This window comes from Taudactylus pleione, unplaced genomic scaffold (genome assembly GCF_031769625.1).
Source record: "Taudactylus pleione unplaced genomic scaffold, aTauple2 ptg000061l, whole genome shotgun sequence".
NCBI classification, from domain to species: Eukaryota; Metazoa; Chordata; class Amphibia; order Anura; family Myobatrachidae; genus Taudactylus; species Taudactylus pleione.
Window position 1 is genome coordinate 18,520,063 of NW_028284463.1, and position 72,089 is coordinate 18,592,151.

The 72,089-nt window shown below is 45.0% G+C and overlaps 1 protein-coding gene across 1 annotated transcript; it reads left to right on the forward strand.

The window, feature by feature from the left end:
• The first annotated feature begins 18,565 nt into the window (after positions 1-18,565).
• Positions 18,566-45,858, forward strand: LOC148535127 (uncharacterized). Its single transcript, XM_088464506.1, has 5 exons — positions 18,566-18,668; positions 42,631-42,690; positions 43,195-43,294; positions 44,145-44,314; positions 45,530-45,858. Exons 1-5 carry the CDS (start codon positions 18,566-18,568, stop codon positions 45,733-45,735), a joined length of 639 nt encoding a protein of 212 aa, XP_088320632.1. The 3' UTR covers positions 45,736-45,858.
• The last annotated feature ends 26,231 nt before the right edge of the window (positions 45,859-72,089 follow it).

Genomic DNA, 72,089 nt, shown 5'->3' on the forward strand with positions numbered 1-72,089 from the left:
CGGCAAAACCTCTGATGGCGGTGAAAAGTCCGGCAACGGACTTTTCGCATCTAATTGAATACGGGCCTAAGTATTAAAGCGTTGGGTCATTGCCACCCAAATAGAGATAATAGGAATAGAGAAATGATTACGTTTTCCTAATACTGTGTAGAGAGCAGAATTATACCCCTTTTCCACCAAAATTCCGGGTCTGACCCGGAGTTGGAACAGGGTTCCTATCCGGATCAGACCCGGAATTTAGCCAGCACCGACTCGGGATATTCCCGAGTTTGCGCCGCTCACACCACAGTCGGGTCTGCATAGACCCAACTTTTCCGGCGTGAAAGTGGACGCTTGGAGATGACATCATCTCCAAGCGCCACTGAAGCCGGACCAATCGGCTGGCTTGCCGTGCACTGCAGGTCATCAAGACCCGGAGTGCGCCGTACACACAGCAGGATTTCACGGGCTACACCCGTGTTAGACCCTGCTATTTACCTGGGTTGGATTGCCGGGTCAATCGACCCGGCGATCCAACCCTCACCCCTTTCACACCAAGGAGCTGCCCGGGTTAACCCTGCAATAACCCAGTGTAAAAGGGGTATTACTGTGAGTAGTGACCTCGCCATCTCCATTCCTATAAACAATATGGTGGAACCTTCTAAAGAGTGAAAACGTGGCGAAGTTGCCCATAGCAACCAATCAACTTCGAGGTAACAAGTTATTTTCTGTAAAATGATAGGTAGAACATTTTGAATAGGTAGGTGTACAGTACAATCATTTGTATATATAGGTAGGTATACAGTACAATCATTTGTGTATATATATATATATATATATATATATATATAGGTAGCTGTATAGTACAATCATTTGTATATATAGGTAGGTATACAGTACAATCATTTGTATATATGGGTAAGTGTACAGTACAATCATTTGTATATATAGGTAGCTGTACAGTACAATCATTTGTATATATATATAGGTTGCTGTACAGTACAATCATTTGTATATATGGGTAGGTGTACAGTACAGTACAATCATTTGTACATATATAGGTAGTTGTACAGTACAATCATTTGTATAAATAGGTAGGTGTACAGTACAATCATTTGTATATATAGGTAGGTATACAGTACAATCATTTGTATATTTAGTAGGGGTGTGCACCGGCCACTTTTCGTGTTTTGTGTTTTGGTTTTGGATCTGGATCTTTCTTCGTGTTTTGGATCTGGATTGGTTTTGCCAAAACCACCCTTCCGTGTTTTGGGTTCTGGGTTTTGTGTTTTGGATCTGTATTTTTTTGAAAAAAAGCATAAAAACAGCTAAAATCACAGAATTTGTAGGTTTTTCTGCTCCTATGCTATTATTAACCTCAATAACCTTAATTTCCACTCATTTCCAGTCTATTCTGAATACCTCACACCTCACAATAGTGTTTTTATGTCCAAAAGGTTGCACCGAGGTAGCTGGATGACTATGCTAAGCGACACGAGTGGGCGGCACAAACACGTGACCCATCTAGGCGTGAAACTGCAGTGGCAGACAGGATGGCATTGAAAAACTAGGCCCCAAACTGTACATAATGCAAAGAAAAAAAAGAGGTGCAAGATGGAATTGTCCTTGGGCCCTCCCACCCACCCTTATGTTGTATAAACAGGACATGCACACTTTAACAAACCAATCATTTCAGCGCCAGGGTCTGCCACACAACTGTGGCTGAAATGATTGGTTCGTTTGGGCCCCCACAAAACAAGCTGGCAATTAATCTGTCCCTGCACAAACTGGCTCTACGGAGGCAAGAAGTCGTCCTCATCCTCCTCATCCACAGATTCCTCACCCTCTTCAGTGTTATGTACATCCTCATCCTCACAGAGTATTAATTCGTCCCTGCTGGAACCACAGGTCCCTCTGTACGTTCTGGAGGCTGGTCTCCCTGGAAGAGTTGATCATTCATTTTATGAACATCATCTTCTCCACATTTTGTGGAAGCAACCTCCTACGCCTTTCGCTAACAAGGTTGCACTAAACACTCTTTCGGAGTACACACTGGAGGGGGGGCAACTCAGGTAAAATAGAGCCAGTTTGTACTGGGACCTCCAAATTGCTTCTTTTTCCTGCCAGTACAGGTACGGACTGTCTGACATGCCTACTTGGATGCTGTCACCGATGTAATCCTTTAACAGACAGACGCACGCTTGTCGCTGCTGCTTTGAGGATTCAAGTGCGGCTACAGCCCACACAATTCACAAAGACAGAAAAAAAAAAAGAATATTTTTATTGTTTGTGGAGCACACTTTGAGGGTTACACCACCCTCTAACAGACAGACGCACGCTTGTCGCTGCTGCTTTGAGGATGCAAGTGCGGCTACAGCCCACACAATTCACAAAGACAGAAAAAAGAAGAAGAATATTTTTATTCTTTGTGTAGCACACTTTGAGGGTGTCACCACCCTTTAACAGACAGACGCACGCTTGTCGCTGCTGCTTTAAGGATGCAGGTGCGGCTACAGCCCACACATTTCACAAAGACCGAAAAAAAAAGAACAATATTTTAATTGTTTGTGTAGCACACTTTGAGGGTGTCACCACCCTTTAACAGACAGACGCACGCTTGTCGCTGCTGCTTTAAGGATGCAGGTGCGGCTACAGCCCACACAATTCACAAAGACAGAAAAAAGAAGAATATTTTTATTGTTTGTGTAGCACACTTTGAGGGTGTCACCACCCTTTAACAGACAGACGCACGCTTGTCGCTGCTGCTTTGAGGATGCAAGTGCGGCTACATCGCACACAAGTCACAAACACATAAAAAAAATAGTTTTTTATTTTTTGGAGCACTTTGAGAGTTACACCACCCTTTAACAGACAGACGCACGCTTGTCGCTGCTGCTTTAAGGATGCAGGTGCGGCTACAGCCCACACATTTCACAAAGACCGAAAAAAAAGAACAATATTTTAATTGTTTGTGTATAACACTTTGAGGGTGTCACCACCCTTTAACAGACAGACGCACGCTTGTCGCTGCTGCTTTAAGGATGCAGGTGCGGCTACAGCCCACACATTTCACAAAGACCGAAAAAAAAAGAACAATATTTTAATTGTTTGTGTAGCACACTTTGAGGGTGTCACCACCCTTTAACAGACAGACGCACGCTTGTCGCAGCTGCTTTAAGGATGCAGGTGCGGCTACAGCCCACACAATTCACAAAGACAGAAAAAAGAAGAATATTTTTATTGTTTGTGTAGCACACTTTGAGGGTGTCACCACCCTTTAACAGACAGACGCACGCTTGTCGCTGCTGCTTTGAGGATGCAAGTGCGGCTACATCGCACACAAGTCACAAACACATAAAAAAATAGTTTTTTATTTTTTGGAGCACTTTGAGAGTTACACCACCCTTTAACAGACAGACGCACGCTTGTCGCTGCTGCTTTAAGGATGCAGGTGCGGCTACAGCCCACACAATTCACAAAGACAGAAAAAAGAAGAATATTTTTATTGTTTGTGTAGCACACTTTGAGGGTGTCACCACCCTTTAACAGACAGACGCACGCTTGTCGCTGCTGCTTTGAGGATGCAAGTGCGGCTACATCGCACACAAGTCACAAACACATTAAAAAAATAGTTTTTTATTTTTTGGAGCACTTCGTGAGTTACACCACCCTTTAACAGACAGACGCACGCTTGTCGCTGCTGCTTTAAGGATGCAGGTGCGGCTACAGCCCACACAATTCACAAAGACAGAAAAAAGAAGAAGAATATTTTTATTGTTTGTGTAGCACACTTTGAGGGTGTCACCACCCTTTAACAGACAGACGCACGCTTGTCGCTGCTGCTTTGAGGATGCAAGTGTGGCTACATCGCACACAAGTCACAAACACATTAAAAAAAATTTTTTGATTTTTTGGAGCACTTTGAGAGTTACAACACCCTTTAACAGACAGACGCACGCTTGTCGCTGCTGCTTTGAGGATGCAAGTGCGGCTACAGCCCACACAATTCACAAAGACAGAAAAAAAAAGAACAATATTTTAATTGTTTGTGTAGCACACTTTGAGGGTGTCACCACCCTTTAACAGACAGACGCACGCTTGTCGCTGCTGCTTTAAGGATGCAGGTGCGGCTACAGCCCACACATTTCACAAAGACAGAAAAAAAAAGAACAATATTTTAATTGTTTGTGTAGCACACTTTGAGGGTGTCACCACCCTTTAACAGACAGACGCACGCTTGTCGCTGCTGCTTTGAGGATGCAGGTGGAATCTAGACGGGATTTGGAACCGAGGACACACTACCTCCATCAATTGTCTAAATCCCACTGCACTAATGTCGGATACCGGACGCACGTCTAACACCAACATAGCAGTCAAGGCCTCAGTTATACGTTTTGCTTCAGGATGACTGCTGTCGTACTTCATCCTCATCGCTAGGGACTGTTGGAGGGTCAATTGTTTAGTAAAAGTAGTGATGTTCCTACTTCCTCTCTGGGATGATGAACAACTCCCAGCAGCAGCAACAGCACTAGTAGGAAGTGGTTCTTGATCTTTCCCTATTTTATTTTTATCAGAGAAAGTTTGGTCCTCCATTTATGTTATATTGATATATATACGTGCGGCTAAAGCGCACACAAACACAGAAAATATTTTTTTATTTTTGCTGGAGAGTAGTGCACTTTGTGGGTTACACCACCCTTTAAGAAATGAGCCAGCCGGCTCTTTACTTATGGGACACAGGCGCACGCTTGGCGCTGCTCCTTTGTTGATGCACGTGCAGCCACAGTGCACACAAGTCACAAACACAGAAAATATATATTTTTTTGGTATGGAGTGTACTTTGGGGGTTACAGAACCCTTTAACGGTCAAGCCAGCCGGCCCTTTACTTATGACACAGGCGCACGCTTGGCACTACTTTGTTGATGCACGTGTGGCTACTGCGCACACAATTCACAAACACAGAAAATAATTTTTTTTTTGGTTTGGACTGGAGTGTACTTTCGGGGGTTACAGCACCCTTTAACGATCAAGCCAGCCGGCCCTTTACTTATGACACAGGCGCACACTTGGCACTACTTTGTTGATGCACGTGCGGCTACTGCGCACACAATTCACAAACACAGAAAATAAATTTTTTTCGGTTTGGACTGGAGTGTACTTTGGGGGTTACAGCACCCTTTAACGGTCAAGCCAGCCGGCCCTTTACTTATGACACAGGCGCACGCTTGGCACTACTTTGTTGATGCACGTGCGGCTACTGCGCACACAATTCACAAACACAGAAAATAATTTTTTTTGGGGTTTGGACTGGAGTGTACTTTCGGGGGTTACAGCACCCTTTAACGGTCAAGCCAGCCGGCCCTTTACTTATGACACAGGCGCACGCTTGGCACTACTTTGTTGATGCACGTGCAGCTACTGCGCACACAATTCACAAACACAGAAAATAAATTTTTTTTTGGTTTGGACTGGAGTGTACTTTGGGGGTTACAGCACCCTTTAACGATCAAGCCAGCTGGCCCTTTACTTATGACACAGGCGCACGCTTGGCACTACTTTGTTGATGCACATGCGGCTACTGCGCACACAATTCACAAACACAGAAAATAATTTTTTTTTTGGTTTGGACTGGAGTGTACTTTGGGGGTTACAGCACCCTTTAACGGTCAAGCCAGCCGGCCCTTTACTTATGACACAGGCGCACGCTTGGCACTACTTTGTTGATGCACGTGCGGCTACTGCGCACACAATTCACAAACACAGAAAATATATATTTTTTTGGTTTGGACTGGAGTGTACTTTCGGGGGTTACAGCACCCTTAACGGTCAAGCCAGCCGGCCCTTTACTTATGACACAGGCGCACGCTTGGCACTACTTTGTTGATGCACGTGCGGCTACTGCGCACACAATTCACAAACACAGAAAATAATTTTTTTTTTGGTTAGGACTGGAGTGTACTTTCGGGGGTTACAGCACCCTTAACGGTCAAGCCAGCCGGCCCTTTACTTATGACACAGGTGCACGCTTGGCACTACTTTGTTGATGCACGTGCGGCTACTGCGCACACAATTCACAAACACAGAAAATAATTTTTTTTTGGTTTGGACTGGAGTGTACTTTCGGGGGTTACAGCACCCTTTAACGGTCAAGCCAGCCGGCCCTTTACTTATGACACAGGCGCACGCTTGGCACTACTTTGTTGATGCACGTGCGGCTACTGCGCACACAATTCACAAACACAGAAAATATATTATTTTTTTAGCACTTGGGGGGAGCACCCCTGATGGACAGAGCACCCCCTGGACAACACTACAGCACCTCTTTAGGACTGGGACACTGCACAGGACTTTGGAGTGGACACAGCCCCTATGGAGAACTGACTGCACAACACAGTCCAGCCAGCCCCTATGGACTTTGAAGTAGTGGACACAGCCCCTATTAACAACAGCAGCACAGCACAACACAGCCAGCCCCTATGGACTTTGAAGTAGTGGACAACAGCAGCACTACACTACACTACACTACACAGCCCTAACTCCCACCCTCCCTCTTCACTGTCCACAGCCGAGTGAGAAAATGGCGCCGACGTGGGTACCTTATATAGGATCCAAAACCCGCGAGACTCGGAAGGCGGGATGATGACGTTTTGCCTCGATTTCAGATCCGAGTCAGGCGGGAAAAGTCGAGCCTGATTCGGATCGGACTCGGATCGGGGGGGCTCGGGGGGGTTCGGATTTCAGAAATCCGAACCCGCTCACCCCTAATATTTAGGTAAGTGTACAGTACAATCATTTGTATATATGGGTAAGTGTAGAGTACAATCATTTGTATATATAGGTAGGTGTACAGTACAATCATTTGTATATATAGGTAGGTGTACAGTACAATCATTTGTATATATAGGTAGGTGTACAGTACAATCATTTGTATTTAACTTAAACTATTAGCTTTGCAGAACTATACCAGATTTCTCACTATAGTATGTCACTATTAAAGGCTTTTATAAACAGTCCTGTCAGAGTGAATTATATACAGGTTCTCAATTATAAAGAAACATACAGCGAGCTGGCTCTACATCTCAGGTGTATAGAGAGTGTATGTACTAAATCAATCCAGCTGAATATTGTGCATCATATAACACATTGTGATCCGTGATTCCCAGGAGTGGTCATTTCTTCTTACACACACAGAGGAATGTGCTTTGAACCTTTAATCAATCTTATATTGTAGTCTGTTTTTGTTTTTTTAAGTGGATATAATGTTCTACATTGTTCGCTGCTATTCTAATGTATGCAAATTACCTCATTAAGGTTAGAGAGGAATATTGCCATCAATTACATCTTTTCTACAATAAGAAAAACATTTTTTTTTTAAATTATGTAAAAAAAGGTTATTGTTTAGAAGAATGGGCTGCACCGTCCTCAGCAGTCTCTGGTTTCTGCGAACCTCTATGTCGTTACGCAGTGATGTGGACAGAATGTCCCGAGACTAATACAGCTTTGCATGGAACATTGATGCCTGAGACACAGAACTGGTGACTTGTCCAAGCTGACAGGAGTCTGCCACCGAGGATCAAGTTCAGCAATTCTCTGTTGTCATTTTCTCTGCAATGCAAGTTACCGCTGAGCTACTCTCACATTCCAGCCTAGGGACATAGAAGCAATTCTGAGACCTGAGATAATCATCACTAATGGGCAGACATATGCTGTACAATATTTTTCTGTAGTATGCTCAGTAATGCAAGTTACTGTATAAAGCCTTCAGAGTTTACACTGTAGAAAAAAAATTTAAACAGAATGTAAATGTTCTCAACAGTAAAATCAGTGCAGTGTGCATGGTCACAGCAAGGGGGCAGCGCAGAGCCTGTTCAGGACCCGGCTGTACTATGATAAATGATTGCTACATTCTGCAGATAAAGGTGTAATCTTTTCCACTACTGGAATCTGGCTTAAGCAGCCGCACTTTAATGTACAGTATGTATCGTTACTGTGATTAGTAGTAGTACATGATGAAGTGGATGATTACGGGTTAAGAAAAGAGTGGAATTATAATAGATGGTTATTATGTGTACTTGAGATAACATAATACAGGATCTAAAGGAAACCCAGAGCGGATCATCTGGAGGTTTGTAAGCTTGGATTGGGATAAAATGGACCAGGCGTTCCTGCTTCCTCTCTGTAATCCAGTGATTCTCAACCTCGGTCCTCAAGGCACACTAACGGTCCTGGTTTTAGTGATTTCCATGAATGTGCACAGGTGGTTTAATCAAAATAACTGAGGTACTAATTAAGTCACTTGTGCTCAAGTATGGCTATCCCTAAAACCTGGACTGTTAGTGTGCCTTGAGGACCGTGGTTGGGAACCCCTGCTGTAATCTGTCAGAAGGATTTATCTTCAGGTGTCAGGTGCAGGAATTAGGAACTAATAAACAGCACTGTCCCCTGATATGTACAATCAGGGGCACATCTATAATGGGTGCAGGGTGTGCGGGAACATGGGCCCCTGGGTCCAGGGGGCCCCGCACACCCTGCACCCATAATATTACTTACCTCTCCGGAGTCCCACGTCGGCACGGGCGTCCGGCGCTGTAAAACGACTGGAAAATGGCCACGGCTGCCATTTTCCCATAGTTTGCGCATGCACAGTACAGGGAAAATGGCTGCCGTGGCCATTTTACTGGTGATCTGTGCATACACTATAGACTCCGGGCACACCCTAGTGCCCAGAGTCTGTAACTCCAGCGCTGGCCACGCACAGCTCAGTGCGCTGCCGGCCGCCGGGCGGAGAGGAGGGGGCCCGTGTTGGAGACTGCACACGGGCCCTCTTCTCTCTAGAAACGCCCCTGCTTACAATACGCTATATGCCTGTATATATATATATATATATATATATATCCCTATTTCTATGTTTCATGGTCTCATATTATTTACAAAAAAAACAAAAGAAAGAAAAACATACAGTAAGGGGCTAGATGTAATAGGGTCCTAGTGTTCTGTGCGAGACAAGCTCGGACCATCTGGCACATTTAAATGTCCGAGTGTGTACCACAACTCGCAAAATGTAATAGATTTCAAATCTGTGAGTTTGAGGCTATTACATTGTGCGAGAGTGTTGAGTTTACTCGTCTGAAAACTCAGACCTTGTAATGCAACTAGCATTACAAGGTCCGAGTTATTCCGAAGCCATCACAGATCAGTGAGATCTGTGAAGGCTTGTGCGTGTAAATGAAATAGTAAAATGTAAAAAAAAAAATTATGTGGGGTTCTCCCTAAAAGTATATTCAGCCCCGGGATTTGTTGAGCCTGTCCTGGTTCTTAAAATACAGGAGTAAAAATGCATAGGGTTCCCTTGTATGTTAAGAACCAGCACCAGGCTCTGTTGAGACGGTCCTGGTTGAGAAAATAAGGGGGGGAAATGATGTAGGAGTCCCCCGTATTTTCAACAACCAGCACCAGGCTCAGTGAGCCAATCTAGGTTGTGGAAATACGGAGGACAAAATGAGTAGGGGTCCCCTATATTCTTCGCAACCAGCACTGTACTCTTTCTAGTGGGGGTGTAATGCCACAGCCAGGTTACCCTTTCACCAGGACCTCCAGACAAATCATTGACACCTGACCGCTGGTCAGCCCAGGCCGTTTGTGGAACCCCTTTATGCCACCCATAAAGGGGTTCCACCTCTCCATGGCAGCCCAGGACTGGGCTGATAGCCCGGGGCTATCCCTGGAACCCCTTTTCGGTGGGTGCCAGGTTGATTGTGTAAATGTGTGTGTAGAATAAAAAAAGGAATTAATAATATTGTCTTTTGCTGGAGAACTAAAGGTCCCAGCAACCTGCACCGCATGGTGGAACGTGGAGAACTACAAGTACCAGCATGCGGGGCATTAATGGCCCGCTGATACCTTTATTTCACCTGCAAAATATTAAAATAACCACAAGACACACACCATGAAAGTATAATTTTATTAAAACATACATGCACACTCACATTCAAACTCACACCCACATACAGTATACTCACCTATAAACCATTCATGTCCACTTATCAGTAGCATCCACGGCACCTGTAAAAAACATCCATACTTACCTATTCCTAGTGTAGCTCACGTCCACTTCATTCCAAGTAGGCATCCAATGTGCTGAATACGAAAAATCATGTATCCGATCCATGCAAACAGGAGAAAGGACAGGAGGAAGGGTATGTGTTAACTCCACTCGAATGAGTGGGACCCGCGTGACTCCTGTCATTACAGGAGTCGTAAGCCAGTCAGTGGGCGCCTCCATAGGAGCTGCCCGCTGATTGGATCTGAGTGTTAAGCATGTCTGTCAAACTTTTCCCCAAAGACATCAACAGTGGAAAGCGCCATTGTAGTCTATGATGTAAACCACTGCATTGTATCCTATGATTGGAACAACAAGGTGCACCTCTATTAACCTTGTGGTTCCCATCATAGGCATGGGGCTCCCTCCCAAAAAAAGCGTAACCAGCCCCGGTCCCAGTGAGCCGTCCTGGTTTTAAAAATACAGGTAAAAAATGGTGTGGGATTCCCCGTATTTTTAAAACCAGCCCCGGGCTCAAACTAGTCAGAGTTTAATGCCACAGCCAGGGGACCCTTTCACCGGGTCACTCCGACCAAAGCATTAACACCCCAAACTCATCAGACCAGGCCAGAGATCCCAGGGGGGAGGTGGGGACCCCCCAATAAAGGGGTCCCCATCTCCTGAGCACCCCAGGCCTGAGCTGAGGCCCAGGGCTCTTCCCTACACCCCTGGCTGGTGGATGCAGGGGTGATAGTCATAATAATAAATGTTTACTAGTTTTTTACAGAGGGACTACAGGTCCCAGCTTGCCTGCCCTTTGGCACTTGTAGAACTACAGTGCCATATTTAGATGTCGTTGTAACCTACAGGCCACAGCGGCTGATTCAGCATTTGTTCAATGCTGAACGCAGATTCCCGTGCGCAGGACCCATTCTGTGAGTGCAGGGTTGGATTAAGGCTTGTGGGGGCCCCAGAGCAAGTAAGTTGTGGGGGCCCCATGAATAAAATTGCTACAGCCCCACACAACAACTACTATGCCTTCTACCTTGTCTCCGGACTCTCCACTGACTGACAAGGTGGCAGTATACAACTTCATGTCCGCAACGCTGCTGGGAACCGTCTCCCGGCAGCATAGCGGACATGATCTAGTGCACTGCTAGGGGTAAACGCAGGATTTTGAGTGAGGGGGTTAGAGAGAGAAAGAGAGGGGGGGAGAAGGAGGGAGGAAGGGAGAAGGAGAGAGGGAGGGAGACATAGGGCGGCATGTACTAAGCATTGTATCCCACCTGTCTTCGGGTACATACCGCGGTTCATTAGAGCTGTCCTTTGCGATGGCTCCAGACTCCGATAAGAGCTGTGCTTGGCAATGGCTCCGGACAAAGGGACTTCCGGATTTAACACCCAGAGGTCCCTCTGACGCCCTTCTGCGCATGCATAGATGGTCGTGGGCAGCGGGGGGTGATGGTAGGGAACCAATTGGATTCCTTCCAAGGGGGAGCATCCTGATAAGAAGCCCATAGGCTTCTATGGGGTAACCCATCTGGACAAAGCACCAGAATGCATAGCATTCCCTTTAGTACATGCCGCTCATAGAGGGGGAGAGGGGAGAGAGAGTGAAATAAAGGAAGAGAGAGGCGGAAGGAGAGATTGAACGAGATAGATAGATATGGAGGGAAAGAGAGAGAGGGAGGGACAGGGAGGAAGATAGAGAAGTCATGAAAGAGAGAGAGGGAGGTCGGAGAGAAAGGGAGGGAGAAAGAGAGAAATGGAGAGAGAGAGAGGAATGCTCTGACCAGAGCGCTCGCTCTGAATCAGGGCCCTCCTCCATGAAAATGGAGCAGCCTCCTGGCCGCTCGTATAGCTGTGGGTGACCACCCACAGCTATAGCGAGTGGCCAAAATGATGGTCGCGATGGTCAAGACCATCGCGACCAACGGGCTTGAGACGAGACCCTACCTTCTTTAAGAGCCAAAAGCACTCCCACTGACATCACTTGTGTTGTCAGTGGGGCCGGCCCCAGACGGTAGGCGTTCCCATGGGAACGCCTCCGTCTGGGCAGTCACGCTCCCGGCTCGCCCACCGAAGGGGGCGTGCTGTCAATCACCATCGACAGCACGCACCCTTTGGTGCGAGACCCATAACGACGGGTTGGCCGTCGTTATTCGGGTCTCGCGCATGCACACGATGGAGCCGCCTCTGTCGTGCGCATGCGCATTTGGGCAACATCGACCCGCTTGCGAGCGCTCGTGAGTGGGTCTGAATCAGGCCCAGAGAACGCGCACACATTTCCCTACCTCTGTGTACAGCATCAGACAGCAGGGTAAGCTTCTAATGGGGGCAGTCACTTCGCAGCATAAGGCCCCGCCCCCTGCCAATACAACCGCAAATCACGGCATTATGTCAGCGAGGGGGGCTTCCACCATCAGCTGCTATCTATGGAGTGTGCTGTCACTGATGTGCTGTCTGCTGCCGGCCGGGAGTCAGCCAGAGAGGGTCCAGAGTGACCCTGAATGTCTGCAGCATTGCGGGGACCCTGGTTGACCACTCCTTCCTATAATCTGGCCCTGTGCGATTGTGCAGAATGGGTCCTTCGCAGCCTCTTTGATGCCTCTGACTGATTTTCTAGGAGTGGCAAGGCCAGGGACTGCGTCGACGGATGCAGTGTCCTGGCCTCGCAAATCGGCCTGTCTGTGTAAGCTGAGGCCCGGCGCCTTCCACCAATGTGACCATCGTCCACCAATGGTCGCGATGGTGATCCCAGCCTCGGTCGCAGTGCTGGGATCCCAATGCAGCAGGGGGTGTCATACATCTACTGCAATTGCATATTTGCAGAACTTAAGGTGATTGCGTGGGAGCCCCTGTCCCTGGATGTGCTTCTTCATGCCTCTGGGCGGTACATCATTTCTTATTGCTACAAATAATGGCAATAAGAAATTATCATTATTAGGTCTAAAACTCGTTTGTTATCAAACTGCGTGCACAGGATTTATGTGTATATTCACCAATGTATATGATAAGGAAAAAAGAAGCGCTCTAAGCCGTATTGGGTGATGGTTTATGAGGATAGAGGGGCAGCCTGATGACTTGAGTGGTCCTAAGATCACGTGGTAATAGGTCAAATAGTATAGTTGCCTACATATACAGACCCCCAAAAAAGAAGGGATATATATGTATGCAGGTTCCGCCGGCGCGCCCACCCTCATGTGTGTGATAATAATTATTATACCAAGTATTGGTCTGTCGGTAATAATAGCTGGAGATGATTGTTTTGTAAAACAATATATTTATTGTAATATTAATAATGGAGTCACAGTGCTCCACTAGTATAAGCACAATGTTAACCCTGATGTTCTGGGTTGTTTGTGCTGCAACTGCAATGGTTGGTGGGCGTTTGTAATGAAAAAAAGTGGAGGAGGTGGGGGGGAAAGGTGGTGAGAGGAAGTCTGAATGCACTCAGTAGGAACAATTGATTGACAGAACTGTGGCCCTGATTCAGAGCCGGATGCTCTGACAGAGCGCTCGCTCTGAATCAGGGCCATCCCTCTGTTTTTTTTGAGCTGCCTCCTGGCCGCTCGCATAGCTGTGGGTGACCACCCACAGCTATAGCGAGCAGCCAAAAAGATGGTCGCGATGGTCAAGACCATCGCGACCATCAGGCTTGCGACGAGACCCTTGTGGTAGGGACTCGTCTGCCGCAAGCCCTGGAGTGCTTTTGGCTCTATCAGAACCGAGAGCACTCCCACTGACATCACTTGTGATGTCAGTGGGGCCGGCCCCAGACGGTAGGCGTTCCCATGGGAACGCCTCTGTCTGGCCAGCCACGCCCCCGGCACGCCCACCAAAGGGGGCGTGCTGTCACTTGCCATCGACAGCACGCCCCCTTTGTAGCGAGAGCCAGATCGACGGCTTGGCCGTCGCTATCCGGGTCTCGCATATGCGCACGACAGAGCCGGCTCCCTCGTGCGTATGCACACTGGGCCAACATCAACCCGCTTGCGAGTGCTCAGCGCTCGCGAGTGGGTCTGAATCAGGCCGTGTGTGTGTTCAAAGTCTCGGTCTGAGTCTGTGGATGATGATACGTGAGGTATGTGGGTTGTGTCGGGTGGGGCGACGTCCCGACTCCCCCAGGTGCACTATAACTCACCCTCAAGCGTCCTTTCGTAGATGAATGGATGGCCATCTTCTTGAAGTCCTGTGCGTCTCTGCGGTGCAGCGCCGCCCGTGCGCTGTTGGGAAGGGAGCTCCACACTGCCTTGATGCAAGACTTCCGAGTCCCGCGATCTCGCAAGATCTCACGGACTTCGGGCTGCATGCTCGGTGCAGTGGCTCAACTCAGGGGGGGAAAGAAGCTGAGGAGACGTATGGATGTAAAGTGAGAAGTGTGGTGGTCCAACGCGTTTCAGCCTAGTAAGAGGCCTTTATCAGGGATTATATGGTGTTTATGGTACTGATGCTTTATCTGCAAAGGGAGCCAATCACACAGAATAGATTAGATAAAAATGAACAAAAGGGAGGGTGTGTATCGTACGGGCATCATGATTGGCCTCATACAGTCAGGTGCATAAATATTGGGACATTGACAGAATTTTCATATTTTGGCCTCTGTTCACCACCACAATGGCTTTGAAATGAAACAAACAAGATGTGCTTTAACTGCAGACTTTCAGATTTAATTTGAGGGTAATTACATCCAAATCAGGTGAACGGTGTAGGAATTAAAATGGTTTCTATATGTGCCTCCCACTTTTTAAGGGGCCAAAAGTAATTGGACTATCAACTCAAAAGCTATTTCATGGAAGGTGTGGGCTATTCCCTCGTTATTTCATTATCAATTGAGCAGGTAAAAGGTCTGGAGTTGATTCTAGGTGTGACATTTGCATTTGGAATCAGTTGCTGTCGACTCTCAATATGAGATCCAAAGAGCTGTCACTATCAGTGAAGCAAGCCATCATTAGGCTGAAAAATCAAAACAAACCCATCAGAGAGATAGCAAAAACATTAGGTGTGGCCAAATCAACTGTTTGGAACATTCTTAAAAAGAAAGAACGCATCGGAGAGCTCAGCAACACCAAAAGACCTGGAAGACCACGGAAAACAACTGTGGTGGATGACAGAACAGTTGGCCAAATCAAGAACACTCTCCAGGAGGTAGGTGTATATGTGTCAAAGTCAACAATCAAGAGAAGACTTCACAAGAGTGAATATAGAGGGTTCACCACAAGATGTAAACCATTGGTGAGCCACAAAAACAGGAAGACCAGATTAGAGTTTGCCAAACAACATCTAAAAAAGCCATTACAGTTCTGGAACAACATCCTATGGACAGATGAGACAAAGATCAACTTGTACCAGAGTGATGGGAAGAGAAGAGTATGGAGAAGGAAAGGAACTGCTCATGATCCAAAACATACCACCTCATCAGTAAAGCATGGTGGTGGTACTGTCATGGCGTGGACATGTATGGCTGCCAATGGAACTGGTTCCCTTGTATTTATTGATGATGTGACTGCTGACAAAAGCAGCAGAATGAATTCTGAAGTGTTTTGGGCAATATTATATGTTCATATTCAGTCAAATGCTTCAGAACTCATTGGACGGCGCTTCACAGTGCAGATGGACAATGACCCGAAGCATACTGCAAAAGCAACCAAAGAGTTTTTTAAGGCTAAAAAGTGGAATGTTATGCAATGGCCGAGTCAATCCCCTGAGCTGAATCCGATTTGAGCATGCATTTCACTTGATGAAGACAAAACTGAAGGGAAAATGCCCCAAGAACAAGCAGGAACTGAAGACATTTGCAGTAGAGGCCTGGCAGAGCATCACCAGGGATGAAAGCCAGCGTCAGGTGATGTCTATGCGTTCCAGACTTCAGGCTGTAATTGCCTGCAAAGGATTTGAAACAAAGTATTAAAAAGTGAAAGTTAGATTTATGATTGTTTAGTTGGTCCCATTACTTTTGGCCCCTTAGAAAGTGGGAGGCACATATAGAAACCGTTGTAATTCCTACACCGTTCACCTGATTTGGATGTAATTACCCTCAAATGAAATCTGAAAGTCTGCAGGTAAAGCACACCTTGTTTGTTTCATTTCAAAGCCATTGTGGTAGTGAATAGAGGCCAAAATATGAAAATTCTGTCAATGTCCCAATATTTATGCACCTGACTGTATACTGAGGTCTTAGGGCCTGATTCAGACCCACTCGCAAGTGGCTGTCCGCTCGCAAATGGGTCGATGTTGTGCACTGCGCGTGCGCACGACGGCGGGAGCTCCGTCGTGCGCATGCGCCAGACGCGACGAGCGAAGGACTTTCCTTTGCTCGTTGTGTCTGATCAAAGGGGGCGTGCTGTCGATGTTGATTGACAGCACGCCCCCTTTGGTGGGCGTGCCGGGGGCGTGCCTCCCTGACGGGGGCGTTCCCAAGGCAACGCCTACCGTCAGAAACCGGCCCACTGACATCACTAGTGATATCAGTGGGAGTGATTTTGGCTCTGATAGAGCCAAAATCACTCCGGGCCTTGCGGTTGAAAAACTCAACCGCAGGCTCCGGCTCGCAATGGCGATGGTCGCGATGGTCAAGACCATCGCGGCCATCAACCTGCACGCTCGTACAGGCTGTGGGTGGTGACCCACAGCTATACGAGCGTCCAGGAGGACGCTCCATAATTATGGAGGACGGCCCCCATTCAGAGCGTGCGCTCTGCTCAGAGCGTACGGCTCTGAATGAGGGCCTTAATCTCCTAAGCAGTATTCAAAAATAGTGTTCACATTTCAGATACTGGAAATAATGAATATATAATTGCGATACTTTATAACTGTGCAAGAGGTAATGACATAGTAGGATCAATGTTTAGGAATTATGAAAAATAGATTTATGTCAAGAGGCCTAGATTAAAATCTATATTTAGACCTGACGGAGTCATGATTTTAAGCATAATGATCCATTTCATTTCTGTTCTGTTAATTATGTCAATATGGTTACCACCTCTCCAGTTGAGTTTTGGTTGTTCAAGTGCCATAACTAGAGTGGTGGGGTCGGATTCGTGACACTCCTTGAAATGGTTAGAGACACTGTGGTTTGTGTATCCTTTTTTTGGGGGTCTGTATATGTAGGCAACTATATTCACCAGTGTGAATTGTAAACATCTTGCGCTTCATCCTCCCCCCCTAGTTTTACCACCCATCATCAGGGTGTACGTGCACCTGCCCTATACCCTGTGTAAAAGATATGCCTGGAAACTGGCGTATTTCTGCTTACGTCCAGCTCTTTCATATATGTTACTGATTAATAAATATTTGTTTGTGTAGATAAGCGTCCTCCAGGATCCGCAGGCAATGCTGCGATACTGCGCGTGATCTGGACCAGATGGTACAATATAACATGTGACCCTGAAATAACCGCAGTGCCTTATAATGATGATCCGAGCTGGCTTTATAGGATTGTTATCAGGTTGGTGGGTTATACCCCTTTCAGACATACGACCCGGGAAATTTCATGCTCAGACCCAGGAATTTCTCCTGTGCAAATTCCCGGGTATTTGGTAGAGACCCCCCTTTCACACTACAACGTCTACCCGGGAAATTCCCAGGTAGACCCCTTTCAGACAAGAGCAGGATTTTTAGATTACATGGCAACTGCTGGACACAAAGATGAGGTGGAGCTGATGTGAGTGGTGCCAAGCCCTGATCACACACAACAATGTGCCCCCTGTGACTGGCATGCTGTGTATGTGGGGGTGCACATAATTTGAATCACTGCCCAACATGTCCCCAAACTACCTGCCCTGGCAGCTCGCCCCCATCCCCAGGCCTCTGGCTGGGCTGCCCCTGGACACAAGTCTCCTGCCTGGCACTGATCACGGGCACAGAGAAGAGCAGAGCAGCGGCCAAGGTGCCAGGGCCGGACAGGCCGGGTACAGGTGCACGAAGAGCAGTCGCCCACCCATATTTGCGGCAGCAGCAACGTCCCACCCAGCCCTCCCCGCCTCTCACCTCTACAGTGGCCGGGGCAGGCAGAACCCCCAGCGAGCCAGCATCTCACCCCGTCACCCGATGCTATGCCCGGGAAATAGGGGCAGTAGTGGTGGTCCAGCGGGAGTGTGGACGGGTGGTGAGCGGCAGCGCTGAGCGTCCTATAGGACGCTCTGCACTGCCAACTCAGAGCAGCAGCGCTGAGCGTCCTATAGGACGCTCTGCGCTGTCAGCTCAAAGCAGCAGCGCTGAGCGTCCTATAGGATGCTCTGCGCTGCCAACTCCATGTAAAAGCTGCTTGGTGCTGCCCGGGAGTAGTAAATTCCTGGGTAGCACCATTCAGACAGAGGCAGGGTAATTTCCCGGGACTTAAGTCCCAGGAAAAACCCTGGTCGATTGCAGGGGCGGCTACCCGGGAACGTGTTCCCGGGTAGGTACCTTTCAGACAGACTTGGCTTCCCGGGAATTTGGCTGAGGCAGACCAAATTCCCGGGAATCTCGAGATGTCTGAAAGGGGTATAAGTGTGTTTGGGAGATGATCACTGTTGGGCTGAGTTTGTGATAATCTGAGTGCACTCATGGCTACAAGTGAAGCTGGACGTTGCTCTGACAATGGGCTAAACCGATGGATCTCACCCCATTTGGCCATATCGAGCAGTGACTGTGATGAGCAGCTCTCTGGTGAGGGGAAAGATTGCAGCCTGTGTGGACAACATAACACGGTCACTCCCAGGTGTGGTCCAGGCCGGAGTACTCTCTCATTTTCCCATACTCAATATCCAGAACTGATCACCACGATCTCTGCTGGTGACCTCTGGGCACCTGCCACTGTGGACGTCAAATCGCACAAACACTGATGATCACATTCAGCCCCCTATAAATGGGATTTACAGCAAACATAAAAAGATTTATAACGATGTAGAAATTTACAGTCATACCAATATTGGTGTACTCAGACAATCGACCTCGATGCCATGGTCACATGGACTCCACAATTAACTCGCATTTGATGACTATGTATACAGACCAGCGGTAGACCTCAGAGCGGGAAGTGCAGTGGACGTGGCACAGATAAACATGTTATCACAGCAAATAGCGTAGTTGAGGGCCTCTTTTCTGGGGGAGCGGGTGGATGTTGGTTACACACTTGGGAGTCTGGGAGAGCTTACTGAAATTTGAGAGTTTCCCAGACATTCCGGAAGATTTGGCAAGTATGGAATATTAGGAGCAATAGACGGGAACTTTGAACATTTGTTAGGATCTGCATTAAGCAAGCATTGTCTGTGTGCTAATCTCATGTGTTCAGTAATTGCTCTCTGTCTCTGTATTATATCAGCTGCACACTAATTGATTATCTTGTCTGTGTGCACAGGCCAGGTGCTGGAGTCTATCATTAGGGAGGCTTACAGGGCATGCTCGGATTGGGCCCTGTATCTGTTAAATTGCAGCCAGTCCTTCACTCCATGCCGGTGATAGAGTTTCTCGTACTTCTGGTTGTTCCAGTCTCCAGATTTCAGTCGAGTTCCTGAGCTAGATTACTGTGTTTCTCTCCTGCTGTTTATACCATCCAGGCGGCACACCCTGCATTCCACCCAGAGGCGTCACTTACCTCTGTGACACCCGATGCGGCAGGATGGAAATGCTTTGCGCGCCGTAAGTGTGTGCGCTCAAAAGGGGGTGTGGTTTAGCAAAAGGGGGTGTGGCTTTACCTACAAAGCCATGCCCCCTATGTGTGCCGATCCGGGAGGCATTAATGCAGCGCTCCTGCAGCTACTGCGGCAGCCCACAATCTCTCCCTTTCCTCTCTCCATGTCATGGTGATACTATCCGATGGGGTGATACCTAAACAGCAGAGCAGCTCTGCTATTTTGGTATCACCCCCTTGGATGGTGTTACCCACTGCGGCCCGCACCCCCTGCACCCCCCTAGTGATGCCAGTGATTCCACCTGCTCGTGTTGCTAGTGTCATCTTGGTAGCACGGTGTGCTTCTACCTCCTGAAGCACCAGTCAAGCCCGGCAGCTTGTGTCAACCCGGCGACATCGGCCGCAATCCAGCGTTCCCTGTGCGCAAGCCAGTGCACCCTCGCCAGTGTCATCCCGGCGGCATTGGTAGCAACTTAGCATCCCCAGTGCGCAAACCAGTGCACCATCGCCAGTGTCAGCCCAGCGGCACTGGTAGCTACTCGGCGTCCTCTGGGCGCAAACTAGCGCACCGTCGCCAGTGTCATTCCGGCGGCACTGGTAGCTACTCAGCGTCTCCAGTGCGCATTCCGGCAGTGTCAACTCGGCGACATTGGTAGCAGCGCTATGTCTTTAAGCTACCACCATCTAAGATTCATCAGCCCAAAGGCTGCATCCAACTCTAGGGCCCCAGGTCACAACTTGCCAAAGCAAATCAGCCCTCAAGGCTGCTTCATCAGCCCAAAGCCTAAGTCTTGCTCCAGGCCCTCAGGCCACTATCAGCCCTCAAGGCTGCTTCAACAGCCCAAAAGCAGTTCCTCACCTTTAGCCTCTAGGCTATAAGTATTTCATGCCTATTGGCCCTCAAGGCTGTCCTCAAATTAGGTCAAATCAAAACAGACCCTCTGACCATAACAACATCTCAGTGTTTACAATTAATAATAATCTGAAACATTGGAGCAGATTATATATATATTATATATTATATAATTATATCCAAATCGGGTGAACGGTGTAGGAATTACAACAGTTTCAATATGTGCCTCCCACTTTTAAAGGGGCCAAAATTAATGGGACTATCAACTCAAAAGCTATTTCATGGACAGGTGTGGGCTATTCCCTCGTTATTTCATTATCAATTAAGCAGGTAAAAGGTCTGGAGTTGATTCTAGGTGTGACATTTGCATTTGGAATCAGTTGCTGTCAACTCTCAATATGAGATCCAAAGAGCTGTCACTATCAGTGAAGCAAGCCATCATTAGGCTGAAAAATCAAAACAAACCCATCAGAGAGATAGCAAAAACATTAGGTGTGGCCAAATCAACTGTTTGGAACATTCTTAAAAAGAAAGAATGCACCAGAGAGCTCAGCAACACCAAAAGACCCGGAAGACCACGGAATACAACTGTGGTGGATGACAAAAGAATTATTTCCCTGATGAAGAAAAACCCCTTCACAACAGTTGGCCAAATCAAGAACACTCTCCAGGAGGTAGATGTATATGTGTCAAAGACAACAATCAAGAGAAGACTTCACAAGAGTGAATATAGAGGGTTCACCACAAGATGCAAACCATTGGTGAGCCACAAAAACAGGAAGACCAGATTAGAGTTTGCCAAACAACATCTAAAAAAGCCATTACAGTTCTGGAACAACATCCTATGGACAGATGAGACAAAGATCAACTTAAACCAGAGTGATGGGAAGAGAAGAGAAGGAAAGGAACTGCTCATGATCCAAAACATACCACCTCATCAGTGAAGCATGGTGGTGGTAGTGTCATGGTGTGGGCATGTATGGCTGCCAATGGAACTGGTTCCCTTGTATTTATTGATGATGTGACTGCTGACAAAAGCAGCAGAATGAATTCTGAAGTGTTTCGGGCAATATTATATGCTCATATTCAGTCAAATGCTTCAGAACTCCATGGATGGCGCTTCACAGTGAAGATGGACAATGACCCGAAGCATACTGCAAAAGCAACCAAAGAGTTTTTTAAGGCTAAAAAGTGGAATGTTATGCAATAGCCAAGTCAATCCCCTGACCTGAATCCGATTGAGCATGCATTTCACTTGATAAAGACAAAACTGAAGGGAAAATGCCCCAAGAACAAGCAGGAACTGAAAACATTTGCAGTAGAGGCCTAGCAGAGCATCACCAGGCATGAAACCCAGCGTCTGGTGATGTCTATGCGTTCCAGACTTCAGGCTGTAATTGCCTGCAAAGGATTTGCAACAAAGTATTAAAAAGTGAAAGTTAGATTTAGGATTGTTTAGTTTGTCCCATTATTTTTGGCCCCTTAAAAAGTGGGAGGCACATATAGAAACCGTTGTAATTCCTACACCGTTCACCTGATTTGGATGTAATTATCCTCAAATTAAATCTGAAAGTCTGCAGTTAAAGCACATCTTGTTTGTTTCATTTCAAAGCCATTGTGGTGGTGAATAGAGGCCAAAATATGAAAATTCTGTCAATGTCCCAATATTTATGGACCTGACTGTATATGCAGAAACTGGAGTTTCTGCATAATTTTATGTGAACAATGGCTTGCTACTGTACATAGGCCCCACCATCTTAAATTGGTGGGGGGAAATCTTAGGACTAATAGCAGAAACTGTCCATTTACTGAAAGAGCAGCAGATGCTTATACAAGAACCTTTAATTGCGTATCCTGGGGGAAAAAAAGAGAAAAGAAATATAAACAAGTTTGTGATAAAAACGAGTCATCTGCAAACTGGATCACAGTATGGGCCGTATTCAATTAGAAGTGAAAAGTCCATTTCTGCGATACTTTTTCGCCGATGACGTAATTTTCACCGGTTTCAACTTATCCCCGTATTCAATTCCAAATACTTTTCGCCTAGGCGGAAAGTTAATGCTATGGACCCGGCGGAAAAAGTTTCGCCTATGAATAGCAGGCGGAAAAATGTGCAGAATTGGGATTTTGGGGTGCAAACGTCAGAAAACCACCCAGCACTCTTAGGACAGGCCCCCTAAGGCAAACTGTCAATTAAAAAAAAAAAAAAAAAAAAGACTTAAGAACATCCCAAATAAGTACTTTCATTTTGGGTGCGAAAAATAACAAAGTTGGGGGAAAAACGTAAAAACTAGTGAAATAGACTCCAGGGGGGTCCCCAAGTATGCGCCAGGTGTTTTCCAGATTGCAGGTGCTTGCGTCAGGTAGTTTTTTCATGATTTTTAAAACTTCACTTTAGCAACTTTTAAATATGCTACCCCCCCATTTTCAGGTACCCCAAATTTGCTGGGACTAGTTAATTTCACCCAAAAAACCTTAAAAATGCTATTCTTCACCACTTCTGCAAAACCGCTAAATAGCACCTATTGAGACCATTTAAAAACACCAAACACCTTCAGCAGGGCTATTCGGGGGTACCCATAGTGATCCCCCATGTCAGTGCATCTTTTGGGGGGTGTCACGCTGATTTCCCCGTTTTTGACAGGACTTTTTGCCTGTTCAAGTATCGCCGGGATAACTTTCTGCCTCCTTTCTAATGGAATACGGTGAAAAGCGGGGGGCGCCCGATACTTTTTCACGCAAAACACCCAATGTAGGCGAAAAGTCCAGCAGGCGAAAAAGTATCGTGGGTGCGAAAAGAGTTGAATATGGCCCTAAATCTCCAGTCTTTAATATCTATATGGACCTTTTCCAATCACCGCTACAGACAGTTTCCAATCACCGCTACTGGCCAGCGGGTGGTAGAGAGGCGATGAATAACTAACATACAGTGTATAGTAAATAGCCTCTTGAGTACAGAAGAAAGTGGAAATAATGACCTGACAAAGTAATCCCATTCTGTGTACTGGTGGCCACCCATACGGCGGTCTGTATCTCTTATTCCAATCTATAACACATCCGTCTAGCTGGGAGCTAAGCCGTAGACACAGCCTGGGAGCAAAGCATCCAATTTGTTTTACAAGTGAATGGATTGATTGCAATGACAAGAACACCCAGGCTAGAGATCCTGCACTAGGCGATGGTATCACATGAAGGATTGCATTGCCCTGTCCAGCTTTCCTCATTACAGATACATTCTGCTGCAAAGCTCCGGGTGCCAGCTAGTGTTTATTAACAGCGCCATAGACTGATTCCTGAATGATTGTCCCAATCATGTTTGGGCACAGAAGGTGCCAAGTGACGGCCCTGTGCTTGGAGATGCCATGCAGATGAATGCTTTCACCGATGTGCCTGATTGCTGTTTACATCTCCAGCACAACACAGGTGTGGATACTAATTATGATGAACCACACGATCAAAGCTTTTGGCAATATTTATCAATAAACCGCTCGTGCGTAACACTTTGTCTGCATCAGGTGACTGATTGTTGTGTAACAGGATCTAGCCCATAGTCTGCTGATGGCAGATGTGTCGCCAATTTAGATTAAAGTAACCAATCAGATTCTAGCTATTATGTTCTAGAAGGTATAAGTTAAATGTTATCAGCCAATTGCTAACAACATACCTGTGGTATTCTTATCAGCTTCTTCCTGGCCACCAGGGGATCATTATTTAATGTTCACAACCCTCCTAACCCCTCAGGTCTTTATTTATATGACACTGTGGGGCCTATTCATCATAACAAAAAAAAATCGATGGAGGTAGTTAGGTTTAGAACTCGCATGGAGTTCTACATAATTACCGGAGGATTCATCATTCCTCCTCTCCGTAACTATCTATTCTGAAAAGCTGTCATTTTTGCGATGACGGCTTTTCAGGAAATAGATACTTTTCCCTCTCCACACTAACTTACCGCAGCTGTACTCAGTGCTGCGCTTGCGGCATTACGTTCACAAAATCGGTGCATGCGCGGCACTGCCTACAGCTGTGTTAATTCTGTCTCACCCCAACCCCCCTCCTCTCACCTCCCTGTCCCCCACCTACTTGGCCGCTGCAGTCGCAGACACTGACCTCCCGTCTGAAGAGGAGAAATCAGTAAAGTTACAAAATAAAAATATTATTATATATATATTTTTTAAACTTCTGCTGGGAGAGCAGTCTGAGCATCAGCTGGAGCGAGCCGGAGAAGGACCTGCCCAGCTGAAAGCAGCTAAATGTAACCCACTGTATGCCACCTGAGAGTGGCATATAGTAATACCATCAAATTCCAAAAATACATAATTTTCGGAATTTGATGAATAGCCTATTTTCTACATCCTCATATTAATGTATGCGGAGTGTGGAAATGAACACAGGCGGACTTAACCAGGAGATATCAGTGATATCTCCTGTGTTAAGTGTGTTAATGAATACTAAAATAATGATAATTAAGGAAATTCAGACCCGGTCGCAAGTGCTGAGCGCTCGCAACCGGGTCGATGGTGGCCCAGAGTGCATGCGCACGACGGAGCCTCCATTTGGGGGCGGCCCCACTGACATCACGAGTGATGTCAGTGGGAGAGATTTCGGCTCTGTTAGAGCTGAAATCTCTCTGGGGCTCGCGGCAACGAGACCCTACCAGAAGGGTTTCGTCGCAAGCCCGATGGTCGCGATGGTCTTGACCATCGCGACCATCTTCCTGGCCGCTCACTATAGGTGTGGGTGGTCACCCACAACTATGCGAGCGGCCAGGAGGCCGTTCTAAAAAAAAAAAGACTGGTCCTGATTCAGAGCGAGCGCACTGTCAGAGCGTCCGGCTCTGAATCAGGGCCTGATCCCTTATCACACTGAACTTCTCGTATTTTTTTGCTTACTTCTGCTTTAGAATTTATATGTCTGTACCTAATATTTATCATCATATGCATTTATATGTAATACATAGGTTGTTTTAATTTTATTTTTATATTTCCATTTTTAATTTTTATTTTCTCACCTAAATAAAATGCAATTGTCTCATGATAACAATTACAGCTTTTTTTTAACACTTTAATAAACAATTAAGGGCCTGATTCAGACCCACTCGCGAGCGGCTGTCCGCTCGCAAGTGGGTCGATTGTGTGCACTGAGCATGCGCACGACGGAGGGAGCTCCGTTGTGCGCATGCGCGAGACGTGACGAGCGAAGGACTTTCCTTCGCTCGTTGTGTCTGATCAAAGGGGGCGTGCTGTCGATGTTGATTGACAGCACGCCCCCTTTGGTGGGCGTGCCGGGGCGTGCCTCCCGGACGGGGGCGTTCCCAAGGGAACACCTACCGTCAGAAGCCGGCCCACTGACATCACTACTGAGCATGCGCACGACGGAGGGAGCTCCGTCGTGCGCATGCGCGAGACGCGACGAGCGAAGGACTTTCCTTCGCTCGTTGTGTCTGATCAAAGGGGGCGTGCTGTCGATGTTGACAGCACGCCCCCTTTGGTGGGCATGCCGGGGGCGTGCCTCCCGGACGGGGGCGTTCCCAAGGGAACACCTACCGTCAGAAGCCGGCCCACTGACATCACTAGTGATGTCAGTGGGAGTGATTTTGGCTCTGATAGAGCCAAAATCACTCCGGGCCTTGCGGTTGAGAAACTCAACCGCAGGCTTCTGCTCGCACTGGCGATGGTCGTGATGGTCAAGACCATCGCGACCATCAACTGCACGCTCGTATAGGCTGTGGGTGGTGACCCACAGCTATACGAGCGTCCAGGAGGACGCTCCATTTTTATGGAGGACGGCCCTCATTCAGAGCGAGCGCTCTGCTCAGAGCGTCCGGCTCTGAATGAGGGCCTATGTTATAATCCTACTCAATCATCGGTGTTGATGAGTAGCGAAGCCTTTATTTTTATTCTCACTAATAGTTAACAGCTATATATGAAAGTTAGATATAAGATGTTGGGAGGAACAGTAGGGTGTATTTACTGATTCAAGCTGTATACGCCATTTTTTCCACCAGTGCTAGGGCTTCTGCCTAGTAACTATAGGGTTACTAATAGACCCCACTGGAGGGATGATGGTTGGGCAGGCCTATTTGAGAAGGATTGCAATCTAAAGATGGCTCTAGGTGGGGCAGGCCAGAGAAAAAAATGCTTTTTTAAAATTTAAATAAGGTTTGTTTTTTTTTCAGAGAAAATTGCAGTTTGCTTGATCATTTTTTATTCCAATTTTTTTTTAGACCTTCGTGTGCATATTTTTTATTCCATGAGTGCAGAACTGGGTGCCCAAGTTTGCACCTATATGGACAGGTGAATCTGCACATTCAATATGAAGAGAAGAAAGATATATCGTTAAATGATGCACTAGAATTAAAACATAACCTTTATTATATGCATGTAAAATACATCAGTATTAAATGTTAAAACAGTGAATAGAAAAGATAGAATTGTGTACATGAGAAAGAAAATAATGTGAATTAAAAAGTCCGACCGCTGGAAGCTCTCCCGGTGACCTGATTTGTTATATTTGGATAATTAATACAGATCCATATTGTAACATAGAAACAAAAAATAAACACAAATCCTTTTGTCACGTACATATGTTTCTATTTTCAAAGATCCTAGTTATTACTGTGGATACTGTTTGTATTTGTTTAAAGAATGAATGCTCTTATTGAATAAATATTCCTCTCTCCATAATATTCATATGTATCTAACAACAATTTATCCAAACTAGAAAAAGAATGTACTTTGGGCCTGATTCAGAGCCGCTCGCTATTTGCGGCCGTTCATTCTAAAACAAGGGGTGGCTATTGAAATGAACCGTTCGCTAATTGCGGTCTGTTCACGCCTCTTAGTCTGAACGAGCGAGCAAAACTTGCGGTTGTAATTTTGAAAAATACGCCCCCTGGCCGCTCGCATCCTACGTCATGTCCGCTATTTATTAGATTAATCGAGCACATCGAACAGCGTATGAACTGCTCGCTATTCTTGTGGCTGGTTTTTTCAACAGCTATTTTGCGAGCAGTTCGGGGTTAAAAAAAAAACAAGTGACGTGGTCAATGACGCTGCTGTATTAATTATGCACTCCCTTAAAACGCCCGTTTTGACCTTTAAGCACGCCTGCGATTTAATTCCACACCCCCGTTTTCAAGCACCTTCCCCTGTTACCACCCACATACACTTCCTTCTGTCACTCAAAATAGCAGGCATTCGCTATATAGCGAACAAACGATTTTCGGCCGCACTGACTGGTTCGCGCATGCGTATTACAATCCGTACGCATGCGCAGATGTGCGAACATCGGTCAGAACGAACGAGCGGCCGCTTACGAGCGGCTCTGAATCAGGCCCTTTGTGTCTTTTACAAGGAAACCTCAGGAAGATCAATGTCTGGTCTATTCGTACCTAAATTAACCCAATGAATAATTATCTTGTGTTCGACACACTAATAAATATATCTAAGATATTGTGCCCCTTATATCGTCGCTGTGATCCTATATATTCAGCAATATTTTAGTGGATTTGATTAAATCCCTCTTGACTGCATTTTGTTACATGTACAAGGAAACTGCAAATTACCTTAATACAGATACTGCATATTCTAATAGTAAATTGTAGATAAGAAAGATATTCCTATCACCACTTCTTAAATTTAAAGGCGGGTATCCACTACCTGACAGGGAAAAGACTGAACGATAACGATATCGCTATCGTTCAGTCATTCACTACACTGCATGGTGCCCAACTGAACGATATGTCATTCAGTGCAGGCACAATCAATCATCTGCAAACATGCTGAACCTGATATCCTCAGGTTGACCAGCATGTTTGCACGATGATAGATGTCTAAAAGATGTCTAAAAGACCAAATTTTCAATCGAAGCTCAAACTATTATCAGACGATTTTATCGTTATCGTTCAACTTAATCGTCTAGTGGATACCCCCCTTAAGACGAAGTGCATTTCATATGAAAGGAGTTAAATTAAACGCCCGAGCCAGTATGTGTGACTACGGGCTATAGAGGGTTAAGGTTTTGTTACTAGGCAGTTATAGGGGATGAAGTGAGTTGGGTCAGTCTATAGGAAGGATGCTGAGGGGTGGGGTTTCAGGGACATTTCAGGGAGATTGCTCTAGCAGCCATTTTAGGTCATCTTCCTTTGGTTTGTTCCCCACCCACCATCCCTGTTTTGTCGATTTCTTAGTGGTGTCAGCTTTGGCGTTTGGTGGGAAAGAACGGTTGCAGTCGCCAACTGTCTATGGAGCTTCAAGTGCTCTCCCTCCCCAATACATGGCTTAGGCTCATTCTTCCCTACTGGGGTCAGCGGTACCATCACTCCAGGTGAGCTCATGTTGTGTCATTGGGGCGGGAGGTGGATACCTTGGGCGCGGTAATGGGCTGGCTGGCCACCTCCCATTTTGGTAGGGGTGGAGTATGGAGTGACAGTTGGTGGATCTTGCATTGTGGGGCCGTTCTTTCGGTGCCACCATTCTTTATCTGTCCTTTCCTCTTCTTAGTCGTTTAGCATTGTTTAGTATTTTTAGTATCTGCTAGTCTAAATAGTCATTTATAGTTTTAAATAGGAAAATAAATGAATAAAGCTGACCTTCCTTTCACCTTAAGCAAGTCTCAGCGTCATTATTTCAATATTGTTATGGTTACTGGTTTGCACTACACTGGGAGTGGGAAGACATACATCTGGTGATGGGGAGTTTAAGATATGTAGTTTAGTGTAGGGTAGGAAAGGAAAAAAGACTAAGGGGTCTATGCACTAAGCAGTGTTAGGAGACAGAGTGAAAAGTGATAAGAAAGTGATAAGGTGCCAGCCATTCAGCTCCCAACTGTCATTTTTCAAACACAGCCTGTGAGATGACAGTTGGGAGCTGATTGGCTGGCACCTTATCACTTTCTTATCACTTTTCGCTCTGTCTCCTAACACTGCTTAGTAAATAGACCCCTAATAGTGTTTCCACCTAGTCATTGTAGTACTTTGTGGTGAAAATGGAGTGCGCTTCTGGGCAGACTCCATGTTAGTTGCTATTGGGAGGCTTCATTCCCTAGCCAAGATGGCGACCGAACCTAGTGCTGCACATGCACGGCGCCATCTTGTCATTGTGTAAGAGCGATGCAGTGGTACATGGCTGTGTACCACTTAGCTTCAGCGAGACCTAAGATTTACCTGCTCCAAATGTGTTTCCAGAGTAATGCTTCACTGCTACCCGCATTGTGTACAGTCGCCGGCTGGTGAGCTGTGTGACACTGTGCTCCATCCTACAAGTGTGTATCTGATTGAGTACCCATTACTTCTTCAATAAACCGCTCCACTGGTTAAGTAACTGGGCTGTTTGTAGTTGTAAGGAAGTCGCTGGTACGTACAGTTACTCTGCTCCATCCTTAAGCCGTACACTCACCATTTTCCAACACTGCCCAATACATAAAGGGGTCTATGGGCTATATTTACTAGAGATGTGCGGTTCAATTCTCCAGCAATCTGAATCCACACGAATTTTGGGAATCCGGGTAAATCCGAGTCGCGGTTCTGATCTTTTTGCGGTTCGGAATTTGGATTTTAAATCCGAATTTCGGGTTTTGGATTGCATAAATTACATGATTTTAGCTGTTTTTAAAACTTTTATCTATTTTTTATTTAAAAAATCCAGGCCCAAAACCAAAACACTTGAGGGTGGTTTGAAAACCAAATCCAGATCCAAAACCTCGAAGGAGATACAGAACCAAAACCCAACTCAAAACACACGAGTCAGCGCACATCACTATATTAGAAACACTAATTTAGACAGGTACATTATATTAATGCAATACAAACATAGTGAGTGGTGTGATACATTAACTTCATTATGTGCCAGGGCCATGTTAATCCTTACTAGGGGTGTGCACCGGCCACTTTTCGTGTTTTGTGTTTTGGTTTTGGATCTGGATCTTTCTTCGTGTTTTGGATCTGGATTGGTTTTGCCAAACCACCCTTCCGTGTTTTGGGTTCTGGGTTTTGTGTTTTGGATCTGTATTTTTTTGAAAAAAAGCATAAAAACAGCTAAAATCACAGAATTTGTAGGTTTTTCTGCTCCTATGCTATTATTAACCTCAATAACCTTAATTTCCACTCATTTCCAGTCTATTCTGAACACCTCACACCTCACAATAGTGTTTTTATGTCCAAAAGGTTGCACCGAGGTAGCTGGATGACTATGCTAAGCGACACGAGTGGGCGGCACAAACACGTGACCCATCTAGGCGTGATACTGCAGTGGCAGACAGGATGGCAGTTTGAAAAACTAGGACCCAAACTGTACATAATGCAAAGAAAAAAAAGAGGTGCAAGATGGAATTGTCCTTGGAAATGTTGTATAAACATGACATGCACACTTTAACAAACCAATCATTTCAGCGCCAGGGTCTGCCACACAACTGTGGCTGAAATGATTGGTTCGTTTGGGCCCCCACAAAACAAGCTGGCAATTAATGTGTCCCTGCACAAACTGGCTCTACGGAGGCAAAATGTCATCCTCATCCTCCTCATCCACCGATTCCTCACCCTCTTCAGTGTGTACATCCTCATCCTCACAAAGTATTAACTCGTCCCCACTTGAATCCACCACCACAGGTCCCTCTGTACGTTCTGGAGGCTGGTCTCCCTGGAAGAGCTGATAATTCATTTTGATGAACATCATCTTCTCCACATTCTCTGGAAGCAACCTCCTACGCCTTTCGCTGACAAGGTTCCCGGCTGCACTAAACACTCTTTCGGAGTACACACTGGAGGGGGGGCAACTCAGGTAAAATAGAGCCAGTTTGTACAGGGGCCTCCAAATTGCCTCTTTTTCCTGCCAGTACAGGTATGGACTGTCTGACATGCCTACTTGGATGCTGTCACCGATGTAATCCTCCACCATTCTGTCAATGGTGACAGTATCATATGCAGTGACAGTAGACATGTCAGAAATTGTTCCCAGGTCCTTCAGTCCGGACCAGATGTCCAAACTTGGTCCTGCCTGCCCTGCATCACCGCCAGCGGGTTGCTTAGGATACCTAAGTTTTTTCCTGGCAGCCCCAGTTGCGGGAGAAAATTAAGAAGGAGCTGTTGACGTGTCACGTTCCGCTTCAGCTGACAGTGTGTTCACCAGCAGGTCTATGCACCTCTGCAGGCTTGTGTCGGCCGGAAAGAGAGACACCACATAGGCTTTAAACCTAGGATCGAGCACGGTGGCCAAAATGTAGTGGTCTGATTTCAACAGATTGACCACCCTGGAATCCTGGCAAAGCGAATGAAGGGCTTCATCCACAAGTCCCACATGCCGAGCGGAATCGCTCCATCTTAGCTCCTCCTTCACTTTCTCCAGCTGCTTCTGCAAAAGCCTGATGAGGGGAATGACCTGACTCAAGCTGGCAGTGTCTGAACTGACTTCACGTGTGGCAAGTTCGAAGGGCTGGAGAACCTTGCACAACACGGAAATCATTCTCCACTGCGCATGAGTCAGGTGCATACCCCCTCCTTTGCCTATGTCATAGGTGGATGTATAGGCTTGTATGGCCTTTTGCTGCTCCTCCATCCTCTGAAGCATATAGAGGGTTGAGTTCCACCGCGTCACAACCTCTTGCTTCAGGTGATGGCGGGGCAGGTTCAAGAGTGTTTGCTGGCGCTCCAGTCTTCGGCACGCAGTCGCTGAATGGCGAAAGTGGCCTGAAATTTTTCGGGCCACCCAAAGCGTCTCCTGCACGCCCCTGACGCTTTTCAGAAAATTCTGCACCACCAAGTTTATTGGTGGCGTTGTCAGATATCACAAATCCCCAGGAGAGTCTAAGTGGGGTAAGCCACTGGGCGATGATTTCCCTCAGTTTCTCTAAGAGGTTGTCGGCGGTGTGCCTCTTACTGAAACCGGTGATACACAGCGTAGCCTGCCTTGGAACGAGCTGGCGTTTCTGAGATGCTGCGACTGGTGACGCTGCTGCTGTTGCTGCGTAAGGTGATACATCTACCCAGTGGGCTGTCACAGTCATATAGTCCTTAGTCTGCCCTGTTCCACTTGTCCACATGTCTGTGGTTAAGTGGACATTGGGTACAACGGCATTTTTCAGGACACTGAGGACACTTTTTCTGACGTTTCTGTACAGTCTCGGTATCGCCTGCCTAGTGAAGTGGAATCTAGACGGGATTTGGAACCGGGGACACACTACCTCGAGCAATTGTCTAAATCCCACTGCACTAATGGCGGATACCGGACGCACGTCTAACACCAACATAGCAGTCAAGGCCTCAGTTATACGTTTTGCTTCAGGATGACTGCTGTCGTACTTAAAGGACTGTTGGAGGGTCAATTGTTTAGTAAAAGTAGTGGTGTTCCTACTTCCTCTCTGGGATGATGAACGACTCCCAGCAGCAACAGCAGCAGCGGCAGCAGGAGGCGTAGCAATGCAGGATCCTCCGGAGGAATCCCGGATAGGATAGTCAGTCATGCCAGTGACATGGCCTGCAGGACTACTTCCGATCCTGACTAAGGAGGAAATTGACGAGGAGGGAGTTGACGGTGTGGTTTGCAGGCGCCTGGATAAAACAGGAAAAAGGGATTTAGGTGTCCCTGGACTGCTTACGGTCTTAGCTAAAGTTTCTGAACTTGACAGTAACTTATTATGAACGCGCTGCAGGTGCCGTATAAGGGAGGATGTTCCTAGGTGTTTAACGTCCCTACCCCTACTTATTCCACATTTACATAAGGTACATATGGCAAGACAGTTGTTGTCCGGATTTGGATAGAAATATTGCCAGACCAAAGAGGTGGAATGTTTGGTCTTCTGCCCAGGCATGACCGTGATGGGCTTTTTCATCCCACGGACAACAACTGTCTCCCCCAGAGCCTGATTTAAACAAACCACATCACCATCAGAATCCGCCTCGCCAACTTCCTCCTCAGCGCCAGCTACACCAGTATCCTCATCCTGTTGTACTTCAACAGTGACATCTTCAATTTGCATATCAGCAAGTGGACTGTGGGTGCTCTTTTCAGCACTTGCAGGGGGCGTGCAAATGGTGGAAAGAGCCACCTCTTCCCGTCCAGTGCTGGGAAGGTCAGGCATCGCAACCACCACCACACTTGGACTCTCCTTGGGGATTTGTGATATCTTCTTAGAAAGCACAGTTCTTCGTTGTGCTTTTGCCAGCTTAACTCTTTTGATTTTTTTAGTGGGAGGAGGGCTTCCATCGTCATGTGAAGCTGAACCACTAGTCATGAACATACTAGGGATCGACCTTAGCCGTTCCTTGCCACTCCGTGTCGTAAATGGCATATTGGCAAGTTTACGTTTCTCTTCAGATGATTTAAATGTTTTTTTCAAGGTTATTTTCCTGAACTTTGTCATTTGGGATTGTATGTGCCCTCTATTATGACATTGGGCATCGGCCTTGGCAGACGACGTTGATGGCATGTTATCGTCTATGTCATGACTAGTGGCAGCAGCTTCAGCACTAGGAGGAAGTGGTTCTTGATGTTTCTCTATTTTATATTTATCGGCGAAAGTTTGGTCCTCCATTTATGTTATATCGATTTGATATATACGTGCGGCTAAACACAGAAAATATTTTTTTATTTTTGCTGGAGAGTAGTGCACTTTGTGGGTTACACCAGCCTTTAAGAAATGAGCCAGCCGGCTCTTTACTTATGAGACACAGGCGCACGCTTGGTGCTGCTCCTTTGTTGATGCACGTGCGGCTACTGCGCACACAATTCACAAACACAGAAAAAATATTTTTATTTTGGTTTGGACTGGAGTGTACTTTGGGGGTTACAGCACCCTTTAACGGTCAAGCCAGCTGGCCCTTTACTTATGACACAGGCGCACGCTTGGCACTACTTTGTTGATGCACGTGCGGCTACTGCGCACACAATTCACAAACACAGAAAATATATATTTTTTTGGTTTGGACTGGAGTGTACTTTGGGGGTTACAGCACCCTTTAACGGTCAAGCCAGCCGGACCTTTACTTATGACACAGGCGCACGCTTGGCACTACTTTGTTGATGCACGTGCGGCTACTGCGCACACAATTCACAAACACAGAAAATATTTTTTTTTTGGTTTGGACTGGAGTGTACTTTGGGGGTTACAGCACCCTTTAACGGTCAAGCCAGCCGGACCTTTACTTATGACACAGGCGCACGCTTGGCACTACTTTGTTGATGCACGTGCGGCTACTGCGCACACAATTCACAAACACAGAAAATATTTTTTTTTTTGGTTTGGACTGGAGTGTACTTTGGGGGTTACAGCACCCTTTAACGGTCAAGCCAGCCGGCCCTTTACTTATGACACAGGCGCACGCTTGGCACTACTTTGTTGATGCACGTGCGGCTACTGCGCACACAATTCACAAACACAGAAAATATATATTTTTTGGGTTTGGACTGGAGTGTACTTTGGGGGTTACAGCACCCTTTAACGGTCAAGCCAGCCGGCCCTTTACTTATGACACAGGCGCACGCTTGGCACTACTTTGTTGATGCACGTGCGGCTACTGCGCACACAATTCACAAACACAGAAAATATATATTTTTTTGGTTTGGACTGGAGTGTACTTTGGGGGTTACAGCACCCTTTAATGGTCAAGCCAGCCGGACCTTTACTTATGACACAGGCGCACGCTTGGCACTACTTTGTTGATGCACGTGCGGCTACTGCGCACACAATTCACAAACACAGAAAATATATATTTTTTGGGTTTGGACTGGAGTGTACTTTGGGGGTTACAGCACCCTTTAACGGTCAAGCCAGCCGGACCTTTACTTATGACACAGGCGCACGCTTGGCACTACTTTGTTGATGCACGTGCGGCTACTGCGCACACAATTCACAAACACAGAAAATATTTTTTTTTTTGGTTTGGACTGGAGTGTACTTTGGGGGTTACAGCACCCTTTAACGGTCAAGCCAGCCGGCCCTTTACTTATGACACAGGCGCACGCTTGGCACTACTTTGTTGATGCACGTGCGGCTACTGCGCACACAATTCACAAACACAGAAAATATATATTTTTTGGGTTTGGACTGGAGTGTACTTTGGGGGTTACAGCACCCTTTAACGGTCAAGCCAGGCGGCCCTTTACTTATGACACAGGCGCACGCTTGGCACTACTTTGTTGATGCACGTGCGGCTACTGCGCACACAATTCACAAACACAGAAAATATATTATTTTTTTAGCACTTGGGGGGAGCACCCCTGATGGACAGAGCACCCCCTGGACAACACTACAGCACCCCTTTAGGACTGGGACACTGCACAGGACTTTGGAGTGGACACAGCCCCTATGGAGAACTGACTGCACAGCACAACACAGCCAGCCCCTATGGACTTTGAAGTTGTGGACAACAGCAGCACTACACTACACTACACTACACAGCCCAGCCAGCCCTAACTCCCACCCTCCCTCTTCACTGTCCACAGCTGAGTGAGAAAATGGCGCCGACGCGGGTACCTTATATAGGATCCAAAACCCGCGAGACTCGGAAGGCGGGATGATGATGTTTTGCCTCGATTTCAGATCCGAGTCAGGCGGGAAAAGTCGAGCCTGACTCGGATCGGACTCGCATCGGGGGGGCTCGGGGGGGTTCGGATTTCAGAAATCCGAACCCGCTCACCCCTAATCCTTACTACATCTAGAGCAGTGAATAAAGGGTGGTGAACCGCGCTCACTGATATGACTGTGGGGGTGGATTGAGGCAGGAGGGAGAGGGAAAGAGTAATGGGGGGGGGGAAGAGAGGTGGGGGGAGGGGATGTGCGTGTATCTGGAGGTATGGGGGTAGGGGGTGTAAGAGTGCTGCGCCTGTGGTAGGAGTACCTGTTCCTACCTAGTTTAGAGACTGGTAAAAGCTGGGTAAGGCGCGCTCTCTATATGGTGGGGCAGTGTGTAAAGTGCTTGGGTAAGAGTGATCTGTATGACAGAGAGACGTAGACGGTGGTGTTGGGTTAAGGTAATTTTATTGGTTTAAGGTAGGTAGGCACAATGCTACTAGAGGGTAATTGACCCAGGAGCAGTGGGGGAAGAGCAGGATGGGTGCACGGGGGGGAATGTGGGTAGACCCTTTTAGGGGGCTCCTTTTCCGTGCAGTTCTGGACCAGCACGTTGTCCCTGCTGGACCTTTGGTCGACAGTCTAAACGCCCGGCACAGTGTAGGTGGAAGTCTGGTAAGGATAGATGATGTGGCGGCGTCCCGCAATTTGTACAACTTACCTACCGGTAGGTGCCTGTGTAGGCGTTGCGATTTGGGGGTGGTGGTCGGCAGTCTCTGATGGTATACAGCGGCAGGTTAGATGGCCGTTCTTGTTGTGCTGCAGCTACTGGTGCGGCTGTGCCCCGTGATGGTGGCACCGTTGGTCTTGTTTGCGCTGGCAGGGTGGGTCAGCGTGGTGGATGGAGCCTGGCTGGATGCGCGGGCTGCGGCAGGTCGGCGTCTCTGTGTTTGGGATGCGGGCCGGTACCTGCGTGTGTGCCACGTCGTGCAGCGGGACGGCCGGGTGAGGCTGTTCGGATGAGGGATGCCGTGTGTGTGCAGTGAACGCCGGCTCCTCGTGGTTCCTGCGGCTGTTGGCGCCCAATGTGGGGCGGGGGCGGGGAGGCTGAGAGCCGGGCGTGTCACGGTCATAAGGCGGGGGTGCCGCTCGCCGGAGGTGCTGGCGGCTCCTTGTGATCAGCGGTCGCTGGGACAGCAGGGGGGTTCTTCAGCAGGAAAGAAGGTTTCCAGGACGTGATGGTAGGTGTGTGTCCCAACGCGTTTCGGCTGTGCCTTAATCATGGAGGTTACTGTTACATGGTGCAGCAGTGTTTTAAAGGTTGGTGTGGAGGTGGGTGTGTACGGAATTGGCCAATGGGGGGGGAGGTGTGTGTGCACTGGGCGTGGTCAGGAGTTGATGGCAATCTGGAGGTGTTCTGTTGTTGGAGGCCAATGGGATATTGCCAGATGGAAAAGGGTAATGACAGGTGTGTGGGCGGGCTTAATGACGAGTGTGCAGGTCTGTGGGAGGTGACGCTCTGGGGAGCTGAGTGTAGCGTGGTGGCAATGGTTAATAACAGAGGGTGATCGGACATGATAGGGAAAGTTGGTGTGGCGATATGGGCGAACATACACAAAAAGCTAGTCACGAACCACATTCCCACATCAATACACACACAGACCACAATAGACAAAGGTACACTGAAGGGAGGCTTTTACCACTGCGGGACATGCTCCAATTGCACCAATCTAAACTATAGGAGTACAAAACCCACCACATCCTTTACCTCCACACAGACGGGCACCACCTACAAGATACGGGAACACATCACATGTCACACTAAAAATGTGATCTATCTCATACAGTGCCCATGCCACAAGCAGTATGTAGGGAGAACCATCAGACCATTACATACCAGAATCAAGGAACACCTCAGAAATATCATTAACAAAGCAGACAGTCATAACATACCGGTACACTTCCTCGAACATCACCAGAGTAACATCACTGGTCTACAATTCATAGGGATCAGACACATACAAAGGAACTGGAGAGGAGGGGACCACACAAGAATACTCAACAAGGAAGAACTCAAATGGATAATCACACTTCGTACCCTGGCACCCAGTGGTCTGAACATCGACAACGAGATCAAGTCTGTCATTAGTAAATAATACCCCCGAACCCCCCCTCCTCTTGCTATATCACACACCTCCTCTCGTTTCTGACCCACTTCCAGCACCCCTCCCCCTTCACATGCCGTTTACACCCCAAAAACCACACTTAGCCCCCTTTCGACACCCATATCACACACACACGCGTCCCCACAACCATACCACCCAGTCACCAGCCCCCCTTCACTACCGCACCGACCCGCTACATCCCCAACACCCCCCCCAGCCCATCCACTCGACAGTGACACCTGCACCATCCAGAACCACCTCCGCACTATAGCAACTTACCCACATGTCAATATACCACCCCGTATCCGCATGACTGTCCACAACCTCATTTCCCAATGAATTCCCCCAGTCCAGTTATCCTCCTCCAACACCACACAACCACACCAAGTGCAACACACACACATATACAGTACCCGTTGAGCCCATACACTAACACACAATCACACCGGAACGCAGCACACCACACACACCCATCACCACCTACCATGACCCACCCGCACTCCCCTCCACCAGCCACCCCCCGTGCGACTGGCTGAACCCCCGGCACCATCATCCCACACATCCACTACACTTCACTACCCCTACATCCCCACGTTACCCCTAAACCCTTGCACACCCAGATAACACCCATTTGATACATGACTTCGCCCTTATCGTCACAGCAACTCCCCAGACCATGTCCGATCACCCCCTGCTATTAACCTTTACCACCACGTCATTTAACCCCATCACCCTTACACACCCAGGCTACACCCAGTGGTCACATGACATCGCCCATATCGCCACACCAACTTTCCCTATCATGTCCGATCACCCTCTGTTATTAACCATTGCCACCACGCTACACTCCGCTCCCCAGAGCGTCACCTCCCACAGACCTGCACACTCATCATTAAGCCCGCCCACACACCTGTCATTACCCTTTTCCATCCGGCAATATCCCATTGGCCTCCAACAACAGAACACCTCCAGATTGCCATCAACTCCTGACCACGCCCAGTGCACACACACCCCCCCCCCATTGGCCAATTCCGTACACACCCACCTCCACACCAACCTTTAAAACACTGCTGCACCATGTAACAGTAACCTCCATGATTACGGCACAGCCGAAACGCGTTGGAGACACACACCTACCATCACGTCCTGGAAACCTTCTTTCCTGCTGAAGAACCCCCCTGCTGTCCCAGCGACCGCTGATCACAAGGAGCCGCCAGCACCTCCGGCGAGCGGCACCCCCGCCTTGTGACCGTGACACGCCCGGCTCTCAGCCTCCCCGCCCCCGCCCCACATTGGGCGCCAACAGCCGCAGGAACCACGAGGAGCCGGCGTTCACTGCACACACACGGCATCCCTCATCCGAACAGCCTCACCCGTCCGTCCCGCTGCACGACGTGGCACACACGCAGGTACCGGCCCGCATCCCAAACACGGAGACGCCGACCTGCCGCAGCCCGCGCATCCAGCCAGGCTCCATCCACCACGCTGACCCACCCTGCCAGCGCAAACAAGACCAACGGTGCCACCATCACGGGGCACAGCCGCACCAGTAGCTGCAGCACAACAAGAACGGCCATCTAACCTGCCGCTGTATACCATCAGAGACTGCCGACCACCACCCCCAAATCGCAATGCCTACACAGGCACCTACCGGTAGGTAAATTGTACAAATTGCGGGACGCCGCCACATCATCTATCCTTACTAGACTTCCACCTACACTGTGCCGGGCGTTTAGACTGTCGACCAAAGGTCCAGCAGGGACAACGTGCTGGTCCAGAACTGCACGGAAAAGGAGCCCCCTAAAAGGGTCTACCCACCTTCCCCCCCGTGCACCCATCCTGCTCTTCCCCCCACTGCTCCTGGGTCAATTACCCTCTAGTAGCATTGTGCCTACCTACCTTAAACCAATAAAATTACCTTGACCCAACACCACCGTCTACGTCTCTCTGTCATACAGATCACTCTTACCCAAGCACTTTACACACTGCCCCACCATATAGAGAGCGCGCCTTACCCAGCTTTTACATCTAGAGCAGGATTATAACCTCCTGGTGTCATTTATTAAGGAGTATTAATTGTACTTTAAGTATCAGTTATTGATGTAAGTGATTCATACAATTTATTAACTGTTTAGGGGCAAATCTATCTGTCCTAAGGAAAACATTTTTGTCACTGGATTTGGTAAATAAATGATTAGATGATATCAAATGATTTCCCAAACATGTGCTGCTATCTTTATTTATGGATAATACTGTATTAATACATTTCCCATATGCAAAATGCTTGGGACCAGAAGTATTATGGATATTTGATTTTTCCGTATTTTGTCATATTTGCATACCATAATGAGTTATCTTGTGGATGGGACCCAAATCTAAACACAGAATGCATTTATGTGTTATATACACCTTATACACACAGCCTGATGTTAATTTTATACAATATTTTAAATAATTTTGTGCATCAAACAAAGTTTGTGTACATACACAAAATAACATTTATGGTTCATTTACACCTTACACACAGCCTGAAGATAATTTTATACAATATTATTAATCATTTTATTACTTAAACAAAGTTTGTGTACATTGAACCATCAGAAAGCAAAGGTGTCACTATCTCAGTCATGTTCAAAAAATTCTGTATTTTACAATATTTGGATGTGGGAGACACAACCTGTATATCTCTTGTCCCTTTGATGAAATCTCATCTAGAAAAAATAAGATAGATCTGGATATAATGTTTTACGAAGCCATAATAAAGATAAATTAAACCATGTGTTGTTTGTACTAAAGTAAATTTTAGTCAATCGATGTGAAACATATTTTCAGTTTTGTCAGCAATTTAAAACACCATTTAAACCTATTGGGCCTAATCCCAGCTAGCTGGCCACCTGCAGCAGGTCATAGGTGTCATTATGACATCACAGACAGTAGGGGGAGGGGTATAAACTGCTGCTGCTGTGTGTTGTGCCTCTGATAACGGGAAAAGAAGGCGTGGTTATCTGTGGAGGAGGAGTTACTTTGTGGATTAATGATGAGTATGCTGATGAAGTTTATTATGTTGGTGATGTTGATCACCGCGGAGACTGAAGGCCGTCCTATATATAGAGCAGAAGGTAATGGAGAATTATTTGTATGATTTTCTATTAGTAAGGATTGTTAAGCTAATTCATATAGGATAACGGACCTATTTATCATAGGAGAGCCCTATTGCCGATGAAAACAACCCTCTTTATCAAAGCGTTTACCCACACCAGTGTTACTTTACTTTTGACAAGAATTTTAAAGTTAGTTTTAGTCTTAGAGTCACTTATTTAAAATTGTAGTTGGTTTAAAGTCACATTTTGGTCTCTCTTTTTGCTTTGTCTTAGTCAAGATTTATTCAGTGGACCTCAGTTTTCATTCCAGTCTAATTTTAGTCAGTGTTTAGACTAGAATGAGTTTAATGATACTGTAATAGATTTTACTAAAGAACTTTTTACTAAAATTCCCTCGAGAATTTGAACTCGTCCACAACCTTTACCTGACCATGAGACACCATCTATAGTAACATCTCTCATGATGTAAGAGGACACATCTGTGCGCTGAGATACTGTCAGGGCTCGTCCATGTATTGTTTGTCACTCAGAGGTGGTTCCATATAAGTGGCCAGGAGTAATGTCATTTGGAAATGCATGTAGCCATAGGGATCATTGTGCCTTATATAACTGCATTATTGCTGCTAAATGCGACAATAAGGAGTCCATAGGCAAACGCAGGGGGGTTTACGTCTGCCTGGAAACCCCCCTCCCCAGCACACACCATGACCACAATAGAAATAGTAATATAATAGAAGGTTACTAGTGCTGCATGTTCTTCTCAGTATCACAAATGAAATGATTAGCACCACCTGTGGATCTTTTAAAATGTGTCAGCCAGTAATAAATATACCTGTGCACCAACTAGGAGATGTGGAAAACATGCACTGTTAGGGGTGAACTGCTATAGACCATCAATAGGGTTAATTATTAATACTGTATAATAATACACTATCCAGTACCAATATGTACATATATGTCCAGGGCAGTGCTAGGTTCCTCTGCTGCTCCCCCAAACTCCTAGACTTGCTCCATTACTCTGGAATGATGCCCATATCTGAAAAAAAATATTTATCTAAGACAAGATGGCCCTACTGCCGCATCTAATGGCTTACTGTGATTGCTGGTCCTGTATATGCTGGAATTATGCAACACAATATATTAAAGCTGGATAAGTGCTAATTATGCCTTCTTCATTTACTGGCCACACTCGCTCTAAAATCAAGCATTTGGAAACCCCCCTCTACAAAACCTGCGTTTGCCACTGGAGTATTAATGTTGGGGGTCTGGCAGCAAATTTTCATAAGCATGTCCCATAGTGGGCCATGTTTTCTTAATAAAGGCACGTGCCCAGATTTATATATATATTATGTATGTATTTCTTTTTATTTTAAAGGATTGGCGGAGGCTCCCAAGTACCATCTGATAGAGAAGAGGAGCTTTAATTGGGATTCAAGTACAGTAATTATTTAAATTTATGCCCTGCCCCAATTCACTTGATGTAAATGTGTAAATTAATGGTATTTACCTTGTGGGCTGGAACTGACATTATTAGCCCCCTAAAGTGCACATAATTCCCATATGGATGGTAGTGTGTGTAAGAGAAGCCACCTCAGGTAAACAGAAGCTCTCTGCAGGTGGCACGCATAGGCCCGTACAGGTCACTGTCTCTTACACGGTGCTGTGACAGGATTATTATTCAGTTTCAGAATTATACAAGATTCCTCCATTCTTAGCCTGGTCATAAATAACCACATGTGATAGGCCGACAGCAGTTATGTGCCCAGTGTCCATCTTCCCGATAGGCTCATTATCGGGCAACCTCAGCTATTTGCAGGTGCCACATGCTACAGTACTAGACCATTTATCAGATATCAGCTGCAGTATCACAGCATACGTAGGCACCTCACACAGATCCCAGTCTCTCTATGTGCTTCTCTCATCTTTCTTTCCTGAACAGTTATACCAGGGCGGGGCATCGTGATGAAGGTGGTGATGGCTGGCACAGGCATGCTGTGCATTGCTATACTGGTGGGAGCATGTCTTTTCATTCGTGCCTGGTAAGTTACTAACATTCTCTACACATTATATTACATTTTATAGGCGCTCTAACCTCAAATATCTACTGTCCTTGAAGTGCACTTGCTCCATACACACGATGCAGGAAACCATTTTGTGGATTTAACCAACATTCATAAGGATGCAGCCTAATAATTCAACAGGAACCGTTGCCTTGTGAATATTGGCCATGAGGTGCCTCATTGATATCATTGGTACCCAATGAATTGATCGGCTGCATTCCAGTGAATTTTGGTTAAACCCACAAAATGGCCGCCTCCAATGTCAGTAGGTGACTGATGCACTTTAATTGTGTCTAGTACAGGAGGACACATCTGCTAGACTAAGATTTATGTCATCGCTGTGGTCAGGAGATTAGTAAGAGCCTGTGGCTGCTTCTGGGTGACATATTATTCCTATATTTGCCAGATACACGTGTTTGCATAGATACCTATGGATCATACTTGCTGATATTCTGACTGCCCCCTCCATGGCTTATAGGTTTCTTACCATGATGACGCAATTAATGGTGAATCGCATTATTAGCCCCTCCCACTGTGGGGTGTGTGTATCAGGATGCTGGGGGGGGTTCCGGGTGGATGCAATTGGGTGGCAGCCGGCCAGGATATTGACCTACTTTTCCAGGTGGTTGGGAGCACCACCCATTTTCAGGAGCCTCCCGACCATCCCGGGGGACTAGACATATATGAATAAGGTAGAACTTGAACAGAACACAACGATGCTGAGAATAAGATTATGGCTCATTGATGGGTAAACTGGGGGAACCAGCCTCTGGGCCGTGCTGTGTGCGCTATTATCATCTGACAGCGTCTCATTATTTTTACCATTCAGCTTCAAACGTCTAAGTAATTGTGTGAGCGAGCGGTCTGAGGAGCTGACGGAACACTTGTCTGATCACCTGACTGATCACCTGACTAAGTACCTGACTGGACGTCCAACCCTGGAAGATGAAGAAGATATAGAGGCATTCCTGAATCGCCAGATATCTAAGCCAGGTAATAGTAATTATGTCTTTCTTATACAAAGTGGGCACTGCCAGGTATTTCTTATACTAAGAGGTTCATCACTTGCATGTGAAGGTGTATACGTCTGTCTGAGCTCTCCCCTACACGACAGGGTCTGATGCAGATTAAGGGGCCTATTCATCAAAACATAATTATCACATGTGATAATAATTATGGTTTGAACTTGCTGTGAGTTCAAACAGTTTAGGAGGCATTCATCACAGCTTGAAGTCAGGCTGCAGACTTCACTGCCCCCAGCCCCCCCCCTCCCACCCACAGGTGTACAATCCGTGCCCCCTCCGTGCCCCCTCCGTGCAGGTGTCTGATCCGCCTCCTTCGTGCCACTGCATCTCCTTAGCCCGGCTCACCTATCTTCTTTCAGTGAGCCAGGCCAAATGTCTGCAGTGCCCTGCAGTGCAGACACAGCAGAGAGGGATCTGAATAGATCCCTGTGCTGTGTGGCTGCCTTGTAAATCTTTATAGGCTGCCATGTAAACAGCAGCCTGTGAAGGTTATCGGGGGCTGAACGCCATCTCAGAGTGGCGTGCAGTAACATCATCAAGTTCCTAAAAAAAATGCTTTTAGGAACTTGATGAATGGCCCTGACAGTTATTTTTTACAAAAGTATGTGAAAAAGTTAATTGTCACATGCTTTTCTGAAAAATAAGTGATGATGAATAGGCCTCTAAGTGAGGGAGGATTTGTTTTTCAAGTCTTTATTACTGTATCTGTAATGTACAGAGCTGTCAGGAAAGATAGCTCACACAGCATGCAGTACCTCCTAGCACCACCAGGGTGAGTATTACACTTACATGTGCACACCTTACTGTACTGAGGTTATGCCTGCCCACCCCTGATCCCCCACTGCAGGCACTGCAGGGACCACAAGTGTCATTTATATCCCAATCACATAGCTCTGCACATCACATTGTAGGACAGCATATTCATACACACTGCACATGCACATTGTAGGACAGCATACTCATACACGCTGCACATGGACTTGTGTCCAACTCTTAAGTAGAATCCAAATCAGTAACATGGAGAAAACATTTAGCAATCTTATATGAATAGATATTAGAGCAGTGCCTTATATTACACATGATGAAACCAGACCTGTGTTATCAGAGTTTCTATGTCTAAGTCTGGAATATCCGATGGTTTTGCTGTTCCGCACTTATATTATCTCACCATTTCTTTCATGGTCAATAGCGCATGAACATCATGAACATCACAGAGCCGGTACTGAGGAGCGGACGCAGAAGAGCAGGAGTCAGTGGAAAGTGAAGAAGCCAAAAGTGCCGAAGATCGTGAAGAATCCGTTCAAAAAGATTAACGTGAAGAAAATGGTGCCAAAAATGCCCAAGAAAGCGCTAAAATTAAAAATGCCCAAATTCCTTAAAAAAATGAGGAGATGAAATAACAACGGCCACTGGGGGGGTAATCTGTAACAACTCTGCAAATTGGGCATCATTTATTATTTATCATTTATCCTTTTTATTTTATGTTTTATTTTTAAAACCCCATTATTCCCTATACACTATGATAGAATAAACCCCAATCATTTGTGTATAAAACATGCTGAGTGTAGTTGTGCAGCCTCGCGCTGACCGCGCGCCTCTCACTGCATAGAAACATGATGAGATGGGGGGAGGGACAAAGGGGTACACGCCGCACCTTGTATTATAGCTACTATTTCCCTCCTAAGCAGGGACACAGTTATACATGAAGGTGCTGTTCATCAGGCTCAACCTAACTAATACACTGGGATCAGGTGGAATCTGTCCGTCCTAGAGAGGCAAGGGAAACTTCTTTAGGAGTGGCCTATCCATAGATTACAACCTACATGAGAAATAACAGAATCATAGACTAGTGGAAACACAAGGGGTAAATATAATAGCCTGTGACTTGTAGGCATCAGCGAATTTCAAGTCTATGGACCTCATTTACAGATGTGCCCAAGTTCATTGTGCCCATGAGTCGCGCCACGGTAAGATATGTCGCAGCCCCGATCATGTGAGTGCATCCCCATGACGTCCTATGGAGACGCGAATGCACGTCCGGAATCACTGGAGTCCGTCTCGCGCCAGGCATGGTGTAGTAGCTGGACAGATCTGTATCAAAGAGCTTTATCGCTCACAACGAGAGATAAAACTTGTTGCGTATGAGCCAATCAGCTCCCAACTGTCACCTGTTTGAAAAATGACAGTTGGGAGCTGATTGGCTGGAGCACCATTTATCATTCGCAAGGAGTTTTATCACTGGAGAAGAGATCTTGTGACACCACCTGTACTGATGTTTCATTGTATGCGTCAACGTTGGACAATAATCTGGCTCTTTAACAAAAAAACAAAAAGGTACAGTATACATGAGGCCCATATCTGGCCAGAGAATAAGCTAGAGACTGGCTCCTATCCCTGTCTCCATTAACCAGGTGTGTCTAGTGGTTCTAGTACTCAATACTCAATTACTGCTCATGGGATTTTAATTATTTTCGCTCCAACAATGAATGGGTCCCACTCCTGCTCCATCACATTCTGGAAGGTAATGCTTATAGGTCTCTCATCTAAGTGGGGGGGAATATTTGGCATATATCCACTATTATAGGAGGCATACTGATATATTATATGATTTCTCATGTTAACCATCCACAAAAGTATGACAGCTTTAAAATTATTATCGTCCCACGCACTGGCGTCACAAGAGGGGTGCGGGCCGCACCCGGGTGTCACCAGCCGTGGGGTGACACCAAAGAGCTGGCTGCCCCTCAGTGACAGTGTGTGAAGTGTTTGGCTCCTGGAACAGTAAGGGAGCCGGCACTTCACACAGGCTGGTCCCCGAGGCAGTCTGCACCTCCGACACCCCAGGTGTGACAAAAAAGGAGGTTGGGCCGTGAGGTCATGCCCACACACTCTAGGCCCTGCCCCACATGTGAGGCCATGCCCCTTTATTTGCCGTCACGTGACACAGTACAAGCTCCCTGCACCGGGTGATAAGAGAGGTAGGGACACCATTGATCCCACGTAGAGTGCCTCTAATCACTGCTATCATAACATTACAATATATTCTAAGCATCATCATTAGAAAACAAGTTCTACAGTGCCAAACAGGCAAGGGGGGAAAAAACAAAAAACAGAATAAAACAAATTTTAAAAAAGAGACATGGACTTAGTAATGTGAGAACAGTTATATGTCAAGACAGAATGTATCTAAGTTCTCAGTAGGGATGAGCGGGTTCGGTTCCCTGAGAACCGAACCCATCCGAACTTAGGGGATCCAAGTCAGATCCGGGTCGGCTCGGTTTTTCCCGCCTGACTCTGATCTGAAAACAAGGCAAAACGTCATCACCCCGCTGTCGAATACTCACAGGCTTTGATTTCTATCAAGGTCCCGCGATCGCCGCCATTTTGCATTCCGGCAGTGAACAGGGAGGGAGCTGGGGGCTGTGCTGCTTTGCATAGGGGCTGGCTACAGTTGTGTTGCTTAATGTCCATAGGGGCTGGCTATTATCCATATAGAGGCTGGCTGGCTGTTGTTGTGACAGAGGTTGTCCTGTCCATCCATAGGGGCTGGCTGTTGTCCTGTCCATAGGGGCTGGCTGACTGTAGTCCATAGGGGCTGGTTGTTCTGCTGTGTTGTCCAGGGGGTGCTCCATCCATAAAGGGTGCTCTTCACCCCCAGTGTGAAAAAAAAACAAAACATTTTTTTCTGTGCATGTTAGCCACACTTGTCAGCAATGTAGGTGCGCAGGGATGCTGTGCTGCTGTCTGTCAAGGGGCTGCTGCCTCTTTCAGGGGTGCTCTTCACCCCCAGTGTGAAAAAAAACTTCAAACAATTATTTCTGTGTGCATGTTAGCCACACTTGTCAGCAACAGAGGGGCGTAGGGGTGCTGTGCTGCTGTCTGTCAAGGGGCTGCTGACTCTTTCAGGGGTGCTCTTCACCCACCGCCAGTGTGAAAAAAATTCTGTGTGTGGTTGTGTGCGTTAGCCCCAACTTAGCTGTGTTATAATTGCTTGGTGACACTGCTGTAAGACCGCAGTGAGTATGGAGTAGAGTCACATGACCGGAGAGCAGGATCCACATTCCAGTCTTGTAGCTGGCGGCAGCAGTCATGATGATGATGTAAGGCCGTTAACATCATCTATGAAGGTCGATGTACCAGGGCTTAAGTCAGGCCAAAAAGTCAGGCTAAAAAAAATCAACTTTTACCCTGTTAATTGTATATAGTTGTTGATTCCGTGCTCTAAGTCAGTACAAAGCTGCTCTATTTAAAATAATGTAAACAGTTCAAGGATTAATAGAGTGCTACTAGTATCAGTTGTGTCTGATATAGTGTTGCAGTAATATTATGCGACAAGTTAAAAATTGTATAGCGCAATACCCGTAATAAAAAATTGTTAATAGGATGTTTGTAGCTCTTTTGCCGATTTGGGCAATTGCAAGAGGTCACTTGTGAGGGTTCCAATATAGCACCAGCGGTGTGCCTCTCCGGTAAGGCAAGGGCTCTGATCTAACTCACTCTATTGCTTCCTACCTTGCAGTGGTTCAGCGCACCTCTCCGGCTGGTTCCCTTCCGTGCGGGTCTTCCTTCTCCTTAGTGGGGATTGCGATCACTGCTGTGGTGATTATGCCGCGGTGACCGTGTGTCTGATGCGTGTGTTTGCCCCAACGCGTTTCAAGATGTATGCCCTTTTTCAAGGATAGTGATACTCAGTCTCTGTTTCCTTATATAGGTTTAAATCTTTATTTAATTGTTATTTAAAACTGGAAGTGATGTAACTTCCTCTTTAAAAAATGGTGGTAACCACATGTCAATGTGTTAATGCCATTTTCATATGCACATAGAGGAAAAAATAAAAATTCATAAAATATTATGTTAAAAGTTTTTTTAGGTATTCCGCTATTGAGTTAAGAATTATTTTTGAATAATGGACTGTAGGGGGAGATGTATCATCAGCGACATCGCCGATGCGGTACATCCCCCCCGACTTTGCGTACATACCGGGGTTAATTACCGCAGCATGTACCAAGAATATCGCAAAGAACAGCTCTCTCGATGAGAGCTGTCCTTTGCGATGCTGCCGGGAAGAGGGACTTCCGGGTTTAACACCCAGAAGTCCTTCTGTGCATGCGCAGAAGGACGCGGGCCGCGGGGGCTCATGGGAGGGATCCATCCGGATCCCTCCCAGCCCCGAGCATTGCGCTAAGAAGCCCATAGGCTTCTATTGGGTAACGCCACCTGAAGATGGAGTTACCTAGCAACGCGAATCAGCAGAATGCAGCGCATTCTGCTGCTTAATACATACAGGGAATGCGGTAAAACCCCCGAAAACTGCATTTTCGGGGGTTTTACCGCATTTTTGCCGTTAATACATCTCCCCCGTAGTTTGATATTATTAAAATTCATTTAATGTGTTTTCATTTATAGGAATGCATTAATTTCTATGTCTACATTTAACCCTTTTGGGTGTAGAGTTTGCATGTTGAAAATCCATTCAGTCTCCTTTCTTTTTAGATTTTCCACTATGTCTCCACCCCTCCAGTTGTTTGTTATTTTTTGTATTCCTACAAAGTTCATTTCTTTGGGAATTTTATCATGACATTCTAAAAAGTGTTTTGATACACTGTGTGTCTGTAAACCTCTTCTTATGTTATATGTGCTCTGTAATTCTTGTTTTGAGTTTTATTTTAGTTTGTCCAATAAATTGGTATCCACAGATGCATTCTATCAGGTATATAATTCCTTCCATTTCACACGTGATTCTGTTGTTAATATGGTATTCTTTTTTTGTTACATTTGATGCAAATTTGGTAGTTGGTTTTGTTGTTTTCTTGTTTGTGGTCTTACATGCTTTGCATTCCAGGCAATAGAAACATCCTTTATTTTCTCTTTATTTAGTTGTTCAGGTTTGATGAAGCTTTTTACCAGTTCTTGTTTCAGATTTCTCGCCTTCTTATATATGATGACTGGTATTCTTGTATGGCAGGTTTTAATTCATTGTCCAATGTTTTCTCAGTATGTTTTCGAGCAGATAGTGTTGGCTGTTGTACTGAGTGATGAAGACTGTGTTAAATTATTTCTTATTTTCTTTTTCTTTATAGTCTAGCATTTGTCTCCTATCCAACTTTGTTAGTTGTTCTATTTCTTTTTGCATTTTTCTTTCATCGTATCCTCTTTGTACAAATTTGGACTTCATCTGTTGGCTTTGTTCTAGGAAATTTTCTTTCTGTGTACAGTTCCGTCTTAGCCTTCTAAACTGTCCCCCTGATATATTTTGAAGCCATTTTTTATGATGATTGCTGGTTTGTGGAAGCATGTTGTTACCGCTTACTTCTTGTGTGTATTTCATTTTTCCATGTAAAAATTTCCAGGTCCAGGTATATTACCATTTCTTTGCTTCCTGTGGATGTAAACTCAAGTCCGCAATTGTTTTCATTCATATATTTGAAGGAGTCCTGTAGTTTTTCCTCCAGTCCATTCCATATAAAGAATAGGTCATCTATGTACATTTTCCAGCAGGTTACATATGTTGAAAATGGATTGTTGTTCCAGATGGAATCCTCCTCCCACCTTGCCACAAACAGGTTTGCATAGATAGGTGTGAAAGAACAGCCCATCACTGTCCCTCTTGTCTGGTTAAAGAATGTTCCTTGATCCCAGAAGTAGTTGTGGGTTAATACATATTCAATACATGCCATTATGAAGTTGATTTGTGCATTCGGTATATTTGAATCGCTTGTCAGGAAAGATCTAGTTGCCTCGCATCCCTTCTCATGTTCAATACATGTGTAGAGTGACTTTACGTCACTTGTGCATAAAATGTAGTTTTGCTCCCATTTCATTTCTTCTAGGTATTTCAATATATGTAGTGTATCTATTAAATAAAATTTTTGTTGTTGTACCAGTGTTTGTAGATAATAGTCCAGATATTTAGATAGATTTGAAGATATTGATCCTATTCCGGATACTATTGGACGCCCTGGCGGTTTGAGTGGGTTCTTGTGCAGTTTCGGCAGTTGGTAAAATGTTGGTATTTTTGGATGTTCTGTATATAGAAAGTTGAATTCTTTTTTTGTTATTATTCCTAACTGGAGACCTTCATCTAATAGTTTTTTGAGTTCCTGTTGATATTTTATTGTTGGATCGCCTTCAAGTTGTTTATATGTCAGGTTGTCTGAAAGTAAATTTTCAACTTCCATTTCATATTGTTCTTTGGTCATTATTACCAGTCCACCTCCTTTATCTGCTGGTTTCAATATGATGGATTCATCCTCTTTCAGTTCTTTTAGAGCTTGTTTCTCATCTTTAGTAAGGTTGTATTTCTTCTTTTCTTTTCCTGTGATTTTCATAATATCGTTTTCAACCAGTTTTTGGAATGTCTCTATATGAGGACCTTTTATATATGCAGGAAAGAATGTGGAATTTGGTTTGAACTCACTATGGATAAAGTTGTCCACAGTTTCTTCTTTTTTTTCTTTCTTTGCAAAGATTTTTTTTATGCACAGTTTTCTTATACATCTCTGGGTATCTATATATAGATCAAATGGGTTGACATTTGAATGTGGTGAAAACTTCAATCCTGTTTGTAGAAGTTTTATTTGGGGGTCCATCAGTATTTTTTTGCTAAGGTTGTAGATCCCTTCATCATTTATGTCATGCGTGTTTTCTAGATGTCCCTTCTTTTTGTTTTGTCCACCTCTTGTGCCTCTTCTTCTTGTGTTAGTGTAAGTCTTGTTTTCTTGATTTTTAAAGAGGAAGTTACATCACTTCCAGTTTTAAATAACAATTAAATAAAGATTTAAACCTATATAAGGAAACAGAGACTGAGTATCACTATCCTTGAAAAAGGGCATACAGCCTGAAACGCGTTGGAGCAAACACACACATCAGACACACGGTTGCCGCAGCATAATCACCACAGCAGTGATCACCATCCCCACTAAGGAGAAGGAAGACCCGCACGGAAGGGAACCAGCCGGAGAGGTACGCTGAACCACTGCAAGGTAGGCAGCAATAGAGTGAGTTAGATCAGAGCCCCTGCCTTACCGGAGAGGCACACCACTGGCACTATATTGGAACCCTCACAAGTGACCTCTTGCAATTGCCCAAATTGGCAAAAGAGCTACAAACATCCTATTAACAATTTTTTATTACAGATATTGCACTATACAATTTTGAACTTGTTGCATAAGATTACTGCAACACTGTATCAGACACAACTGATACTAGTAGCGCTCTGTTAATCCTTTTACCCTGTTAAAGCAAAAAAAAATCTAAAGCTAAGTCAGCTTTATAGAAACAAAAAATTGGCAATTTGCCATTCACTACACGAAGTGGCAGGGAAAGGATAAGGCCTTGGTCTTTATTATTTATGACTGACTGGTGGTTCTAGTGATGATTTAAGCCCCTCTGCTTGTAGGAGAGGTACCAAAAAAATTAAAATTGTTAAGACGAGTAAGACACCAGAACCAACTATGTGCTCCGAAAAATCACAAATCCCAGAGGAGGGTCAAAGTGTGTTCATGGTTGCCACATGTGAGCCTCACCTTTTGGATCCTCCTTCTACCATTTGTGTGCCCTCTGCAAATGTGGGGATGAGCAGCACAAGTCCACATGCTGATGTAGAAATTGAGGATGCTTCTGTGGAATTGCATGAGGAGGATGAGGAGGCTATTTATGTAGTTGGCGATAAAAACAAGAATGATAAGGATGTTAATGATGATGAGGATGTTGATGCCAAGGATGTTTGTGTAAAAACTGTAAATCAGGCAACAGTTGTTGCCCATGGTGGGAAAAATCCCATTGTTGTCATGTCTGGGCAAAGGACCAAAAAATCCACTTCCATTTTGTGGAATTATTTCCAACCAAATCTGGACAACCTTTGCCAAGCCATTTGTAACCATTGCCAAGTAACAGTGAGTAGAGGTAAGGACCTTAACCATCTTGGAACCTCCTCCCTGTTATGTCACAAGCAGTGCATTCATCAAAGGGTATATCAAATTCTAAAACTTTGTGGACAAAAAAAAACGAACAACAATCAGTCCAGTGTCACCTAGCTACTTCCTTCTATCTGGATCCAAGCGCCTGCAATCTCCACCACCAACACCTGCATCATCATCAACATGCATCCAATTTCATAAGCATGACTGACTCCTCTCCTATCCATGATTCCTCAGAAGGATCCTTGAGTGCTACGCCTGTTGCAGCTGCTGGGGGTGGATCTTCATCCCAGAAAGGGACTAAGAAGACTACTTCTAGTAATTTTAAAAAACAATTGGCTATTAAACAGTCCTTTGATAGAGGAAGTAAGTATAACAGCTGTCACCCAGTTTCACAGCGGATCATTGACGCCATGACGGCTGTGCTAGTATTAGATGGTGAAATAATAAAAAATGAGGATGATAGTGTGGAGGAAGTGCAAAAGGAGGATGAGGGGGAAATTTGTGTCCTATCTGATGCTAATGTGGATGTTGATGATGAGGTTGTGGTTTGCGTAAATCAGCCACCAGTGGCAGCAATTCTTGCTCGTGATAAAAAGAAAGCCAGAAAAGCCACATCTTGGGTGTGGAATTATTTTAATCTTAATTCTGACAACAGTTGTAAAGACATTTGTTTCATTTGTAAAGTTAGCAGAGGAAAGGACGTTAACCATCTATGCACCTCCTCCCTGTTACGTCATTTGCAGCAAGTTCATGCAATTTGTTTAACAAAATTATAATAATTTGTAAATTAATAACAATCAGTCCAGTATCAGCTAACAGCAGATTGGACCAGTACAGTACATGCAATCTCCACCACTAATTGAAGGTAGTCCTTCCAAAAAATGTTTTGTGGGAGACCAAACAAACCAAGGAGTTCAGCCACGAGAGCGTCAGTCCAAATCTCTAAAGTGCTTGGTTTGTTAAACTGTGCATGTCCTTTTTAATATCCCACATAAGAGTGGGTGGGAAGGACAATTCCATCTTGCACCTCTTTTCTTTACATTTTGCACAATTTGGGGCATTGCCGACTGACATTATTATAGTTTATTAAACTGCCATCCCGTCTGCCACTGCTGTGTGGCAATGTTCATAGATGTCCTATATTTTTTAAACTGCCGTGTGTTTGTGCCGCTAATCTGTCGCTTACTTTAGCCAGCCAGCTCGCTGCAGCCTTTGGCCTATATTGGTGAAAAATAGCAAAGTCAATATTGTGAGCTGTGAGATGGTTAAAAATGCATGGAAGTGCCTTAAAATGATTGTTATTAAGGTTAATAATACTGTAGGAACAAAAATAGGCCCAAATGATGTGGTTTTAGCTGTTTATATAATTTTTTGGAAAAAATACAGATCCAAAACCGAAAAACAAAACACCAAGGAAAAATATCCAAAACCAGATCCAGATCCAAAACCAAAACCAAAATGCGGGGGACGGCGCACATCTCTAATATTTACAAAGCATCTGGCGGGTTGGAGCTGAAATTTTAAAGCGCTGCTCACATTCAGTGTAAAGTGCGTCAGTCTTTCCATTGAGCCACTTTAATTTTCAGCTCCAAACTGCTGAGAAGCTGTGGGTTATAAAAGCCGCCTCTTCATAAATATAGCCCACTGTGCCTGCAGAGCATGGGGAAGCCTATTTAACCAGGAGTAAGACAATAATAAATAAAATATGACATAAAAAAAAGCTTTATTATTTTTAAACACTTCAAAAGTAAAATATATATTTATATTTTAAATCTATCTTACAATATTCAGTATCAATGTGCATGTGTGTGCCATGTACAGTACGTGCAGATCCCCTGAGTCTGGCCCTGCAGAGCTGTAATTTAACCCATTACATAGGCAAACGCAGGGGAGGTTTCCGTCTGCCTGGAAACCCCCCTCCCCAGCCCACACCATGACCACAGTAGAAATAGTAATATAATAGAATGTTACTATGATTAGCACTACCTGTGAATCTTTTAACATGTATCAGCCAGTATTAAATCACCTGTGCACCAACTAGGAGATCTGGAAAACATGCTCTGTTAGAGATGAACTGCTATATAGCCCAATATGTACATATATGTCCAGGGCAGTGCTAGGTTCTTCTGCTGCTCCTCTAGGCTCCCGGACTTGCTCCAATGCTCTGGAATGGTGCTCACATCTAAAATAAATACGTTCAGCTCAGGCAATATGGCCTATTGATGCATCTAATGGCTTACTGTGATCACTGGTCCTGTATATGCTGGAATTATTACACACAATACACTTTGTATGACGCTTATTAAAGTACTAATTCTGCCCTCTTCATTGACAGGCCACACTCGCTGTAAAATTAAGCATTTGGAAACCCCCTCTGGAAATCCTGTGTTTGCCACTGCATTACAGCTCCGGACCATCTGCTCCAGCAGATTAGAGAGTAAATTGCACTAATGGGTGATTTTTTGGAGTTCATCCTTATTGTCGCACTTTAATACAGAGACCTCTGTGAGAGAAGAAGATTGGGAAACAGAAGAAAACGAGGGAGCGGACAAGTGAGCTGACACTCAGGACATGTAGAGACAGCCTCAACCAGGTGAATATATATATTATGAAATCTGAGTATTACATATTTTACATCATACAAAACACAGCAATAACTGTCCAGGGATGTAGTTATGTGCACAGGTAGTTATGCCGCAAGGCTACCGGTCACAATCCCGACTGCAGAATACCGGCAAAGGATTTATGATAGGCGTCGAAATGTAATCCTGATGCCAGAATCCAGGATGAGGCGTGCCCGAACGAGGTAAGCCTGGGGCGCCTGTCCTGTTAGTCGCGGGAGGGTAGGGGGTTAGGTTTAGGCCTGTTAGTGGCATTAGCGTTAGGTATGGGAGGGGGGTAGGGTTAAGCACCCCTAGGGGGGAGGGTTAGGCACCCCCAGGGAGAGGTTAGGGTTAGGCACCCACCCCGGGAGGGTTAGGTTTAGGAGGCGGTAAGGGGTGGTTAAGGTTAGGCACCCCCAGTGGGTGGTTAGGGTTTGGCACCACCCTAGGAGTTTAGGTTTGTAGGACGGAGTGCATTTCATATACAAGGAGTTAATCAAACACCCGAGCCTGTGGGTGTCGGACTCTGGATAAGAAGGGGCTAGTTGTTTAGTGAGGTAGTGTTGTGGGGTGGGGTTAGGTTTGGTTAGCCTATAGGATTGGCAGGGGGTGGGGTTAGGTTTGGTTAGCCTATAGGATTGGCAGGGGGTGGGTCAGTGATATGTCAGAGTTGCTGCTTGGCAGCCATTTCATAGAAATTTCTCTGGTCGGCTGTTTCCCACCCTCCCTCCCTTATTCATGGAGTTGTTTGGTGTCGGCTTTTCCTGTGGCGGGAGAGAACGGTAGCAGTCTCCATCTGTCTTTGGAGCTTGAGGTGCTCTCCCTTTCCTATACATGGCTTAGGCTGCTTCTACCCTACTGGGGTCAGCGGCAACCACCTAACCAGGTGGGCCTCACGTCGTGTCATTGGGGTGGGAGGTGGATACCTTGGGCGTGGTAATGGGCTGACTGCTCGCCTCCTTATTAGAAGATCGGTGTGAGTAAGGAGTTGGTGATCTTGCATTGTGCGGCCGTTCTTTCTGCGCCACCATACTTTGTCTGTCTTTCTTTGTTATTCTATTAGTTAGTTCAGTTATATATTAAATAGTTTAATTAGCTTAAAAATAAATAAAGCTGACCTTCCTTTCCCCTTATACAAGTCTCTGTGTCGTTATTTCATTATGATTATGGTTGATGGTTTACCTTGCACTGTTAGGAGGGAACACTCATCAGGCAATGGGGAGCTTAAGGCACCCCTAAGGGAGGGTTAGAATTAGGGGGGAAGAGTGGAGGGTTAGATCCCTTACCTGCTGCTATCAGGATTTCCTGCTGTCGGGCTCACGCTGTCGGGATTTGAACCTAAATAGCCACCATCATTTCAATCCCATTCCGTCCTCCCATAACTCCTGGCTGTTCCATTCAATAACATAGCGATTAAATTTACTGCAGGGTAAATGCAATGTAAGCTGGGGCAGTGGGTGTGAAAATGCGGCAAAAGTACAGTAATTGCGCAGTGCGGGCATGTAGCTAGTCACATAATGCAACTACAATAGCTATTGAAGAGACGCGATTGCACCTGTCTGGAGGCAGGGCCGTAGATAGCCCGGCTGGGCCTGGGTAAAGGAGGGGGTGTGGCCTAACCACGGGAGGCGTGGCCACACTCCCTTGACCAAAAAAATAAAAATAAATCACTTTTACAGCGGCGCTGCGGAGGAGGGGGCGCTGTAAGCCCCCCAGCCTGGCGCTAAGCGGGGGGGAGGCGCGATCAGTGTGATCGCTCCCCCTCACAGCCATAAGAGACTGCTCCAGCTGCTGCAGCAGCTGCGAGCTGTCTCGCACTGCAGCCCAGCACAAGCTGTGTGCTGAGCTGCTGTGAGGGAGGAGGGGGGGGGCGACGCCGGGCCCCTCTAGCAAGCCCGGGCCTGGGTAAACTGTACCCGCTCCCCCCCCTCTCGGCGCCCATGTCTGGAGGGGCCTGACTTGCGGGTGCTGAAACCCTGATGTACTGTAAGTTCTGTAGCACTCTGATGATGGTGATGATAATGATGACAGCGCAGCCTGCATCTGATTGGATAACAAAACGTCACACAGATTTATGCAAATCTGATAAAACTAATGCAACTTTGCTTAAAATGTTTAAATACAAAGCGCTGAACACTTGTTTTACATAAATAAAGGGAGATGTAAATGTATCCATTTTGTGTTGGAAGCGGGAAGCCACGCCAGTAAGTTTCCATACAATTTATTTCTGCTTCTATTCTGGTGTATGTAGAGCAATCACTTTGTATTAACATTGAGAATACTTTGCATGGTACAAATACACAATGAACCCCGAAGATCTATCATATCAATGTTCTGATCTGCCATCACTGAATATTGTATTATAGCATTGTATTAATCTCCATGATGAGGAATGAGAACTCATTGGCCTGCAGAGATGCAATGCCCTCAATGCAAAATATGACACCGCAACCTGTACATTAGCATAATTAAATATGCTAATCAGTCAAGAAACAGATGCTGTTGGACCGATTGATGAAAGACACTTAAGATGATGAGCTGACAAGGGGCAGCGACAGCCACTGATTAACTTGAATGATATTCAGTAAGGGGGAAATGGCTTGATTGCAGGATGTCTACTGGCAGCAGGGAGATATATGGGGGCCGTCCAGATAAGCACAGGGGAGGTGACTGCATGACAAGAGCCAACAAATATGACAGACTACCCAGCTGTATGGATTACGTGCACTGGAGATTAAATGTATTGGAGAATAGAGTAAGACAGAGCAAAGCACCAGCGTTTTTCCTGGTCACTAGATTCAAGGGTTCAACAAAGAGGGAAGCGGTGATTTACAAACTAGTACACAAATAGAATGGATGAAGAATCTCTCTATTTACTAAAGTGCAAGTTTTTAGATTTGGAGATGTTGCCTATAGCAACCAATCAGCTTCTACTTGACATTTATCTAGCACCTTCTACAAGACAATAGCTAGAATCTGATTGGTTGCTATGGGCAACATCTCCATTTAAAAATCTGCAGCTATATGTGAATGTCAGTATTGCTAAATACAAACTAGCACCATACAATGCCCTGATAACCAATTATGCTTTACGTAATATACAGGTATGTGTAATACACAGTACAAAAACGTATGACATGACATATACTAATAGCGTATTGGCTGATAAAAAAACAAAAATAACACAATAATAATATAAAAAAAATTATCAGTGTGATTTTCCTTAAAAAAGCTTCATTGCTATAGCAGCCAAATAATCCACTCACAAGTCCAACTCTTCAGAACATTGTTACATCGATTTGTATCCAATGTTATAGTAGGATTTAAAACATGTAGCAAATTTCCTTATACGGTGATGCCACTTTTAGTTATCGTGTGTATTTCTTTAGCAGCTCCTATCTCAAAGTTCCGCCATATGTATATGTGTATATCTCTGTGTTTATAGATAATCCACAGTCCTTTGTAACAATAATGTGCCTCAATGAGAGCTGCTAAAGAAATACACACGATAACTAAAAGTGGCATCACCGTATAAGGAAATTTGCCACATGTTTTATACCTCACTTTAACACTGGATACAAATCGATGTAACAATGTTCTGAAGAGTTGGACTTGTGAGTGGATTATTTGGCTGCTATAGCAATGAAGCTTTTTAAGGAAAATCACACTGATCATTTTTTTTATATTATCATTGTGTTATTTTTGTTTTTTATCAGCCGGACGCGGCTGCTTTATATTAAATTGATTATTTGATTATTTTATGAGCTAATATGTGCTTGAATGAGCAATTTTTTTATTGCTCAAAGTAAAATTGTGTTGCATCTCTTTACAACCATTGCGATATACATGATTCATTAAAATATATGTTGATTAAAACCTATTGTTATTTTCTGTTAATTTGATACTAATTTTTGATGTTTAGTTGACCATTATTAGAACTGGGTAGTCCTTAAGCGCAGTATATATCTCTATTTTTCTGTTTGAAATTGGGTGGCATCCATCAATTACTGCAGCTAAAGGGTAGTATCCTAAACCTAAATTAGGATTATTCTCATCATTTTTATTTATGATTCATTATTTACTATTTAATACCCATTAATTTTTACTTATCAATTTTTTATATCTATATTTTTTATTGTATATTATTTTGTACTTGTATCCTATTTTGAAGCGCCAAGGCTATATATTCTTTACTTGTAATAGCGTATTGGGAATGTGTTTTGTGCGTTCCTGGGCAGTGACTGGAAGGTGGCTAAGTGGACGCATAGAGATTCTGTGCCTTATGGGAATGTCAGACACATAATCCCTCACATTGGAGGCCAGACAGACAATCTGCAGCTAGCATGGGGCTGGTGCCAGCTTCGATGGTGTGACCGAATGTTGTGTCTAAAGACGATCAAAGCGGGCATTTCAGTCCTTGCACCGTCAGGTGCACGCTTTTACACCACGGAAGGGGCGTGTAGCGGTATTACAATAAAGTGGTAGAAACAATGCCAGCAAAAGACTAAGCTAATACACTGTGTGCTGCACACGACAGGTGCGGATTTCGATATGGCTGGAGTATGTGGGTTAGAATTTGGGTGAGCGCCTTGCAGAATGGGCATCCCAGGTTTGAGACCTGGTAATGGACTTTTTTTGTTGTTAAATCTTCACTACAGGATTAAACAAAAACCACTTAGTGGTGTGTGACTTCTGTCATTTATACAGGTATCTGTGTTGACCAAAAAGATGCAATCCCTAACTAGCAGGGCCCATCTGTATGTACTTATGTGACCAGCATAGTCACTAAGCATCAGCCCCCAGCTATGTACTTATGGGCTTGGGTGTGAAAAACTGGCGGCTGTTCAAATCCCGACCCTGGAAGCTCAATATTAAGATCCTGATGGAGCCTAACCCTAGATGCCTAACCCTAACCCCCTTTCTTGCACCAACCAAACCCTCCTGGGGGGATGTCTAACCCTAACCTCCCCCCGGTGGTGCCTAACCCTAACTCCCACTACCCGCAGCCTAACCCTAACCCTCCCCGGGGTGGTGCCTAAACCTAATTTCCCCCCGACGGGTCCCTAAACCTAACCCCCCCATCCCTAGCTAACGCACTGATACTTACCTGGATCCTTAGTTCGGGATTCCGGTGGTTGCGATGCTGATATCCTGATCCCCTTTGGGATAATGGCATCGGCAATTTTGCTGGGCGGCGGGATTCTGACATCGGTATTTTGACTGCTGGGATCCAGTCTGCCGGCATATAAACTACATCTCGTACTTATGTGTTCAGCACAGTCATTGAGCACAAATGCTATATTACGGTAAGTGCAGACATATATTGTAGGACTACTGAGTCCTTGCACCCCCCTATTGTAAAAAGAAACTATAATATAAAAACAAGCATGATTATTAACACATTTGAAGTAGGGATGAGCGGGTTCGGATTTTCTCGGTTCTCAAAACGGCATTTTAGTGGCTATCGGCTATCACGTGTTTTGGACAGCCAATAAAATAACTCCGAACTAATCCAAACTTGCGGTAAAGTGGCGTAAAGAACCGAGTAAATCCGAACCCGCTCATCCCTAATTTGAAGATACTAGAAAGAAAGTTTAAAATATATTTAAGTATAATCTAATTTTTAACTAAATTATTTATTTTCACTAAATAAAATGTATTAGTTATAACAATGAAAAAAACAAATAGATGGATACTGGTGTTTTTAGTTATCGTGACACGCTAAGTCTAAATGGTTAAAGGGTTTTCCAATGTGGTTGCATATGTATATGTATTAGATGCTGTATGCAATGTAACGATAATTAGAAAGATTTAGTGCAAGTACTGTAGCAAGCATCATTACCACAAGCATTCAAGCCACTGATCGCGTTTAGCTCTCTATTGGCAGGGCCGCAACTAGGGGGGGGGGGCTAGAGGTGCACGTGCACCAGGTGGGGATTGCGGGGGGGGGGGGTGAAAAAGCCGACCCGCCAAAGAGGAGACTACTGCTAGAGGTCCTTACTGGACCTCGAGTGTCTGTCTCTTTGGCTGCGGCCATTTTTGGATGCCCGTTTTCAGCAGATTCCATGCGGACTAGTCGTCCGCATGGACTCTGCTGAAAACAGCCATCCAAAAATGGCTGCCACCAAGGAAGAGACAGATGCTAGAGGTCCTACTGGACCTCTCGTGTCTGTTAGCAGAGCGCAATGCACACGGCATTCCGGGAAGTGCCGGGAACGCTGGCACTGCAGGGAGCAGATGCTGAGAGCTGTATCTTCTCCCTTCAAATCCCCTGGCAACGAGCATAAACCCCCCTGGAAACGAGCATAAACCCCATGGCAATGAGCATGTAACTCCTGGCAACGAGCATGAAACCCCTGGTAACAAGCATAAATCCCCTGACAACAAGCATGAAACCCCCTGGCAATGAGCATGTAACTCCTGGCAATGAGCATGAAACCCCTGGCAACGAGCATGGAAACCCTGGTAACATCCCCTGACAACAAGCATGAAACCCCCTGGCAATGAGCATGTAACCCCTGGCAACGAGCATAAACCCCATGGCAACAAACATGTAACTCCTGGCAACGAGCATGATACCCCTGGCAACGAGCATGGAACACCTGGTAACAAGCATAAATCCCCTGACAACAAACATGAAACCCCCTGGCAATGAGCATGAAACCCCTGGCAACGAGCATAAACCCCCATGGCAACGAGCATGTAACCCCATGGCAACGAGCATGTAACCGCTGGCAATGAGCATAAACCCCCTGGCAACGAGCAGGTAATTTTAAAGTAATTAGAAGCATTACTGTGGAGCTTAAAATGGTGTTGGGCAAATATGTAAGTGGCACTTTGGTAATAGGCATTACAGTGTGTGGCATAATGTGTAATGGGCAATATGGTGTATGGAATAATGTAAGTCACTATACCAGGGACATCTGAGTAGTGCAGTGCCTTATTGAGGAGCAAGGACAAACTCCAGGTACAGGAAGGGAGGGGGTGCAAAATTGCTGCCTTGCACCGGGTGACAGATATCCTAGTTTCGGCCCTGCTATTGGGTGCAGCTGAATGTCCCTTGGTGCACTATCACAGGAACGGGTATATTTACTAATGTTCGATTCTGATTTTTGAGTGATTTGACATTTGCTTTGCATTTGATTTTGCCTTTGGAGATTTACTAAAGGCAAATCCCACTGTCAAATTGAAAACATAAAATCGAATGCAAAATCGAACTTTGATAAATATACCCCTAAGTGTGAATACATTTCGGTAGAATGTTTGTATATAACATAATTCTATCAATGTTTGAGAATTAATTGGTGGGAAAGATCAGTCTGGCCCCCATACTTCAGCAATCAATTGGGGCAATTCACCATTTTGCAGATTGTGTAAAAAGATCTGCAATGTATGGGGTTTACCAATCGCAGATTCCAATCCAAAAAATGATTGGAATTGGTAATTAAGGTCATCCAATAGGTTGCATTTCACTAACCAATCGGTCAGTGAAACACAAATCCTAATGTATGGTAACGATCAGTTGATTTGCAGACTGTTACTAGTAAAATGATGAGCCTTTCAAGATTGGCAGATCTGTCTTTCCTAAAAATGATCTGCAAAGCAGTGAAAACTATCTGTAATGTATGGGCACCGATTGGTGTATTGGGGAATCTTTAAATTTGGTAAAAAAATCACAGGATCTGTGAATTATTTTTTTATGATTGCTGATGAATGGGCATACAAGGCACAACGTAATCTTAGTGGCTAGTATACAAGGCACAACATAATCTTAGTATCTAGTATACAAGGCACAACATAATCTTAGTAGCTAGTATACAAGGCACAACATAATCTTAGTAGCTAGTATACAAGGCACAACATAATCTTAATAGCTAGTATACAAGGTACAACAATCTTAGTAGATAATATACGAGGCACAACATAATCTTAGTAGATAATATACGAGGCACAACATAATCTTAGTAGCTAGTATACAAGGCACAGCATAATCTTAGTAGCTAGTATACAAGGCACAACATAATCTTAGTATCTAGTATACAAGGCACAACATAATCTTAGTAGCTAGTATACAAGGCACAACATAATCTTAGTATCTAGTATACAAGGCACAACATAATCTTAGTAGCTAGTATACAAGGCACAAGGTAATCTTAGTGGCTAGTATACAAGGCACAATGTAATCTTAGTAGCTAGTATACAAGGCATAACATAATCTTAGTAGCTAGTATACAAGGCACAACATAATCTTAGTAGCTAGTATACAAGGCACAACATAATCTTAGTATCTAGTATACAAGGCACAACATAATCTTAGTAGCTAGTATACAAGGCACAAGGTAATCTTAGTGGCTAGTATACAAGACACAATGTAATCTTAGTAGCTAGTATACAAGGCACAACATAATCTTAATAGCTAGTATACAAGGTACAACAATCTTAGTAGATAATATACGAGGCACAACATAATCTTAGTAGATAATATACGAGGCACAACATAATCTTAGTAGCTAGTATACAAGGCACAGCATAATCTTAGTAGCTAGTATACAAGGCACAACATAATCTTAGTAGATAATATACGAGGTACAACATAATCTTAGTAGCTAGTAATCCAAGGCACAACAATCTTATTAGCTAGTATACAAGGTACAACATAATCTTAGTAGATAATATACGAGGCACAACATAACCTTAGTAGCTATTATACAAGGCACAATATAATCTTAGTAGCTAGTATACAAGGCACAACATGATATTAGTAGCTAGTATACAAGGCACAACATGATATTAGTAGCTAGTATACATAGCAGACTCCCAGCTTGGAGGTTCTTCATATACACAGCAGACCCCAATATTGGTATTTAGTATATAAAACAGACCCCAGTCTTGGTGGCTAGTATTCAGAGTGAACCTGGTGGCTAGTTTTCCATTCACAGTCGAATTGCTAGTGTACAATACAGACTCAAATCTGATGACTGTGTTGTAATACAGACCTCAGTATAATGCCCAATTTACAATATGAATCCAATATATTGGTGGCTTTTGTGAATGATTTCACACTGTTTGTGTTTCCAAAGAGACGCTTTACTGAGGAGTCACGAGCAGGTTCTCAGAGGTCAAAGTAATTACAGTCCATCAGAGCTGGGCTGACATCAATAACAATGCAATTAATATGGGAGCAGAGTTGTCCGGGCTGTAGGTGAGGACTGGGCAGAAAGTATTAGCATCACCAGTCTTTACATTGATGGAGGATATAACTGTGATACATTTCAAGCTTGAGGCTGTCCACAAAGTGCCTTTTGTAACCATTGAGGAGCCATTTTAATAATTACTATACTTTATTTAGATGGTACCTGTAGCGCGTACAAGGAAATTACAAAAATATATAAGGTACACTGAAAATTATATTATGAAACTACAGTAGGACTAGGGAAAATCAAACGGTGAGATACTGTATTAAGACATATGTGAGTGATAGATAATAACATTAGCGATCAATGACCCAGTGCCCTGGGAGGGTAGGCAGAAAGAATGCAAGTAGCTGAACACTGGAGACAGAGAGAGTGCAGGGTGAGAACCAAGAGGGTGGAGGGCCCTGCCTGTGAGAACTTACAGGCCAGGGATAGGGGATATAATCGGAAGTGAATGAAGAAAAGATAGGGAGGGAGGATAAAGGGAAGAAAAGATAGGGAGGGAGGACAGAGAGTTAAGTGTGAGGAGAGCAGGTGGGCTTTAGGGAACAGGCACAGTTTCAAAGCACATTCAAAACCCTGCAGAATGTTAGACAGTCTGTTAGGATGCAGGAGGGAGTTCCAGACGAAGGGAGAAGCTTGGGAGAAGTTTTAGGAGCAGGAGTGGGAGGAAGTAATCAGAAAACGGGGCGGCAGTCAGAGGATGAATGGATAGGGACTGAGATGAGGTCAGAGATGTAGGAAGGGGAGAAGCATTTCAGTGCTTTGAAAGTGGGGATGAGTAGCATTGGATTCTGTAGGGGAAGAGGAGCCAGATAAGGTGTTGATGGACAGGAGAGGTGGTGTCATGTTTGGGGTTTTGATCGGTGGTGTAATCAGAGGTCTACTCATGGGGAGAAACCCACCGGGAAGGCTCCCTATCTGTCCCTGGAACCAATTGGGTGGAGCTCAACCCCTTACCCTAAATGTAGGGATATGGGGCCGAATCCAGTGTTTGAGAACTAAAGGAACAGAGCAGCGAGTAATACAGGTAATCGGTAGCCCACCTGGAATCTGCTGACAGATGCTGCAAACCGATTACCAGAGCTGGGTCATTGGTGCTAAGGACACATTACCCTCAGTACACAATATAATAAAATGACAAAGTGGGCAGGATGTACTAAAGTGAAAAATGCATGTACACACTGTAAGAGTGAATGCTAGCAATAGACTGACCAAAAGGGGCACTGTCAAAAGAAGCAGCTATAAATACTGTATAAGTTCAATAATGCCACAGTGAAATGTAAAAATATATATGCGATAAAAATAAAATTAGGCTTGGTAAATCATTATGCAAATTTTAATACTACACAGGTCATAAAAAAAATACAAATATTCATATTAAAACCAATACTATCATATTAGATTGTAACACCTAGATAAGTCCAGGACCAGTGGTGATAAGTAAGTCTATTAAGAAGCAATGTTAATCTATATAGATAGTCTCATGCATAAACTTGAAAATTAGTCCAGATGAATAACCAGCAATTATTAAGACTGTTAACAACTTAATAGGATTGAAGTATTCGTCCAGTTTTCCTTTTAGCAGGGCCTCCTTGCAAAAAAGATTGTGGCTGGAGGTGAAATGGCTGGATGCAAATAACTATGGTAAGCAGGTCTGGATGGTGCAAATTAATTGTCAAGGTTGTCCTGGGTATCCAGGTGGTAAGTGGGTATGATATCACAACTTTCTCAAAAGCTTATCTGTTGAGTGAATGTTGTCTTGACGTTTATTAATAAATCACACTTTCACATTACTCTTTCATCCACCCACATACACTACGCTGTAATCTCAGCGCGCTATTTATTAAGATTAAAAACATGCGATAATGGCAGTCTTCTCACAGTTTAAGTAACGTTGGTGGAGGAACTTCAGCCCCGACGTCTGGAGGCAAGTTCCATCTGACACCCCCCGTTCCCCCATTGCTTACTGTATTGTTTTAGCTGTGCATTTGCAGGAGGGGGCAGGAACGCACAGGCGCACACAGTACAGCCTGCATAAATAGCCGCGCACTGCCTATTTAACGCTACAGGCAGTGGGCAGCCCATGGCTGAGCCCCTGTCCCTGTATGTGATTCTTAACACATCTCTGTAGTAGATCATTTCTTTTTTTCCAAGAATAGCGATGATAAAAAAATATAATTATTGGGTCTAAAACCTGATAATTAATAAATGAGCCTCTTAGAGTAAAATTGCCACTTTTGATCAGAGACAACAGGCAAAATTTACCAAGTATCTTAAGATTCGTGAGAACTGCGAGGAGACATTGGGCAAAGTTTACTAAATGCCGGGTTCTAAACCCCCCGAGGTTAGTGTGGCTAGGCTGCTCTGGGGTGGCACACTTTAACACTTTATTTAGCACTTTAACCCTTTCAAATTGTATTTTTTTCTTAGCATTTTAATTACACTCTTCACCTATGTATCACCTACAGTATTAACACATAGACAGTGTTAATAAGAATAAAGCAAAAACTAACACTTTAGTCTTTCACTGGTGTGCTTCTCTGGGGTTTTTTGGGAGTTCTGCACCCCAGACTTTGACCTAGTATTAGGGACCTCCAGTATCAGAGAAGCCGTGATGTGGCCTGGAGGCTTAGCCATATCTTTGCAAATATATGCAACTGAGATCTCTGAATTATCTACCACCATGTAGTTTTTCAAATCTTATTGCTGATTTCATTCTGAGTGCTGGGGGAATACTTGTTGTTTCTTGTATAGAATAACCCTTCCCTTACATGCACCTTGTCAGGATGTGGCCTGGGATCGGCCGCCACTTACCTCCAGGCTCAATCAAGATTTTAGAAGTTTTTCTGGTGTTTCAAGTTTTTTTAAGTTTTTCTAGTGCACTTCTTGGTGTCCGGAGTCCACTCTGAAAGGGGGGGCTACTGTCAGGATGCGGCCTGGGATTGGCCGCTACTCACCTCCACGCCGGTGTCCTTGGGCTAAGGTGTTCAGTTGCTGGGAGTGGAGATGAGTGGTGACTGAGTATTCTCCCTGGGGTCTGCTAGGGCTTCTGTGTGTGCGTCCTGGTTCTCAGGGTGCCGGGCATGGGCGCAGCCATGTTGGTCCATATCACCTGACTTGGCTCTCCCAATGGTAGTCCTGTGGTCTCTCAGTTGATCCTCTGATCCAATGACCAGCTACCTCAGGGTATTTAAGTCTGACTCCAGGAACAGGAAACTGCTGTTCAACTTTGCTGTTCCTGTGATTATTATGCTCTCCGGTGTTTTCCACGAAGCATCTACAGTGTGTTGTTGCAGCCCTCGTGCTAACCACCAGTGTTACTTATATTAGCTTCCATGCTAATTCCCAGCATGTTATTTCAGCTCTTACAGAACTCCAGTGTTTCTTGTAAATCCCTGTGTTGTCTTTTAGTGTGCTGCTTAGCTCTCTAACTACCTCCCTGTGTTCCTGTGGTGTCGACTTTCGTGCTAATTGCTAGTTAGCTTTCAGCTGGACCTATAGCTATTCCAATACATTCTCCTGTGTTCAAGTATTCATTTCAACTCCTGTGTTCAAGTATTCGTTTCAACTCCTGCGTTCAAGTATTCATTTCAACTCCTGTGTTCAAGTATTCATTTCAACTCTTTTGTTTAAGTATTCTTTTTTTTTTCCTGTAAATTGTATTTATTGAATACTAACACAAAATACAAGTAGTACAGCATATCATAAAAAAAATAAAACAAAATAAGACAATAAGAGCAATAAGACAAAGCAAAACCACTTAGCAAAGCAAATATGACATATGCTTGACCTAAAACAAATCCCGTCATTCGGTCAGTATTTTTTTATCTTTTATAAATATAATAAAGCAAAACTTTTGAAAAACAAATAATTGAAAACAAAAGAAAAAGGAAACCTCAGTTCCAGAGTTGAGAATAAAACTACCATATTCAAATACAATATATAAGATTATAACCAAAAATCTCTCTCTGCCATACTCACACAGGGAAGCTGAAAACTATTCCTGTATCTCTATGTGCCTCTTCCGCAACCCCACAGTGATTTATATTGTTCCGATTCTTTATATGTCAGCCATGGGTACCATATTGTTGTAAAATCCTGGTGGGTGTTTCACAAAGAGAGTATAAGGTCATCCATAGACATATAATGGTCTAAATGTGCACACCATTCAGTCATAGCAGGTATAGAAGTTGATCTCCAGTGCACTGGAATAACTGCGTTTGAGGCACTCAGTATATGTCTAAGAAGTGTTTTTATATTGTGCATGGGGTCTCTGAAAAAGATTTAGCAATCAAAAACTGGGTCACAAAGGTAAATCTTCCTGGAGTATGAAATAGCTGTTTCTATCACCTTACTCCAAAAAGGTCGGATGAGGGAACACTCCCACCAAATGTGTAAAGGAATTCCTACCACTAGATTACATGTCCAGCAAGTGTTTGGGACTCCAGGATACATTTTAGCTAATAAGCTGGGGCAGTGATACCAGCGGGAAAGAATTTTATAGTGTGTTTCCATCACCTGCATATTCGAACAGCTAGAGAATGTATTCTTGAAAAACTCTCCCACCAAACCCCGTAAATCTATTTCCCAGTCATGAGTAAATTTGGGATTAGTGGAGAAAGTGTGGTCTACCAAAATTTTATAAATAGAGGACAGAGGGTGTGAGGGGTATGTCTGAGAAGTACACATATTCTCAAATGGAGTCTTCCCACGACAGTAACCTGTGGGGGCTACTAAATTCTGGAGAAAATGTTTAATTTGAAGATATCTCCATATTTCTTTATTTGGTAGATCCCATTTAGCTTGAATCGAAGGGAAGCTTAGAATACCTGAAGTCTTTAGCAATTGGTTCACCTTGGTGATCCCAAAGCTGAAACGCATTCTTCTGAACTCCTGGCGGAAAAGTAGGATTCCCAAATAATGGAGTAGGAGGGAAAGGGGTCGGAAAAAGAAGTGTTTGTGAATGCAAGCGACGCCAGGTAGAAATGGTAGGGCCTAGTAGGGGATGGAAAATAAATGGTAAGGTTGAAAACCAAGGTAACTCTGAATTGGTCTTATCCAATAATCTACCCCATGCCATAATTCTCGTAAGCATTACTGCATGTTAGTACGAAGGGAAATGGGGCAATTGGAGGCCATCTATAGATTTACTTATATATAAGATTTCATGCTTAAAGCGGGGCCTACGACCTGACCATACAAAATCTCTGACTATGCGATGGAGTGCTGTGAACCAAGAGTGCGGAATTGCAATAGGGAGTATTTGCAGAAGATATAGAACTCTAGGGAGTATATTCATTTTAATGACACTTATTGTCCCTGTCCACGAAATCCTCTTAGTATGCCAGGCAAGAAGACTTGTTTGAAGTCTAGCCAATAAAGGGGGTAAATTGGAAGAAAAGATCTGAGAAAGATCTCTATGTAATAACACCCCAAGATATTTAATTTGTGTCGGATGCCATGAAAACTGGGATGCAGATTGTACATCTCGGAGGCTGGCTTGATCCATTGTCAGATTGAGAGCTACTGATTTAGTTAGGTTAACCTTAAAATTTGATAAAACTCCAAAACGTCGAAATTCAGTCAGAAGGTTGGGAATGGATGTCAAAGGATTAGTCACCATAGCTAAAAGGTCATCTGCAAATAGAGCTAATTTGTGCTCCCTATCTCCAACATTTAGCCTTGTAATCCAATCATTCTGCCGAATGGCCCTCGCCAAGGCCTCCGTACATAACACAAAAACCAGTGGAGATAAAGGACAGCCCTGACGAGTGCCATTAGCAATCAGAACTGGTTCCGATAGGTCTCCGTTGATCTTCACATGAGCGGAAGGGGTGGAATAGAGAGCCCGAATTTTCTGGAATGCGTTCAGTCCCAGACCCAAATGTTCCAGTATACCCAATAAGAAGTCCCAATCCACTCTATCAAAAGCCTTCTCCGCAGCTGTTGAGAGAAGAATGGCTGGGATCTTTTGTCAAGAGGCCTCATGAATTAGATCTATTACCTTCGTGGTATTGTCCCTGGCCGTGTCCCACCTGATCTGAGTGCATTAGGGTAGGAAGAAATAACTTGAAACGATTGGCCATGAGCTTAGCAAAAAGCTTCAAGTCGACATTTAACTGGGAGATGGGCCTATAGCTGGAACACTGAGCCAGGTCTTTTCCTTCTTTAGGGATAACTGAGATATGGGCCAGAAGAGACTGGGAGGAAAAAGGCGACTGGTCAGACACTTCGTTAAAAGCCCTAAGCATTAAAGGTGATAAAATTTCATGGAACGTCTAATAATATCCGATGGAGAAACCATCCGGACCCGGGCTCTTACCATTCGGAGTCGATTTTATAGCCCCCTCCAACTCATGCAAAGTAAATGGCTCCTCTAACGCCTCTATCGCCAATGCAAAAAGAGTAGGGAATCCCATCTCTGTTAGGTATACTTTAATGGCGAGATTGCACATCTACTCCCGACACTGGGTTCTTCAAATTATATAATTGGGAGTAATAAGATTGAAAAGCAGCCGCTATTTCCCTCGTGGAATTACAAACAGACCCAGAATGAGACTTTATTCGGTCAATAAATGTAACTGCACGCTGGGCACGTAGAGCTTTAACCAGCATGTGTTTAAGTATTCATTTCAACTCCTGTGTTCAAGTATTTGTTTCAACTCCTGTGTTCAAGTATTCATTTATACTCCTCTGTGCAAGTATTCATCTCACCTCCTGTGTTCAAGTATTCATCTCAAATCCTATGTTCAAGTATTCATTCCAACTCCTGTGTTCAAGTATTCATTTCAACTCCTGTGTTCAATTATTCACTAAATCTCCTGTGTTCAAGTGTCACTTCATCTCCTGTGTTCAAGTATCCAGTTCATCTCTTGTGTTCACTTATTCATGCTAATATAGTTCCGGTCTTCCTGTCACTCTCAGGTATCTGTCCAGAGGGCCGTGACCTGCTCACTTGGTGCAGCAAAACCCATATCCCAACTGGGGGGGGGGTCACTGGTGAAGACCACCAAGTGAGTTAGACTCTG

Coding starts and splice junctions, on each gene's coding strand:
- LOC148535127 (XM_088464506.1), top strand. CDS start 18,566: ATGGCTACAAGTGAAGCTGGACGTTGCTCTGACAATGGGCTAAACCGA. Junction 18,669..42,630: donor CTGTGATGAGCAGCTCTCTG/GTGAGGGGAAAG, acceptor TTTATTTTAAAG/GATTGGCGGAGGCTCCCAAG. Junction 42,691..43,194: donor GAGCTTTAATTGGGATTCAA/GTACAGTAATTA, acceptor TTTCCTGAACAG/TTATACCAGGGCGGGGCATC.